The sequence below is a fragment of the Salvelinus alpinus genome, chromosome 31, assembly GCF_045679555.1.
Source record: "Salvelinus alpinus chromosome 31, SLU_Salpinus.1, whole genome shotgun sequence".
Taxonomy (NCBI): domain Eukaryota; kingdom Metazoa; phylum Chordata; class Actinopteri; order Salmoniformes; family Salmonidae; genus Salvelinus; species Salvelinus alpinus.
In genome coordinates, this window is record NC_092116.1 from 16,289,285 (window position 1) to 16,350,232 (window position 60,948).

The 60,948-nt window shown below is 44.4% G+C and overlaps 2 protein-coding genes and 2 pseudogenes across 2 annotated transcripts; 2 read left to right on the top strand and 2 right to left on the bottom strand.

The window, feature by feature from the left end:
• The first annotated feature begins 15,802 nt into the window (after window positions 1-15,802).
• Window positions 15,803-30,429, top strand: LOC139561066 (interferon-induced very large GTPase 1-like). The gene is made up of 10 exons (XM_071377887.1): window positions 15,803-15,940; window positions 16,133-16,230; window positions 17,390-17,484; window positions 20,576-20,702; window positions 21,159-21,419; window positions 21,687-21,944; window positions 22,056-22,316; window positions 22,709-22,966; window positions 23,080-23,340; window positions 23,454-30,429. Exons 2-10 carry the CDS (start codon window positions 16,146-16,148, stop codon window positions 28,178-28,180), a joined length of 6,333 nt encoding a protein of 2,110 aa, XP_071233988.1. The 5' UTR covers window positions 15,803-15,940; window positions 16,133-16,145; the 3' UTR covers window positions 28,181-30,429.
• LOC139561067 (perforin-1-like) lies at window positions 30,250-43,809 on the bottom strand. Its single transcript, XM_071377888.1, has 7 exons — window positions 43,701-43,809; window positions 42,930-43,300; window positions 32,846-33,009; window positions 32,514-32,733; window positions 32,263-32,402; window positions 31,716-32,139; window positions 30,250-31,044 (listed from the first exon to the last, which is right to left on the bottom strand). Exons 1-7 carry the CDS (start codon window positions 43,705-43,707, stop codon window positions 30,571-30,573), a joined length of 1,800 nt encoding a protein of 599 aa, XP_071233989.1. The 5' UTR covers window positions 43,708-43,809; the 3' UTR covers window positions 30,250-30,570.
• Window positions 43,810-52,600: 8,791 nt separating this feature from the next.
• LOC139561041 (uncharacterized) lies at window positions 52,601-54,183 on the top strand (annotated as a pseudogene).
• A 901-nt stretch (window positions 54,184-55,084) lies between these two features.
• LOC139561699 (perforin-1-like) lies at window positions 55,085-60,288 on the bottom strand (annotated as a pseudogene).
• Between the last annotated feature and the right edge of the window lie 660 nt (window positions 60,289-60,948).

Sequence of the window (60,948 nt, forward strand, 5' to 3'; positions counted from 1 at the left end):
TACGTTGGATGGAAGCCCTTTGGGATCTGGACTTGTCACTCGTGTCACTACCCCCTTGCGTCTTTCAGTTTCCCAACACCAGGAAGTGATGAACTTTCATCTGACCTCGTGTTCCGAGTTCCCTCTCGTCCTTGGATACCCCTGGCTTCACAGCCATAACCCTCACATCGACTGGTCTGTGGGCACTATCAAGCAGTGGGGTCCTACGTGCCAAGCCACTTGTATCTTCCCAAGTTCCCCGAGTTCCCCTCCCGAGTCTCTAGAATCCATCGACCTGTCCCGAGTTCCCGAGTGTTACCATGACCTCAAACCGGTATTTAGCAAACAGAGGGCCACCAAACTACCACCCCATAGACCTTACGATTGCCCCATCGACCTGTTTCCGGGCACCTGCCCTCCCAGGGGTTGGATCTTTTCCCTATCTCCTCCCGAACGAGCTGCTATGGATACCTACATCAAGGACGCTCTGGCAGCAGGCCTCATGCGTCCATCCACCTCGCCGGCGGGAGCAGGGTTTTTCTTTGTGGCCAAAAAAGACGGGGGATTACGTCCTTGCATCGACTACCGGGGACTTAATGCCATAACCGTCCGTAACCGCTACCCGCTACCCCTTATGGCCACAGCCTTTGAGCTGCTCCAGGAAGCAGTGGTCTTCACTAAGCTTGACCTGCGGAACGCATACCATCTTGTGCGGATCAAACCCGGTGACGAGTGGAAGACCGCTTTCAACACGCCTACTGGTCACTACGAATACTTGGTGATGCCCTTCGGCCTGACCAACGCCCCGGCTGTGTTCCAAGCGCTCATAAACGATGTGCTTAGGGATATGCTTAACATTTTCGTGTTTGTTTACTTGGATGACATCCTCATCTTTTCGAGCTCCCTTCAAGAACACACTAAGCATGTCAGACAAGTGCTCAAACGCCTCCTAGACAGCCATTTGTACGTTAAGCCGGAAAAGTGTGAATTCCATTCCTCTCGAGTACAGTTCCTGGGATTTGTAGTGGAACCCGGTCGAGTCCAGATGGACCCCAAGAAGGTAGGGGCGGTAGCAGATTGGCCCACCCCCAAGTCCGTTAAGGAAGTTCAGCGTTTCCTGGGCTTCACTAACTTCTACCGCAAGTTCATCAAGAACTTCAGCTCGGTGGCAGCCCCTCTCTCAGCTTTAACCAAGGGTGGCAACACAAGGTTTCTGTGGGGAAGAGAAGCTGAGACGGCCTTCCAAGGACTCAAGCAGCGCATCCTCTCTGCCCCCATCCTGACACTACCGACGGCGGATGAACCTTTTGTGGTGGAGGTAGACGCATCAGAGGTTGGTGTTGGAGCTGTCCTGTCTCAGAGGGGTGAAGACAAGAGGCTTCATCCTTGCGCCTTCTTCTCTCACCGGCTTACCCCGGCCGAGAGGAATTACGATGTGGGGGATCGTGAACTCCTAGCGGTTAAGATGGCATTGAAGGAATGGAGACACTGGCTCGAGGGGGCTTCTCAACCGTTTCAAGTGCTTACGGACCACAAAAATCTGGAGTATATCCAGCAGGCGAAGCGGTTGAACTCCAGACAAGCTCGATGGTCTCTTTTCTTCAGCCGATTCCAGTTTATTCTCACCTATAGACCCGGGTCGAAGAATCTCAAACCGGATGCCTTGTCACGAGTCTACTCTCCTGCCATTCGAGAAGATACTGACATGACTGTTCTTCCTGCCGCTAAGATCGTGGCTCCGATCTCGTGGCAAGTGGAGGATACCGTGAAACAAGCTCAAGCCATCGAACCGGGCCCTGGAGGAGGTCCTGCTAATCGGTTGTTTGTTCCCAAGGCAGCAAGGTCCCAAGTCCTTCTGTGGGGGCACTCCTCTCGCCTCACCTGTCACCCGGGCGTAGGTCGCACCTTGGAGTTCATCCAGCGTAAGTTCTGGTGGCCCACCATAAAAGAAGACGTTGCCACTTTCGTCAAGGCCTGTTCCGTGTGCTGCCAGGGCAAATCTTCTCACCTCCGCCCTCAAGGACTCCTTCACCCCTTATCTATTCCCCACCGACCCTGGTCCCATATCTCGCTGGACTTTATTACTGGCCTTCCTCCGTCCCATGGTAATACTACGATCCTAGTCATCATCGACAGGTTTTCTAAGACGGCCAGGTTTGTTCCCTTGACCAAATTACCTTCTGCCAAGGAAACAGCTGAGTTGGTGATTAACCATGTGTTCCGAGTCTTTGGCATCCCGCAAGATATGGTTTCCGACAGAGGTCCCCAGTTCGCCTCAAGGTTTTGGAAGGCCTTCTGCCAACTCATAGGGGCCACGGCCAGTTTATCTTCAGGGTACCATCCGGAGTCCAACGGCCAAACTGAGAGGATGAATCAGGAGCTGGAAACCACCCTCAGATGTATGGTTTCCAACAACCCATCCACATGGTCATCCTTCATTGTTTGGGCCGAGTACGCGCACAACACCTTGTGCTCCTCCTCCACTGGTATATCCCTGCACGAGTGTCAGTTTGGCTATGCTCCTCTATTGTTCCCGGACCAGGAGGCAGAAGTCAGAGTGCCTTCAGCCTCGAGGTTCATCAGACGCTGTCGGCTTACGTGGAAGAAGGCCCGTCTTAATCTTCTGCGTTCCTCACAGCAGTACCAACGACAAGCCAACAGACGTCGCCGTCCCGGTCCTACCCTGTACCCCGGCCAGAGAGTATGGCTCTCAACAAAAAACTTACCGCTACGGGTGGAGTCTCGCAAGCTGTCCCAGTGATTCATCGGACCCTTTAAGATTGCCAGGAGAGTCAATCCCGTTACTTTTCGCCTGCACTTACCCAGATCCCTTAAAATCAATCCCACATTTCACATTTCTTTATTAAAACCTGTTGTTTTTTCTCCCCTTATTCCGGCAGGCAGACCTCCCCCTCCGCCCCGTGTCATCGGAGGCCAGTCGGCTTATACCGTCCACCGGATACTGGACTCCCGCCGGGTGCAGCGGTCCTGGCAGTATCTGGTGGACTGGGAAGGCTACGGTCCCGAGGAGCGCTCCTGGGTTCCTGCCAAGGACATACTGGACCCTGACCTCATTCGTCAGTTCAGGGCCCTCCACCCTGAGAAGGCTGGTAGGAACGTCAGGAGCCGTTCCTAGGAGGGGGATTCTGTCAGGTTTTGGCCAGGACTGTTCTGTTTTTTTGTCACTAGATGTCCCCATTGCACCTTTTTTGTACCTTTTGTTTTTCCCTTGCTCTAATTATTGTTTGCACCTGTATGTCGTTCCCTTGTTAGTATTTAATCCCTGTGTGTTCCTCAGTTCCTTGCTCAGTGTTTGTATGTTAGCACCCAGCCCCAGCCCAAGCCTTGTTGTGAACATATATTTTTCTCTTGTTGGATTTTCCAGAGGTTCTCTGGTTTTGTTCTTTTGTATTTTGGATTAGTCTTTTAAGGTTTGTTTTTCCCTTGCTGTTTTTACCACTTTGTGGATTTCTTTGTATTTTGGAAGATATCTATTTTTTATTAAACCACCATCTCTAGTACTGCTGTGTCTGCCTCATCTTCTGGGTTCTGCCGATTTAGTGACTGTTTCTCGCACCGGGTCCTGACATTTTTTTGAACTGCACTGTTGGTTAAGGGCGTGTAAGTAAGCATTTCACGGTAAGGTCTACACTTGTATTAGGCGCATGTTACAAATAAAGTTTGATTTGATTTGAGTATGACAAAACATGTATTTTTACTGCTCTAATTACGTTGGAAACCAGTTTATAATAGCAATAAGGCCCCTCGGGAGTTTGTGGTATATGGCCAATATACCAAGGCTAAGGGCTGTATCCAGGCACTCTGCGTTGTGCCCTGCGTAAGAACAGCCCTTAGCCGTAGTATATTGGCCATATACCACATATACCACAAAGAGCAGCAGTATGTTCTGTTAGCAGTAGCACTTATACAAACTTCCGTGTACGCCGTGTACGCCTCACCGTGTACGCCGGTTGGCCGTTGATGAAACAGGGGAGAGGTGTGGGCCTGGAAACAGGAGACAAAGGGCTATGAAACATGGGTTTGACTCTGGACACATGAAAGGTGGAATCTATACGAAGGGTACGGGGCAACAGAAGATGAACAGAAAAGGGGCTAATGATCTTGGAGATAGGTAACGAGACAAAAATCGGGGGGAGAGTTAGCGGGATTCCACCCGGAGGGGCAGATCCCGGGTGGATAGCCATACCTTCTGCCCGAGACCATACTGGGGAGCCGGGGTTCGATGGCGATCCGCTTGTTGTCGATACCTGGAGGTGGTCTTGAGGGGTACGACGACAGCAGCGGACAAACATTTGGGCAGAAGGTATGCCGACCTCTTCCTGCTCAGGGAAGAGCGGGGGTTGATATCCCAGGAAACATTCAAACAGTGATAGGCCCGTGGCAGAGCAGGTCAAACTCAGTTGAGGATGTTTTTCTCATATATATCCAATAACATCCCAAACGGAGCATTTCTTCATGTCTATCTAACGCATTGAAGACAAGGACATCACATGCCCTGTGTGCGTGGCCAAGAACTGGCAATATGCCTGACCTGTCACTCCAAAGGCTCTCATCCGGTCCCACATGAAGCTATATGCTTCATTCCACGTTCTACTGCCTGTTGACATCTAGTGGAAGGCGTATGAAGTGCATACAGATCCATAAATATAAGGCAATTGAATAGGCGATGCCTTTCACAGCGACCCATTTCAGAATTTTCACTTCCTGTTTGGAAGTTTGCCTGCCATATGAGTTCTGTTAATATGCATATCATATAATCTAGGACAGAGTACGAGGCCGTTTAATTTGGGCACAAATTCATCCAAAAGTGAAAATGTCGCCCCCTATCCCTAAGATGTTTTAATGTGTGAAAGTTACATATTTAAAAAATATATTTTTGAATTTCCCGCGCTGCCTTTTCAGCGGAATGTTGTCGAGAGGTTCTGCTAGCGGAACGCCTGCGCTAGAAAGGTTAAACAGCAGGGGCCATCTAGCCTGCCTGGAGTTGAGGCGCTTGGCAGTGCGGAGATACTCCAGGTTTTTGTGGTCAGCCCACACAATGAATGGATGTTCGCCCCTTTGAGCCAGTGCCTTCATTCCTCCTTCATTGCGAGAAGCTCGCAATTCCCCACATCGTAATTCCTCTCCGTGGCGTTGAGGCGGTGCGAGAAGAAGGCGCAGGGATGCAGCTTCAGGTCCAGGGCAGAACATTGGGGCAGGACCGCCCCCACTCCAACATCCAAATCATCGTCCTCCACTAAGAACTGACGGGAAGGGTCCGGATGAACCAGGATCGGAGCTGTGGTGAAGCGGTGTTTAAGGTCCCGGAACGCTCGGACAAAGGCCATGGAAACGTGAACCGAACTTTGGTGGAGGTGAGGGCAGACGGGGGAGGCCAGGGTGCTGTAACCCCGGATAAAGCGGTGATAAAAGTTGGAAAACCCCAGGTAGCGTTGCAGCTGCACCCTGGATGTAGGCTGAGGCCAATCCACCACCGCTTTCACCTTCTCGGGATCCATCTGGACACTCCCAGCAGAGATGATGTAGCCCAGGAAGGGATTGGTGGAGCGATGGAACTCACACTTTTCCGCCTTAACAAACAACTGTTTCTCCAGAAGGCGCTGGAGAACCTGCCGGACATGGATTACGTGTTCTTGGGGGAGCGGGAGAAGACGAGGATGTCATCAAGGTAGACGAAGATGAACCGGTTCAGCATGTCGAGGAGAACTTCATTCACCAGAGCCTGGAACACGGCAGGGGCATTGGTGAGGCCAAAGGGCATGACCAGATATTCGTAGTGGCCTTGGCCGTGTTAAAGGCGGTCTTCCACTCGTCCCCCTGTCATATCTGTACCAGGTGGTAGGCGTTTCGTAGATTCAGTTTGGAGAAGATCGTGGCCCCCTGGAGTGACTCGAAGGCCGAGGAAATGAGTGGTAGCGGAAAACGGTGTTTTACAGTGATGTCATTGAGTCCCCGGTAGTCAATGCACGGGCGCAGGGTCTTGTCTTTCTTCTCCACAAAGAAGAAACCTGTGCCAGCGGGAGAGAAGGAGGGACGGATAAATCCTGTAGCTAGGGAATCCCCAATGTAGTTCTCTATAGCCTTGGTCTCTGGTCCCGACAGCGAGTACAGACTTCCCCGGGGCGGCGTGGTACTAGGGAGAAGATCAGTCCCACAGTCATAGGGGCGGTGCGACGGAAGGGAAGTGGCCCGGGCCTTGCTGATCACCTCCCGGTGGTCCTTGTACTCCACGGGAATGGCGGAGAGGTCGACTTCAGACAATGGGCGTGGCAGAACGGACTCCAGCCCATGATCGCCACCGTAGACAAGTTGATGAGTGGATTGTGTCGCTGGAGCCAGGAGAATCCCAACACCACAGGAATCTGGGGGGACTTGATGAGCAGGAACTGAATGGTCTCGCTGTGATTCCCTGACACACTTAAGATGGGAGTGGTGTTATGGGTGACCCGACCTATAGAGCGCCCGTCCAGCGCTCTAACATCTATGGGAATGTAGAGGGGCTGAGTGGGGCTGTTCAGCTCGGAAGCCAGTGTGGCGTCCAAAAAGCTCTCATCGGCCCCAGAGTCAATGAGGACCCGGAGAGATTTGGACTGGTTCCCGCACAGCAGAATGACATGAAAAGGGGTGCGAGTAAGGGAAGCAGAAACATTCTCCATATGGCCCACCAGAGTACTCGCTCCCTGGTGAGCATGATCCTTTACTGGGCACGAGGACACAAAATGACCAAAAGTCCCGCAATACAGACAGCTCCTTGTGCTGATCCTGTGTTGCCGTTCTGCTGGCGACAGTCCAGCTCTGTCTAGTTGCATGGGCTCGGGAAACAGTGCCTTGGCCCTCTTCGGTGACTCTCAAGGAAGGTCGGGAAACCTCGGGTGCTCTCGGCCACGGGACCGTCGGGAAATTCCGGGATGGCTCGGAGGCGAGGTGGAGTTCCTGGACGTGCGAGTGACGTCGAATTCCCTCTCCATCCATCCGCAATCGCCCAACCGATGCGAATGGTCAAAGCAATGAGGGAGTCAAGATCCGTGGGCAACTACCGAGCCGCAAACTCGTCCTTAACCTCTGCCGAGACGCCGTGCAGGAACATGTCGAACAATGCTTCCGGGTTCCATGCACTCTCCACTGCCAATGTGCGGAAATCCACCGCATAGTAGGCCACTGTGCGGGCGTCCTGCCGGAGCTGGATTAGCTTCCGGGCAGCTTCTCTCCCGGAGAGCGGGGCATCAAAAACCTTCCTCACCTCTCCCACAAACCCCTCCAGGCTCACGCATATGGTCGGCTGCTGTTCCCATACGGCGGTAGCCCGGGTGAGAGCACTTCCAGACATCAGCGTGATGAGGTAGGCTATTCTGGAACGATTCGAGGGGAAGGAGGTCTGAAGCTCAAAAATGAGGGCACACTGAGCTAAAAACACTCTACAAGTGTCACATCTGCTCCTGCTACGCCCTCTGGTGTTCATCCGGTGTCTTCTTGACTTGCTGTTACTCCCCCTGTACACACTCTCTCTCTCTCTCTCTCTCTCTCTCTCTCTCTCTCTCTCTCTCTCTCTCTCTCTCTCTCTCTCTCTCTCTCTCTCTCTCTCTCTCTCTCTCTCTCTCTCTCTCTCTCTCTCTCTCTCTCTCTCTCTCTCTCTCTCTCTCTCTCTCTCTCTCTCTCTCTCTCTCTCTCTCTCTCTCTCTCTCTCTCTCTCTCTCTCTCTCTCTCTATGTGATTGTGTGGTTGGAGACGTGTGCTGGAGTCAGAACAGATCCCTACCAGCTGCAACTCGCTCCATAATCAAGACCTCTACAAATACTCAGTCCTGGCACTTCCACTCTGCCAGATCGTAATCTCTGCTCAGTCAGTTCATGATTCTAGCCATTTATGATTATTCAAGATCTTATTACTCTGCTGTCCCCATTTCCCTGCCTGACACTGTTTATCCTCTCATTGCAGTTAACGCTCTGTCTCTGGCTCCTATCTCCTGTTCCACATCTCACCACCCAACTACCTTGCTCTGGATTTTACCCACCACCACTACCTTGGATTCCCCTCAGGACCTGTTTACCCTGTTCTACTCAGCCAACTCCAACCTCAGTCTCCACATCTGTTTTTTCTGCAACTCATCCAATCTTCCCCGGATCTGCACTCCATATCTCCCTGTGTAACAATACATATTTTGGTTAATTCATCCCTGTTTCCTCATCTGAGTCTACTCTTGGGTTCCCCTGTGTCGCTCCGCTTAACAAGTGCTCGGGTCTCCATCATAGTGTTCTGGGGGAGGTAACCGGGGCTCCCGGGAAGGAGGAGTGGCCGGTAGGGCGGCGTGGGATTACCACCGTGGCAGACTGCCAACCCGCGGAATTGCTCCCGCAGCATGTCTAATGCCCGGGCATGGCGCTCCGCCAACTTTTGGACCCCCTCCATCAGCCCACATAGCAACTCCTCGTGCCTACCAATGGAGGCTCCTTGGGATGAGATGGCATTGCGCAGCTGGCCCGGTTCTGAAGTTAAGACCCAGATTAGACCACGTCGAATAAACAATAGTTTTAATGATCCAATAGGGGCAGGCAAAAGCCAGGTAAAGGCAGTCAGGGGTCAGTAAACCAGAGGTGAGGCAACGGTACCGGACGGCAGGCAGGCTCAGGGTCAGGGTAAGCAGAGGTCAAAAATCCAGCTGGGGGAGAAGGTACAGGTCGGTGGGCAGGAAGAGTGGTCAGGCAGGCGTGCTCGAGGTCAGGACAGGCAAGGGTCAAAACCAGGACGGCGAGAAAAGAGACTGCGAAAAAGCAGAAGCTGAGAAACAAAACAGCTGGTTGACTTGACAAACAAGACGAACTGGCACAGACAGACAGAAAACAGGTATAAATACACAGGGGATAATGGGGAAGATGGGCGACACCTGGAGGGGGGTGGAGACAATCACAAAGACAGCTGAAACAGATCAGGGTGTGACACCAACGCAAATGAATGCAAGAAAATGCAAGAAACACCAAACAAGATACAAAAGATTGCTACAGTCAACTCTACGGATCAACATTCATTCAAGGTAACCACTATTGCTATGTTTGAGGTGCGTAAAGAACAAGTCTAATTGCTACCTTCCACTCACCTAGTGACATTGGCTACTTAGAAATCTTAGATTTCTCCAAAGCAAATTGTCATATCACAATTATTAAACATGAATAGAAATATAAAAAATGCCTACGTGATTAAGCTATGCAAATATAGCAACAAGATAACAATATGAATGTCAAAAGTAGGATGCAATAACATGTGCTGTGGTAGGCCAATGCTAGAACAGGCTAAATTGGAAGTGGTATTTATTATAGAATATAACATGTGGTGTGGTAGGCCAATGCTAGAACAAGCTAAATTGGCAGTGGTATTTAGTGTTTAACATGTGGGTCACACATCAAACAGTAGGTAAAGCTAATAGGCAAACAAGCCAGCAGTATTAACTAACCTTCATTTGCATGAAAACAAGTGCTCGAAAGGGGCAAACAATGACGTGTCAATTAATAACTACATGTAGCATCATGAAAATTGATAAATGAATCAAAATGGCTGTTTGACTCGGACTATTAGCATTAACGGCCGAAATGCTACACAAAACAAAACACTTGATGAGTGAATTCCTTTTTCTTTTTCCTTCTTTAATGTGATAAACGTGAGAACACAATGTTTCATTGACACATACTCTCTTGGATTGTTTTGGAGAGGTTAATCTGTGTGTTTGTTGTGCTCTCACTCAGAGGCATCATGCCCATAGCGGGTACAAGGGCATGTGCCCTGTTAGATTTGTCCTGTTTTTTTAATGTATTTGTAAAACATATATACGAGTGATATATCAGACAACTGCAACCTGGAAAACGTTACAATCTTGTGGCTAGCAAGTAGGAACTAATGTCAGCTAAGCATAGCTAGAAATGTTAAGCCCAAAGCCAGCCAGCTAATAAATTTAGCTTGCGTGCAAGCAGCTTGAAATTAGCTAGCTAATTAAATGTGTTTTAAATATACATTTTCTAGTTAGCTAATTATAGGCTGAACAGTTCCTTGCCCAAATTAAGTTATTTACAGTTGAAGTCGGAAGTTTACATTCACTTAGGTTAGAGTCATTAAAACTATTTTTCAACCACTCCACACATTTCTTGTTAACAAACTATAGTTTTGGTAAGTTGGTTAAGACATCTACTTTGTGCATGACACAAATAAATTTTCCAACAATTGTTTACAGACAGATTATTTCACTTATAATTCACTGTATCACAATTCCAGTGGGTCAGAAGTTTACATACACTAAGTTGACTGTGCCTTTAAACAGCCTGGACAATTCCAGAAAATTATGTCATGGCTTTAGAAGCCTCTGGTAGGCTAATTGACATCATTTGAGTCCATTTGAGGTGGACCTGTGGATGTATTTCAAGGTCTACCTTCACACTCAGTACCTATTTGCTTGACATCATGGGAAAATCAAAAGAAATCAGCCAAGTCTTCAGAAAACAATTGTAGACCTCCACAAGTCTGGTTCATCCTTGGGAGCAATTTCCAAACACCTGAAGATACCACGTTCATCTGTACAAACAATAGTACGCAAGTATAAACACCATGGGACCACGCAGCCGTCATACCACCCAGGAAGGTGACGCGTTCTGTCTCCTAGAGATGAACGCACTTTAGTGAGAAAAGTGCAAATCAATCCCAGAACAACAGCAAAGGACCTTGTGAAGATGCTGGAGGGAACAGGTACAAAAGTATCTATATCCACAGTAAAACGAGTTCTATATCGATATAACCTGAAATGCCGCTCAGCAAGGAAGAAGCCACTGCTCCAAAACCGCCATATAAAAGCCAGATTACGGTTTGCAACTGCACATGGGGACAAAGATCGTACTTTTTGGAGAATTGTCCTCTGGTCTGATGAAACAAAAATAGAACTGTTTGTCCATAATGACCATCGTTATGTTTGGAGGAAAAAGGGGGAGACTTCAAGCCAAAGAACACCATCCAAAACGTAAAGTACGGGGGTGGCAGCATCATGTTGTGGGGGTGCTTTGCTGCAGGAGGGACTGGTGCACTTCAAAAAATAGATAGCATCATGAAGCAGAAGAATTATGTGGATATATTGAAGCAACATCTCAAGACATCAGTCAGGAAGTTAAAGCTTGGTCGCAAATAGTCTTCCAAATGGACAGTGACCCCAAGCATACTTCCAAAGTTGTGGCAACAAAGTCAAGGTATTGGAGTGGCCATCACAAAGCCCTGACCTCAATCCTATAGAACATTTGTGGGCAGAACTGAAAAAGCGTTTGCGAGCAAGGAGGTCTACAAACCTGACTCAGTTACACCAGCTCTGTCAGGAGGAATGGGCCAAAATTCACCCAACTTATTGTGGGAAGCTTGTGGAAGGCTACCCTAAACGTTTGACCCAAGTTAAATAATTTAAAGGCAATGCTACCAAATACTAATTGAGTGTATGTAAACCTCTGACCCACTGGGAATGTGATGAAATAACTATAAGCTTAAATAAATCATTCTCTCTGTTATTATTATTCTGACATTTCACATTCTTAAAATAAAGTGGTGATCCTAACTGACCTAAGTCAGGGAATTTTTTGTAAGATTAAATGTCAGGAATTGTGAAAAACTGAGTTTAAATGTATTTGGCTAAGGTGTATGTAAACTTCCGACTTCAACTGTATATGTTCCTTCTTGGATTTTCCTTATTGGATGTCTTCTGTTTACATAGTACAATGTGAATCACCCATGCGTTCTAGCTACTACTTGTTTATTTCTGGTTGCATAACACCCCTGCTCTTACCTTCCTGAATTCATGAAGGACTCACATACAGGAGAGGTGCACACAAATTTGCCTGTTTTTATACTTGACCATAGAGTTTGCTAGAGGGCACACCTGCCACGAATACCCTCTCTACACCTCCATGCCTCAGACTAGGTGAATTCTGAAATGTGCAGCAGCACAATGTTTGAAATTCACATTTTGCCTCTGGTTTTGGAGCCCAAGATCCTCACACAGTATGTGGCTGTGTGATTGAGTGGGTAAAATTCCAAAGAAATGTACCATTTTACTGCCCCAGCATTCGAGGGTTAATTTCCCACTTCTGCCTGTCCAACTTTCTTTATCTGTCTCCTTCTGTTTATAATCGGTTTAAACAAAGCACAGAAACAATAAAGGTGGAATTTCAGATGTAAATATTCTCTATTGGCCCTATTCAGACTTAACAAAGCGTACTCCCCGCCACGATTTCGCTAAAAATCTGAGGGATTCATAGACAGAGCTGTGGATGCAAGGACTGACCCTCCATGACATAAAAATGATAGTTTTAACCATATTTTACAGGGTTTATATATACAGAGTTTGTAACATTTTCTTTGTTTACAAACATTGGAGTAAGACAAGCTCATATTTTGGATTCTGATGGGATACTACGGTTGAACTAAGCTCATAAGGCATTTATAAGTTATATTCTTCAAGAATCAATGGGTACATATCATTACTGTATATGTTCAAAAACTGATGTAGGTACTACGGTTTGCCCCTTTAAGATAAGGTGATTTAACATGAATTGAAGTCCTTGCTTTATTGATTCTATGTTAAGTCTACTTATCTGAAGTCTGAATCGGGCCCCATGTGCTCAGTGTAACAAGGGTGGTTCATCACAAAAAATGCAGTGCTGAACAATGCAGTGCTGACTAAGTGGACTAAGCCATTGTTTTGACAAGAAGGAGACCCGGGTTCACATCCACCTCCTCACATGAATACCAGTAAAGAAGGCCCCGCTTACACATGTTACCTCTGCTATAACTTACATATCCCTAAACATATTGATTGGAACATTATTTATAATCTCACAATGGGCCTGGCAATTGTGGCCTATAATAAGTGACAAAGTCTACCCTTAAACTATTTATTTCCCAGTGTCTTCTTAAAAACTGAAAGTCAACAATCAATATTTATGCAATGAACCAATTATAAATTGAAAACATCCTGATTGAATTAGATAGTCTGCCAAAACAATAATTTTGTGTTTTGGTGCTTCCTTTTACATGCACTGAAACACCAAAAAGTGTTTTCACAACACTCTTAAAAACAAAATTATTCTGATTGAAGTATTTCCATTCTGTTTTGAAATGCACTACATGGCTCATGGAACATCTCATTTCAAAATCATGGGCATTAATATGGAGCTGGTTCCCCCTTTGCTGCTATAACAGCCTCCACTCTTCTGGGAAGGCTTTCCACTAGATGTTGGAACATTGCTGCGGGGACTTACTTCCAAGATAATTTGTGAGGTCGGGCACTGATGTTGGCCGATTAGACCTGGTTCGCAGTCTGCGTTCCAATTCATCCCAAAGGTGTTCGACGGGGTTGAGGTCAGGACTCTGTGCAGGCCAGTCAAGTTCTTCCAGAACGATCTCGACAAACCATTTCTGTACGGACCTCGCTTTGTGCATGGGGGCATTGTCATGCTGAAACAGGAAAGGGCCTTCCCCAAACTGTTGCCCCAAAGTTGGAAGCACAGAATCGTCTAGAATGTCATATGCTGTAGCATTAAGATTTCCCTTCACTGGAACTAAGGATCCAAGCCCAAACCATTATTCCTCCTCCACCAAACTTTACCGTTGGCTTAATGCATTGGGGCAGGTAGCGTTCTCCTGGCATCCGCCAAACCCACATTTGTCTGTCAAACTGCCAGTTGGTGAAGCGTGATTCATCGCTCCAGAGTCCAATGGTGGCGAGCTTTACACAAATCCAGCCCACGCTTGGCATTGCGCATGGTGCTCTTAGGCTTGTGTGTGGCTGCTCGGCCATGGACCCATTTGATGAATCTCCCGACGAACATTTCTTGTGCTGACGTTGCTTCCAGAGGCAGTATGGAACTCAATAGTAAGTGTTGCAACCGAGGACAGACGATTTTTACGCTCTGCATGCTTCAGCACTCAGCGATCCCGTTTTGTGAGTTTGTGTGGCCTACCACTTCGCGGCTGAGCCATTGTTTCTCCTAGACGTTACCACTTCACAATAACAGCACTTTCAGTCAACCAGGGCAACTCTAGCACGGCAGAAATGTTATGAACTGACTTGTTGGAAAGGTGGCATCCCATGACGGTGCCATGTTGAAAGACACTGAGTACGGGCCATTCTGCTGCAATGTTTGTCTATGGAGATTGCATGTTTGTGTGCTTAATTTTATACACCTGTCAGCAACGGGTGTAACTGAAATAGCCGAATCCACTAATTTGAAGGGGTGTACATTCAGCCATAGACGTGGGTGCTGAGGGTGCTGAGGGTGCACACTTTGAAATAAATAAAAAAATACAATTATTTATATATATATATATATATATACATATATTTTGGATTTGTTTTAACACTTTTTTGTTACTACATGATTCCATATAAATATCACGGTCCCGTGTGGCTCAGTTGGTAGAGCATGGCGCTTGCAACGCCAGGGTTGTGGGTTCATTCCCCACGGGGGGACCAGGATGAATATGTATGAACTTTCCAATTTGTAAGTCGCTCTGGATAAGAGCGTCTGCTAAATGACGTAAATATGTGTTAAATAACATTGTGGTATTTTATAGTTTTGATGTCTTCACTATTATTCTACAATGTATAAAATAAAGAAAAATAAAGAAAAACCCTTGAATGAGTAGGTGTGTCCAAACTTTTGACTGGTACTGTGTATATATAAATATCACAAAAGTAGTGCACTGGGCCTTTAATAGTCCTGTGTTAGCGGATCCGTGTAGCCGTCTGTAGCTTAGGCCCCAAAAAGTTTTTCAGGTGTAATTATATAATTTTGGCAAATGTATTTCAATTTACTTTATGCTACAGTGCTACCAAATCTTGTCCTATGCTTCGGTTACTCATCACATTAGGAATTTTATTTTATTGTTAGTCTGCAAATACTTTATTATAAAGGTGAGTTTTTTTATTTATCCCTCCCACCACCCATGTAGCACCTCCTCCTCAAAACAACTTCCCAAATCCTCCCAGAGGTCCTTCCACACATTACAGTAAAACAATACATTTATAACACTACTTTTGACCAGAGCACCATTTTTCACATTTGTGTAAAACGTAAATGTTGAAGAAGACAACATAAAGAAGATGTTGCTATTTTCAATGGCACAGATATATACACTGAGTGTACAAACATAATGAACAACTGCTCTTTCCATGACATAGACTGACAAGGGGAATCCAGGTGAAAGCTATGATCCCTTATTGATGTCACTTTTTAAATCCACGTCAATCACTGTAGATGACGGGAAAAAACTGGTTAAATAAGTATTTTGTAGACTTGAGACATGGATTGTGTGTGTGCCATTCAGAGGGTGAACGGGTAAGAAAAAATATTGAAGTGCCTTTGAACGAGGCATGGTAGTAGGTGCCAGGCGTACCGGTTTGTGTCAACAACTGAAACGCTGCTGGGTTTTTCACGCTCAACAGTTTCCCGTGTGAATCAAGAATGGTCAACCACCTAAAGGACAACAAGCAAATATTAGGAAGGTGTTCTTAATGTTTGTTAACTCAGTGTATATTAACCATTACACCAACTAGTCTGCTAAATGTTCATTCATGGTCCTGTTCATTCTTGAATCTGTCTCGCCCTACGCTGCCTCGCCCTAACTTGTTATTTATCCGCTTGTGTTTCCATTTCAGTGAAACCGAAAGAAAGCACGGACGGACTGAACCAAATGATAACCAAATTATGCTATAAATGGGTTTTTTCTCACATGAATGACATTCTAATAGCGTAGGATAACGTTATATGTGAATGCAGGGAACTACTGAAAATGTGGTGGCATGAATGTTAGCTTATCAGGCACAATAAAAAACAGATAGTCAATCTTGCACATGGTTCATCCCAGAGGAAGTACCTGGAAGGTTTGATTATCCGTTGTCGTTTAGCTGGAGTGTGATCAAAAGGTGAGTTGTGTCGCAGGTGACTCAGGTTTATCAAACTCTTTCATGGCACAAGGCAAATTAAGAAGTTGTTATCTTTATTTTAAGTAAATCTATCACAGAAGCACATTCCAAACTAAGCATGCTATACTATAGCCTACGAATGCAAATGTTTGATATAATCTAATTATTTTATTGACTTCCATTGTGTGGTAGACATTTTCTGAAAATGAAGTGTCCTCGATGTAACACACTTTGTGAGGTGGGACAGCCGTTTTGTTTGAGATGCAACGCAATCGTCGAGAGAGAGCGAGGTAGGTACTGTAACATCGGGCCTTTTTTTAGAAGAGTCCTAGTGAGTCAGTCTTGTCTACCTTATTTTTTTATTCAGTATTGTTAAAATACACACTGTATTCATTCAAACAACAATCTCTCCACATTCACAAGTAGATTGAATAGATTTCCAAATCAAATACAAAACAATGCATCAATTGTAGAAAAGGGAGGCATTATTAGCCTTCTAGGAAGTTAAAAAGTGTTAGCAATTTCATCATTTTCTTGGCTTTTGTTTTTGATACATTATTTACAATGTATCTATCAAACACATGACAATTGAGCTTTTATTCATTTCATTTTATGAATATTATATTTTACCTGTCTATATATAACCCTTTTATTACATGATAGTCTATCAAACAAGTGACAATTGGGCTTTTGATGATTCATTTTATGAATTTTACATTTTTCCTATAATATTCATCAAATGAAATGGAATGATCAAAAGCACAATTGTCACATTTGATAGATTTTAAAAAGTACTGTCATTATTTACAAAGTATCAACAACAATAAAGCCAAGAAAATTATAAATTTGCTAACACTTTTTAACTGGCTTAAATCACAGGGTACTCTGCTTTTTATAGAGGATGTAAAATCTGGTGAAATTAGTCTTTGCCTAAATATTTGCCTTGCAAATGTTTTAATGGCTCGCCTCATGATTTCAGGGCAAGTTTATAGGCCCTGTCCACTATTGCTTAGGGATGTTCATGTTAGGTAACTGATAAACAGCTAGAACATGTCCTTAAGTTTTGATCTAGGATCCAAATATCTGCACCATCAACACTGTTGCATTGTGAGAAGGTATTAACCGTGGAAGATGTTAACCAATGTTCACAGTTAGCCAGTGTTATATGAATGCAAGCTGAAAAGTCCGTGGCCTCGGCTTCAATTCAGAGCAGCTCTGCTGATGCCATGGCCCAGTGAGTCACTGGAGCCAGGCCGTGGTGGTAGAAATAACAAAAGTCTGAGCCTTTTTGGTAAATCATCAGTGGAAATTCTACATTAGTGCTTTTTCTCTTTGCTGTGATATAACAGAAAATAAATAATTTGATAATGTTTCACCGCCTTTTTAATGGGCTGGAACATTAATTGTCATTGTAACATGAGCTCATCTATTATCCCAAACGAATTTCAGAGCCAGGCAGTCTGAAAGATGTGGCTGTTGACCGGGGTAGGAGTAGGGCACCTGAAGATACCCCCCTGCCAATGGATTGTTCCTCAGATGAAGAGGTAGGGTGTGCTTTTGTGCTTTCGCACTTCTAAACAGGCCTAGGAGGATGAAACTTCCAGGCTTTAGCAGATAGAGATGTGCAGGGCCGGCATTATGGATGGGCCTTAGGGGGCTTGGCCCGCCCTTCCAAATAAAATATTGAACTATTGATAATTTATTTGACCGAGACGTGCACTGACAGAAAGACACATCAATTTTAGATAAAGCCTCCGAGTGAGCGAAACTGCGCCCCCTGTCTCAGTATGTGTAGACCATATATCTGATGTTGTGTGGACAAAAAGAGTATGGCATGTCATGGACTACATATTTAAGACAGAGGGGCGCTGTTTTCCGGTGAGAGGAAGAGGCTGAGTGAGAGGGCTCACTCTCGTCAAAATCTGTCCAGAATAAGCCCAATGCATTTCTATTGGCATAATATGCACATATAAGCTTGTTGCCTGCCTTCCCGCCTTTGGGACAATGATTCCCGTTGTTAGGGTGGAGACATGAGCATCTCATCATCATATAAAGATCTCTGGTGTCAGCCACTTGTGAATTGGAAAGGAAAGTTGTCTGTTGCAGAGTGCACTGTTCGGATGCTGGCTTCCCCAAAAGTAAATTGATGTTTTTGCAAAAATTATACAATTACTCCTGTCTAAATAAAATCATTCAAAATATTTCACCAGAGAGCTTGACTTTGCCATAGAGCATCTTCTTTGAAAAAAAATAGCTGTGGATTGCCTATTTGGGAAGTGTGTGTGGCAATAAGCCTAGCTGATTATTGAGTTGTGGCTGTCAGTGAAAATCATCTAAATATACAGTGCATTCAGAAATTATTGGTATCGTTGTCTCTAATTGGGGATCATATTTAAGTAGTGTTTGTTCCCACCTGTGTTTGTGGGACATTGTATTTTGAGTTAGTGCATGTGCACTGCTGTAGTCACGGTTCGTTTGTTGTTTTGCTGAAGTTTCACTTTCTCATAAATAATGTAACTCAACAACTCACGTCTCTACAAACAGCCGTGACAGTTCCTGAGTGGCCGAGTTACAGTTTTGACTTAAAACTACTTGAAAATCTATGGCAAGACCAGAAAAGGTATGTCTAGCAATGATTAACAAACAATTTGACAGAGTTTGAAAAGAATAATGGGAAAATGTTGCACATCCAGGTGTGGAGTTCTTAAAGACTTACCCAGAAAGACTCACAGCTGTAATTGCTGCCAAAGGTGCTTCTACAAAGTATTGACTCAGGGGTTTGAATACGTATATAAATTAGATATTTCTGCATTTCATTTTCAATAAATCCAATTTGTAAGTCGCTCTGGATAAGAGCGTCTGCTAAATGACTTAAATGTAAATGTAAATGTAAATTTGCAAAAATGTCTAAAAACATGTTCTCACTTTGTCATTATGGAGATTGTGTGTAGATGGGTGAGATACATTTTTTTTTAATCCATTTTGAGTTCTGTCTGTAATGTAACAAAATGTGGAATAATTCTGAAGGCACTATATGTGTGACGATAATGTCTTGAGTATAATTTAAAATGTTTTGACAAGGGGAGGGTTGTGTGGCAAAGATACAGTGTGTCTCTCTCCAGAACTCAACTATCCAAAATGTGCTCAGCTGTCTCCCGCCAATTATTATTATTTTACCCCTATTTCTCCCCAATTTCATGGTATCCAATTGGTAGTTATAGTCCTGTCTCATCGCTGCAACTCCTGTACGGACTCGAGAGGCGACGGTCAAGAGCCGTGCGTCCTCCGAAACACAACCCAACCAAGCCGCACTGCTTCTTGACACAATGCCCACTTAACACGGAAGCCAGCCGCACCAATGTGTTGGAGGAAGCACCTGGGCACTGTGTCAGCGTGCACTGCGCCCGGCCCGCCACAGGAGTCGTTAGTGCTCGATGGGACAAGGAGATGCACTGCAGTACTTAATGCAGCTGGTGGCCACACCAGATACTGACTGTTACTTTTGATTTTGACCCCCCCCCCCGTTGTTCAGGGACACAGTATTCAATTTCTTTTAGTCACATGTCTGGAACTTGTTCAGTTTATGTCTCAGTTGTTGAATCTTATGTTCATACAAATATTTACACATGTTAAGTTTGCTGAAATAAACCCAGTTGACAGTGAGAGGACTTATTTTTTTGCTGAGTTTACATAGACTTGGAATCACTGACCACTTTAATAATAGAACACTAGTAACTTTAATAATGTTTACATACTGCTTTACTCATCTCATATGTATATACTGTATTCTATTCTACTGTATTTTAGTAAATGCCACTCTGAGATTGCTTGATCTAATATTTATATAATTCATAATTCCATTCTTTTACTTTTAGATTTGTGTGTATTGTTGTGAATCGTTTTTAGATACTACTGCACTGTTAGACTACTGCACTGTTGGAGCTAGGAAAACAAGCATTTCGCTACACCCACAATACATCTGCTAAATATGTGTATGTGACAATCAAATTTGATGTAAAGTTGCAAGTTCACGAGCGACAGCTTCAGGCCAGACCCAACTGATTGATTTGATATGATGTTGCACTTCACTTGCGATATCTCAAGTACAGACAGAAAGTCGACGATGGAAGTTATAGGCCTACTACTGCATTGGCCTATAGGCTATCTGAGTTCTATGCTCTCATTTCTTTAGCCGCCAACTTGCTATCATTAAGCAATAAGGCACAATGGGGTGTGGTATATGGCCAATATAACACGGCTAAGGGCTGTTCTTAAGCACAGCGTATCAAGGAGTGCCTGGATACAGCCATTAGTTGTGGTATATTGGACATGTACCACAAACCCCAGAGGTGTCTTATTGCTATTATAAACTGGTTACCAACATAATTAGAACAGTAAAAAGTCATTTTTGGTCACACCTGTGATATACAGTCTGATATACTACAGCTTTCAGCCAATCAGCATTCAGGCCTTGAACCACCCAGTTTATAATACAGAATTAATAACCTTGTCAGAAATGTTTTTTTTAACATCATTTATCAAGGACATTAACATTTACAATGTGAAATCATTCAATTGACTGATTCCAAAGGATAAAACCCTTCATTCTGCCTGTAATATTGTTTCCATTTGAAGGAATTTCATGATGCCAGTGACCAATTCTTTGACTTATACCTTGGGGAAGATGAGGACACTTCTCAGAGAGTACAAGCTGGTGATCTAGAGGTAGATCCAGCTAAACAGATGGATGCTGCTGTAGCAGGTACTTCAATAATATTAGAGGAAATTATATCATTTACAATATACTGTATCTCAGCGTTATTGGCAAGCTTGGAGTATATTTTATCACTTGCTTTATCCAATCACATGAAAACACTGCATGTATGCTTATTTGGGTAATTGTATTGTATTGTAGTAACCAGTGATGTAATGGAAGGTAAGCTCACGTTAATGCTGGTTTCGCACCTTTTTTATTTGCATGATCTTTTACCCAACTATTGCTGGAAAATGCTATGAAAATATAGGGAGCATTACTTTATTCACTGCGAACGGCGAACAGCATTTACCCACCTATTTTCTTCACCACATCACTGACTGTGACTGTCAAGTAAGTACAATGATTCAAACATGTCCTCTTGCATTACAGGGAGAATGATGTTTCATTTGTGTTTTCATTATTCCAGTTATAATTGAATTGGGTCCTTTGTCCTTTTTGCAGAACCTGTGCCACCCGAAAAGATAAAGATAGATCATGTCAGCAGTGAATCAGTGTCTCTGAGTTGGGACAAACATGTTGGTGTTCCTGAGGCATGTCTCGTGACCTGTTCCTGTGATGGTAAGGAAGTCCAGAAGAAGACAACATTGTTCAACACCCTGACGTTCTCTAGTCTGAGTCCAGGTGTCAAGTACTCCTTCCACGTTTGTACGGTGCTGAAGAACGGGACCAAAAGCAGGTCGGCTGTGACATATGCCCTCACAAGTGAGTACTCAAAACATCTTTCACTTCTTTTAGATTGTCTATGCCCAGGGTGCCAAAGGTTTTAACTTACTACTAGCACAACAACAGTAGGGATGATGCAGTATAATAGCATTTATTCATAACCTTTTCATGCCTGAAAAGAGAGTTGTGTTAAACTCTTCAATATGTATAGTCACTTCACTTGACCAATATTTTCAGGATTGTGAATGGCTGCTATAACTATTTTCCATTACCCATAGACTCATCACTTTTTGCTTTCTTCCACAGAGCTGTCCTCCCCCGGAGAGATAACAGTTCACTATGTTGGCAGTGACTCTGTTTCTCTGAGCTGGCTTCCTTCTGACCCGGCATGGAGGTACGAGTTGACCTACTACTTCCACACCCAGAGAGAGATCCGGTCCATCCAAGTCTCCAACAGCGCAGATGTGAAATTTCTGTACCCAGGGACGGAGTACACTTTCAGCGTCACATCGGTCACTGAAGATGGTAATCGGAGTTCGGCAGTCACAATGTCCATGTATACAAGTAAGTGCTTTGATTCAAACATGTCCTCTTGTATTACAGGGAGAATGATGTTTCATTTGTGTTTTCATTATTTCAGTTATAATTGGATTGGGTCCTTTGTCCTTTTTGCAGAACCTGTGCCACCGGAAAAGATAAAGATAGATCGTGTCAGCAGTGAATCAGTTTCTCTGAGTTGGGACAAACGTGTTGGTGTTCCTGAGGCATGTCTCGTGATCTGTTCCTGTGATGGTAAGGAAGTCCAGAATAAGACAACAGTTTTCAATATGCTGACGTTCTCTAGTCTGAGTCCAGGTGTGAAGTACTCCTTCCACGTTTGTACGATGCTGAAGAACGGGACCAAAAGCAAGTCGGCTGTGACATATGCCCGCACAAGTGAGTTCTCAAAAAAAGATCTAACTCTTGTCTATTTATTAATTTTTTTTACCAGGCAAGTCAGTTAAGAACAAATTCTTATTGTCAATGACGGCCTAGGAACAGTGGGAACTACCTTGTTCAGGGGCAGAACGACAGATTTTTACCTTGTCAACTCAGGGATTTGATCTTGCAACCTTTCGGTTACTAGTCCAATGATCTAACCATTAGGCTAACTGCCGCCCTGTCTATGCCCACAAAGCCTAGGGTTTTAACTCACTACTAACACAACAACAGTAGGGATGATGCAGTAAAATAGCATTTATTTATAACCTTTTCATGCCTGAAAAGAGATGGCTGCTTTAACTATTTTCCTTGCCCGGAGACTCATAACTTATTGCTCTCTTCCACAGAGCTGTCCTCCCCTGGATATATAACAGTTCACTATGTTGGCAGTGACTCTGTTTCTCTGAGCTGGCTTCCTTCTGACCCGGCATGGAGGTACGAGTTGACCTACTCCTGCCACACCCAGAGAGAGATCCGGTCCATCCAAGTCTCCAACAGCGCAGATGTGAAAGGCCTGTACCCAGGGACGGAGTACACTTTCAGCGTCACATCAGTCACTGAAGATGGTAATTGGAGCGCGGTGGTCACAATGACCATGTACACAAGTAAGTGCATTGATTCAAACATGTCCACTTGCATTACAGGGAGAATGATGTTTCACTTGTGTTTTAATTTTTCCAGTTATAATTGAATTGGGTCCTTTTTGTCCTTTTTGCAGAACCTGTGCCACCGGAAAAGATAAAGATAGATCATGTCAGCAGTGAATCAGTGTCTCTGAGTTGGGACAAACGTGTTGGTGTTCCTGAGGCATGTCTCGTGACCTGTTCCTGTGATGGTAAGGAAGTCCAGAAAAAGACAACATTGTTCAACACCCTGACGTTCTCTAGTCTGAGTCCAGGTGTCAAGTACTCCTTCCACATTTGTACGGTGCTGAAGAATGGGACCCAAAGCAAGTCGGCTGTGACATATGCCCTCACAAGTGAGTGTAATAAATATTTTCACTGTCTTAGTGTAACAGGAGGATGTATTCCAATGGATTGATTGACAACCATGGAGGTCAGATCTTAAACCGTTTTTTTGTTTCGTCTACAGAAACCCACCTGGGGAGTTTGCTGCTGGACCTGGGTTTGGCGCAACACTATATTGAGAAGCTCACCCTGAGCACCGTGCTGCAGATTGATGAAAAGACCGTCACAGATGAACCAGCTCAGACTCACTCAGCCCTACCATGGACTTTCCTAAAGAGGTTAATGATGGTTAATGTAACTGCTAGAAGTGTGAAATGTACCTCACCAGGAGGTGAGGAAAGTTGTGATGCAGACCTAGATGTGGAGAGTCTGGTTGATAACATGGACTCTAGTAATGTTGTAAACCCCTTAGACATTGTTACTGCTCTCTTTCTGTGCTCTAATGGTTTTCTGCAGCAAGAGATGGTCTTGAAAATGTCAATGTGTCAGTTTTCTGTGCCCCTGCTTCTCCCCAATTGTGACACAGAACAGTGCACGCTCATGCTTTGGGCAATGCGAGACATTGTCAAGAAGTTCAGACCTCATTCATTGGAGGACCCAAGAGGATTTGTTGAAGACAGGATTGTTCTCTCTGACCTCCCCATGGTCTCTTTCGTCAGATTGGGTGAGTGCTCTGTGTCCAAGTCGCAGATTCTGAACAAGCTTCTGAGTAATCCCCAACAGTATCACGATACATTTGTCCACCATGATATGGAATGCGGTGATCGTCCAAGGAGGATATCCAATGGATTGGTTGAGATAAGCTGGTACCTTCCCTGTGGGAACAAGAACATTGACATCTTTGGTGAACCTGTTGCTGTAACCAATCTGAGAGGGGACATCAGTTCCTTTGAGACCCAGTACTCCTTTCTTTGTCAGACCTCTGCAGCAGTCTTTGTATTCTTTGACAACCTGGACAACAAGTACAAGCTACTGAACAGCCAACACACCAAGGCACAGCTGTTTCTGGTGGGTAACCCACAGAGCAAGAGCTTCAGCATTGATGCTTTGAAGAAAACAGCAGCAGAGTTGAACTTGAAGAAAAGCAACATCATCCTGAAAACCAAACAGATGAATGATGCAGACTTTGTGAAGAACCTGCGAGACTCAGTTGGTCAGGTGATCAAGAGTTCAAAGTCCAAGATGCCACTGGAGCAGATGTCTGAAGTGGCTCACGAGCTTGGGATTTTGGTTGATGAGGACTGCCAAGAATGTCAGAGTGCCAAGCAAAAAGCTGATGGAATTACCTCCAACATACATGACACCCCACAGTATAAGGAACGTCAGCTTCCCTTGCAAGGACAGATCTGGAAGGAGCTGGCACGTCTAGAGAAAGAGGAATGCAGACTGCGGAAAGCTGGGAACCAGAACCTAGAGATGTACAAAAGTGAACTGCAAACAGAGAAGAGACAACTTCGGGAACAGCAAAGATTGTATGACATGTCAGAGGCAATGACCTGCTTCATACATGGAATATCAAGCACAGGGCTAGAAAGGTCCTACTTCTTGAAATGGATGAGAATGAACCTGGACAATATGGCTCGTAAAAACCTTTCTGGCCTTAGGGACCTGTACAAAGAAAAGTCTCAGAATTGGTCTGAAAACCAAGATGAAATTGCATACCTTGATAGACAGATTTCAAACAGTTCTTTAGGAACTGAACATTTCATACGTGAAATGGGTCAACTGTACGAATCTGCAGTCTTACTGGGAAAAACTGAAGAGTCATGGCACCAACTGCAGCACCTGCCCAGACTATGTGCTGAGTTGCTTCTGGATGGGTTTCCTCTGGAGCTGGTGGACGGAGACGCGTCTAACATACCTCTGAGATGGGTGAGTGATGTGCTGCATCAGCTCAATGTCTTGGTGCAGCCGAAGAACAAGATCCTGGTGGTAACCGTTCTAGGTGTTCAGAGCACAGGAAAGTCCACTCTACTGAATACGATGTTTGGAGTGCAGTTCGCAGTCAGTAGCGGCAGATGCACAAGAGGTGCCTTCATGCTTCTCATCAAAGTTAAAGAGGACTTCAAGAAAGAGCTGAACTGCGATTTCCTTGTGATCATCGACACAGAAGGATTGAAGTCTCCAGAGTTGGCACAGCTGGATGACAGCTATGAGCATGATAACGAGCTAGCCACATTCGTTGTTGGGCTAAGTGATGTCACAATAATCAATATTGCCATGGAGAACTCGATTGAGATGAAGGACATCCTGCAAATTGTTGTCCACGCTTTTCTCCGAATGAAAGAGGTGGGAAAGAAACCCAAGTGCCAGTTTATCCACCAGAACGTGGCAGATGTCTCGGCACACGACAAGAACATGAGAGACCGGAAAATGCTCTTGGAGCAATTGAATGAGATGACCCAGGCAGCAGCCAGAATGGAAAACAAGGAGGAGAACATGAGCTTCACAGATGTGATGGAGTACAACCCAGAGACTGGTAACTGGTACATACCTGGACTTTGGCATGGAAACCCTCCAATGGCACCTGTCAATGCCGGGTACAGCGAGTCCATCTACGAGTTCAAAAAGAACATGATCAAGGTCTTCCAGAACTGTAAAGGCTCTGGGAACAACATCATGGACTTTCTGGAGTGGACAAAAAGCCTTTGGAATGCTGTGAAGTATGAAAACTTCATCTTCAGCTTCAGAAACAGCCTGGTGGCTGATGCCTACATGAAGTTGTGCATTGAGTTCAACAAGTGGGAATGGTCTGTCAGAAAACACATGCACACATGGATGACAAGTGCTGAAACAAGGATTTCCAACTTTGGAACAGTAGCAATGAAATCTCAGACAGGAGATGTGAGGGATTTTCTCTGTCAATTGAAAAGTGCAGCCTCAACGGAACTTGTCAAATGGGAGAAGACCATTCTTGACAACCTGACCAAGTACTACGAACAGACAGAGGGCCATGTCTATCTTGTGGAGAGATACAGAGAGGATTTTGCAAACAGCGCCAAAAGTATGAAAAGGGAGATGGAAAACTCTATAATGAATAAACTGGAAGCTGCTGTTGAGATTCGACAAGGAATGAAAAAGCTTGACACAATCAAGAAAAACCACACAGCCGTGATGGAGGAGAAGGTGCTGAAGTTGCTTGAGGACTGCAGAAAGAGCCATTCTGAGCGGTCAGAGAAGGACCTTGATAGAGAATTTGAAAAGGTGTGGGAGGAAACCGTGCAGGAGCTCTCTTTTACAGGATTAAAGAAACGAGACATTGTGAGCGATGTTTTCAACCAGCTCCGGTCTAACATGAAACAGAAGGGAGGTTCAGTGAATGAAAAGCTGAACACAGAGAAACTTGAAGATCATGGAAAAGAACCCTTCATAGTCACTCCAGAGGGGTTTTTCAAGAGATTAGTAAAGGGGTTTTACATGGATGAGCACACAAGAAAAACCCAGGCCATGGCAGACAACCTTATAGAGATATGCAAACAATTTGTGAATGAGAAGATCCAAAATAAAACAGATTACAATGACACATACATTCAAGAGATCATACATATGATTGAAGAGAAGTTGAACGCCAACAGAAATCTTGGAACAAGCGATACATTTGAAGTCTCCATTAAATTGTACATTTGTGGGTTTGCATCCAGGGCTTTCCAAGCAATGCATGAAAAGTTCATATGTGACAATAATCCTCGTTTGTGCCTTGAACAGTTCAAAGGTAAATACTTGGCGAACTTCAAAGACTTGTTCAATGGACAAGATCAGTGTCGGAAGAAATCTGTGGAGTTCACCAACCTGTGTCTTAAACCTGCAGTAGAAGCCTATGTTGCCAGTTCCCTGGGTCTGGAAATTGTTGACGAAATGCTGACAGGACAGAATGCCTTTCAATTCAGCTCTCGGACATTTTTCCAGTACTCTATCCTGAAGCAACTACTGTCAGAATTCAACTTTGCCAACTACGTGAGCTACACTTGTCACTATGAAGCCTTTGTCAAGAATTGGATTTTGGGTGAAATGTTGAAACGATTTTCACAAGGGGAAAAAATGTTTGAGTTGGAAGACTGTCAACTCAAAGGGATCATCAGAGTCATCACTGAGGCAATCACAAAAGTACAGACGAATAAGAATGGCAACATAAAGGAATTAATTCAGGACATATGCAGGGAACTTGGAGAGAAGCTGGTCATCCCCCAAGATGCATTGGAAGCCACCATGATCCTCAACAATTCCAACCAGGAACAGTTTTCCTACTGGCTAAAAACATCTGTGGTGGAGATGGAACAGTGTCTGAGAGAAGAATTCAGAAATGCAACAGATGTAAGTAAGAAATTGGAACAAATGAGGATTAAACCACAGAATATCCTGTTCACAAGAGTGTTTGGCTGCGGGAAGCAGTGTCCATTCTGCAAGTCACCGTGCGAGGCAGGAGGGGAGGCCCACAATGATCACTGTGCTTCAATACACCGACCACAGGGACTTGGTCGATACAGGTTTGATGGTTCAAAGGAACTCGTGACTGATATCTGCTCCTCCTCTGTGTTCAGTGAGAGTTCTTTCAGATGCTACGAGACAAATGGAAAATACCACCCTTTCAAAAAGTACAGAGACATTTTTCCCAATTGGCATATTCCAGCAGATCCCAGCATACAAGCCTCAGACTACTGGAAATATGTGATGGCAAAATTCAACAAGGAATTTTCCAAAGAGTATGATGCATGCCCAGGAGATATCCCCCCTGCCTGGAAATTGATCACAAAGGAACAGGCAGAAAAGAGCCTTAGAGAGTCCTTTAGCATTACTAATGCTTTGAGTCCCACGGTATCGCCAGCACATTTTAGTGCTTCTAACCCATTTTAAACATTGTGTGTTTTGGCTACAGACGGGTGTTTCTTTTGCATTAGATTCGTCTATATCTTCTGCATCTGCCAAAACCAACCATTCGCCTGCGCAAATTAACAGGTGCTGAACTAGAGCAGTGTTTGTGAGACAAGGGCAGATCCCGAAAACGGTTGTTCTCACAAAAAAACATCTGTAATGTCTGAACGGTTTGAGCTATAAAACTATTATGACCCCACTATGAAAAGCTGAGACTCTCACGAACACACACAAGTAATGTTTTTCTCTATGATATGCACAAGCCACACAAGAGCCATTAGAAGGTAAGGGTTCTTCTACATAGAAGATCATTGTACATCCCAGGACATAGTGGCTCAGCGGTCTAAGGCACTGCATCTCAGTGCAGAAGTCATTACCACAGTCCCTGGTTCAAATCCAGGTTGTATCACATCTGTCTGTGATTGGGAGGCCCATATGGCGGCGCACAATTGGCCCAGCGTCGTCCAGGTTTGGCATGGGTAGGCCGTCATTGTATATAATAATTTGTTCGTAACTGACTTGCCTAGTAAAATAAAACATTTGGTCTATAATACTGTAATAAGCTCACAAAATTGTTGTCACAAAATCCACATAGTTGTAACTGGAAATAATATGGGATAACACTTGAATGTGAGGCTAAATGAGGGCAGAGTAAGCAGATGAATTAAAGTAGTGAATTTCAGGTATTTTGTCCAGGTATTCCCTGCGTCTGAAAAAGTTTTTAATTGAGAGCCTATTCATCCTCTCGAAAAGGAATAGCATCTTGAAGAGTAATGATGTGTCGGGCCATAGTAAAAAAAAAAGAAAGAAGCCGTTGCTGGTAAGAAAAATTGTCAGATTTAACACTAAACAAAGAAGATACATTTATAATAAAGATGCTTAAAGATGCTTAAACCTGATTATGTTTTAGTTTACAGAATCAAGACAAGGCATCTGCTTCATCACTTAGCAGAATAGTCTAATCGAAGAGCCACAAAATGGTGGCTGGAATGATAATCTGTTATACACTGTGCCTCAGCTTCTTTGCTTGAAAGCAATTTGCAAAAGATACATCAGTCCTTGAACTTGATGTGTGACTATCAGTCTACTTTGGCAGGCACTGACAACAATCAACAAGGAATCTGTTTTCCGATGCAAACTGCAGAATATTGCCTCTTGAAGTCAACACTTTTTTTGTGAATCTTCTACATTTAAATAAATGGTAGTATTTACAGAGAATAATTTTCTAATTTTGTTTTGTATTTGTGCTAATATTCATTTACAGTTTGGGGTTTTTATGTGGTTTTATCTTTCATTTTTCTGTAACATTGGGTTTGGTAAAATCAAGCATGGTCTGACATTTAACTTAAACTTCTGTGATTCAGGAAAGTGTTGAGAAACCATTGAATTGGAAAATTGGGAGAATATAATACTTTTCTAAACTTTTTGCTTTTCTAAGAGACTTTGAGATGATATTGTTCCTGTGAAATATCAGTGCTTAGCTATTTGTAGTAGCTGAATAGTAAGATTAAATTGGGTACTTACAATACAATACCCTGAAGTACACACACAATCATCCTGATGCCTCCTACTGTCAGGGTTGGGTTCAATTCAATTTAAATTCCGGTCAATTCTAAAAGTGAACCAAACGCCAATTCAAATTCAAATTGTTCCTAATTGAAGTGATCTGGAATTGGAATTTTAGTGTACTGTACATCCTGATCTGACGGGAGCTGAAATGCAATTGACCCCAACCCAGCTTAATGTATTAGTATTTCCCACCAAATATATTCCATAATAAACAAATCACTTTCTTGTATAATATATCAATGGAAAATAATCTTAACAGTGAGTCCTTGAACTGGTCCAGTTGGTCAATGAGGAGGCGCAGTCAACACCAGCTATGATTGTCTTTGAACAAAGTAGGCTACACCAACTGTAGTAAATATTCCTTTTTAAAAATGTTTTCAATGATTATATATTTAGAGAAAGATTACTTCCATTGAATACAACACAAAAGCAGCACTGATTTTCAAGTGAGGGTCAATGAATTGATATACTGGACTTCCAGCTGAATGTATCAAATCAAGTAGCTTTTTATTGCAGTGGAGCACAAACAACATGGCACAGTCATGAGAGAATGAAAACATAAAAGTCAAGTTTAATGCAATACATTTCATGTTGTAATTGTACATGGCCTCTATCAAATAAACATACTAAAATTCAAATAAACCATTACCTTCAGAAATTCATATACTTTGGATGTTTTTGTTGATGATTTCTTGTTCAGAACAATAGGTTAGAAATGGTATGCATTAAGGTTAAACAGGCCAGGCTAAGGTTTATAGTGTATAGCATAGCGGTTTTGAGAGCAGGGACACGTGATGTGAGATTCATGTGGTTTTTCCGTAAAGGTGACCATTAGCCTTCTGCTTAACCACGAAAGCCAGGGGGTCTCCTATGGGCCGGCCCATCCGGATGTGAGCCAGAAGATCCTGGGTCATGTTGAGGGCATTGCGGGAGGTGTAGAGGTCAGAGAGGTCAGAGTTCATCCCAGAGGGGACATACTCCCCACAGTTGGGGCCACCAAGTCCTGGGGCACAGTCGACCTTGTAGGAAAAGTACAGGGTTCCATGATTCATGGGACACATGCTGTCGTGAGGACCCACTAAGATGGGCCGGACGCTGCACTCCCCCAGGAGGTCGTTCCACCACTTGAACCAGTGTTTGTCTTCATCGTACACAGCAAACTTCAGCACGCTCGCCAGGGAGAGCTTGACGTTTTCAAAGTATAAGGCTTTGTTCCAAGCAGGGTTGTCGTTGTTGTAGATCACCTTAGTCTGCATAGCTTTGTCATCCATGAACACCTTGACGGATCAAACCAAATCAAACTTTATTTAAAGCTACAGTATGTGATTTGAAAAACGACAAAACGGGGCCCCCACCACTTGTTTTAGTACATACACTACGTGGCTAAAAGTATGTGGACACCTGCTCATTGAACATCTCATTCCAAAATCATAGCAATTAATATGGAGTTGGTCCTCCCTTTGCTGCTATAACAGCCTCTACTCTTCTGGCAAGACTTTCCACTAGTTTTTGGAAGATTGTTGCGGGGACTTGCTTCCATTCAACCACAAGAGCATTAGTGATGCCGGGCACGGTGTTCCAAATCATCCCAAAGGTGTTTGATGGGGTTGAGGTCAGGGCTCTGTGTAGGCCAGTCAAGTTCTTCCACACCGATCTCGACAAACAATTTCTGTATGGACCTCACTTTGTGCACGGTGCCATTCTACCTTGTTCATGGTGCCAATGTTTATCTATGGAGATCTCATGGCTCTGTGCTCAATTGTATACACCTGTCAGCAATGTGTGTGGCTGAAATAGCAGAATCCACAAATTTGAAGGTGTATCCACATACTTTTGTAGTGTAGCTGAGCGAAATGTAAATCACATCAAATCCTAGACTTTAGCATTAAAGTGCACTTAAAAACAAACTTCATAGTAAGTTTAAATAATAAAATAAAAGAGATAATACCTTGACAAAGCCGTCGGTCTTGGACGTGGTGTCCCCCCAGAGGCCACTGGCGCTCTTCACGGTGACGGTAAGGTGGGCCAGGCCCTTCTCCTGCGGGCAGCACTGGCTGGTCATCTCCTTGCTGGGCTGGCACACACACTGGCAGGAGTCGTGGGCACTGGAGCTGGAGCCTCCCTTGCACTTCCCAGAGCAGTGCTTGACCAGAGCGTGTTCTAGGATGTAGTCCTCCACAGCCTTCTTCAGCCCAGCCCGCTTCCTGGCCTGCTTCACCAATAGGTGGAGGGGCTGGAGGGAGTAGTTGATGATGTCAGGGATGGTCTTCAGGCTGCTCGCCCAATCAGCGAAGGCCTTGGAGTTTTTACCCGTTTCGGAGAAGAGCAGGTCGGGCGTCCCGTCCGTCTGTCCCCCCACCACCTCGGTAAACCTATTTGTTTATCATTAGTCATGTTTTGTCTTAAACGAGGACCACAATGGAAATATGTGTTTTATAAGTCTTGTATAATGCCCATTAACTCCCCAAAATCTATCAAATCAAAATCAATCGAACCTCTCTTTGAAGGTGCTGCTGAAGCGGTCCTTGGTGTCACGTTTCTGAAGGTCCTTCTTGCAGAACTTGGTCTCTGTGTTGAGTTCAGCTGATCCGGTACTGGTGGCGACGGAGGCCTCAGCCTCAAGACAGTCCTTGACCTGGATTATTATATTGTTTTTTTAACGTAATGTACATTTTCTTTAAATAAATAAATAAAAATACATAGATAAATACATTTACTAATATATTTTGATTAAAAAGTACTTCACCTCGTTCTCATTGTAGCCACTCAGGGCCGCCTGGCACACTCGCAGGGAGGTCACGCTCTTCACCCGCCCCCCCAGGAGAACCTTCTTGATGAAGTGGGTGCCAAAGTTGTCAAGAAAACGTCTGTAGTCAACCTTGGTCTGGTCAGTGTAGAGGGGGGGCAGGAGGCCCAGGGAGCGAGAGAACTCAGGGTGCAGGGGAGGGTCATCTAGCAGGCGGTAACTGAGAAAGAAACACACAAGATGGAGAGTTTATAGCCTGTAGAGAGCAGTGTTGGTTCTATTAAGTTAAATGTCTACAATACAAGTGATGTTATATTTATAAGGTATATCACCTGTAATAAGAGCAGTGTATATCCTGTTTGATGAAGCTGTACTTGTCCTTCTTCGACTGACTCATCACCGTTTTGGCAGCTCTGGAGTGGGTGCCCCCCACCATGACCGACCCCTTAGCCTGGGGGGTCATAACGTCCAGACCAATCTTCCAGCTGACATCTACCTACACATGGTGGTGGATAAGGTGAGTTTACCCACATAAAGCACTTTGAGCATTGGGAAAAGCGCTATACATCAAGTCAAATGTTATTGGTCACATACACATGGTCAGCAGATGTTAACTCGAGTGTAGCGAAATGCTTGTGCTTCTAGTTCCAACAGTGCAGTGATATCTAACAATTCCCAACAACTACGTAATAGACACAAATCTAACAGGTAATCTAACAGTTCACCACAAACTACGCACAAATCTAAAGGGGTGAATGACAATATGTACATATAAATATATGAGCAATGGCCGAGCAATGGTATACATTTTTATTTAACCAGGCAAGTCCGTTAATAGCAAATTCTTATTTTCAATGATGGCCTAGGAACAGTGGGTTAACTGCCTTGTTCAGGGGCAGGACGACAGATTTTTACCTTGTCAGCTCAGGGATTTGAACTTGCAACCTTTCGGTTACAAGGCCAACACTCTAACCACTAGGCTACCTGCCACCCCAAATACAGTACATACATGTGATATGAGTAGTGTAAGATATGTAAACATTATTAAAGTGGCATTATTTAAAGTGACTAGTGATTCCTTTATTAAACTGTCAAGTGATTGGGTCTCAATGTTGGCAGCAGCCTCTGAGTTAGTGATGGCTGTTTAACAGTCTGATGGCCTTGAGATAAAAGCTGTTTTTCAATCTCTCAGACCCAGCTTTGATGCACCTGTACTGACCTCGCCTTCTGGATGATAGCGGTGTGAACAGGCAGTGGCTCGGGTGGTTGTTGTCCTTGATGATCATTTTAGCCTTCCTGTGACATCGGGTACTGTTGGTGTCATGGAGGGCAGGTAGTTTGCCCCCGGTGATGCGTTGTGCAGAACGCACCTCTGGAGAGCCTTGCGGTTGAGCGCGGTGCAGTTGTCGTACCAGGCTGTGATACAGCCTGACAGGATGATCTCGATTGTACATCTGTAAAAGTTTGTCAGGGTTTTGGGTGACAGGCCAAATTTCTTCAGCTGCCTTCTTCACCACACTGTCTGTGTGGGTGGACCATTTCAGTTTGTCTGTGATGTGTACCCCCAGTAACTTAAAACGTTCCACCTTCTCCACTGCTATCCCTGCGATGTGGATAGGAGGGTGCTCCCTCTGCTGTTTCCTTAAGTCCACGATCATTTCCTTTGTTTTGTTGACATTGAGTGAGAGGGTGTTTTCCTGACACCACACTCCGAGGGCCCTCACCTCCTCCCTGTAGGCTGTCTCGTCGTTGTTGGTGATCAAGCCCACTACTGTTATGTCGTCTGCAAACTTGAAGATTGTGTTGGAGGCGTGCATGGCCACGCAGTCGTAGGTGAACAGGGAGTACAGGAGAGGTCTGAGCACACACCCCTTTGTGGGGACCCAGTGTTGAGGGTCAGCGAGGTGGAGATGTTGTTTCCTACCTTCACCACCTGGGGGCGGCCCGCCAGAAAGTCCAGGACCCAGTTGCACAGGGAGGGGTTGAGGCCCTGGGCCTCCAGCTTGATGATGAGCTTGGAGGGTATGGTGTTGAATGCTGAGCTGTAGTCAATGAACAGCATTCTTACATAGGTATTCCTCTTCTCCAAATGGGACAGGGCAGTGTGCAGTGTGATGGCGATTGTGTCGTCTGTGGACCTGTTGGGGCGGTATGCAAACTGAAGTGGGTCTAGGGTGGCCGGTAAGGTGGCGGTGATATGATCCTTGACTAGCCTCTCAAAGCACTTCATGATGACAGAAGTGAGGGCTACGGGGCGGTAGTCATTTAGTTCAGTTATCTTTGCCTTCTTGGGTACAGGAACAATGGTAGCCATCTTGAAGCATGTGGGGACAACAGACTTTCGATAGGTAGCGATTAAATATGTCTGTAAACACACAAGCCAGCTGGTCTGCGCATGCTTTGAGGATTAACATCTTGGCCAGCAGCCTTGCGAGGGTTAACAAGTTTAAATGTTTGACTCATGTTAGCCACTGAGAAGGAGGGGGGGGGGGGGGGGGGCGCAGTCTTTGTTAGCGATCCGCGACGGTGGCACTGTATTATCCTCAAAGGTATTGAGGAGGGGGTCGAGAGTATTAGCCCTACGTGTCGTGCAATTAATATGCTTATCTAATTTAGGTAGCACTGTTCTCAAATGTACTTTGTTAAAATCCCCAGCTACATTAAATGCAGCATCCTACATATACAGTATATAGTTTCCAGTTTACATAAATCAAATGTTATTAGTCACATGCGCCGAATACAACAGGTACAGGAATGCAACCTTATAGTGAAATGCTTACTTATGAGCCCCTAACCAACAATGCAGTTAAAAAAAGTACGGATAAGAATAAGAAATAAAAGTAACAAGTAATTAAAGAGCAGCAGTAAAATAACAATAGTGAGACAATATACAGGTGGGGGGTGCCGGTACAGAGTCAATGTGCATGGGCACTGGTTAGTTGAGGTAATATGTACATGTAAGTAGAGTTATTAAAGTGACTATGAATAGATGATAACAACAGAGAGTAGCAGCGGTGTAAAAGAGGGGAGGGGGGGAATGCAAATAGTCTGGGTAGCCATTTGATTAGATGTTCAGGAGTCTTACGGCTTGAGGGTAGAAGCTGTTTAGAAACCTCTTGGACCTAGACTTGGTGCAGTTGTAGAACCTTAATCCACAATCATCTCCTTCGTCTTGATTACTTTGAGGGAGAGGTTGCTGTCCTGGCAACACCCGGCCAGGTCTCTGACCTCCTCCCTATAGGCTGTTTCGTCGTTGTCGGTGATAAAGCCTACCACTGTTGTGTCATTGGCAAATTTAATGATGGTGTTGGAGGTGTGCCTTGACCGTGCAGTCATGAGTGAACAGGGAGTACAGTATATATTGAATCAATTATTATTATTTATATGATTATTATGATTATGATGATTATTATAAAGCTCTCTCTCTATATATATTATATACTGAACAAATATATGAATGCAACATGAAACAATTTCAAAGCTAAGTTAGAGTTAATGTGAGGAAAACAGTCAATTTAAATAAAATCATCACTACTAGTTAGTAGTCAGCTAGCCACTGCTAGCGGTCATCAGCTACCTTTTGACCGGATAACTCTCGCCAGTCTGCACAGCGCGACTCAATCCAGAACAAATCGGACTTATTTTTCTCCATATCTCCAGATTCCTACCACAAGCTCTGAACCTGCTATCTGAGTGGCCACTCCTGGCTAACGTCTCTGTCCCGAAGCAAGAACCAACTAGCCTGGAGCTAGCCTTTGCTAAGCCCATCTCCCGGCCAGCCGAAGAGGTCCATCAGCCACTCTTTGGGCTACAATACCTATTTTGCTAATTGGCCTGGACCCCCGCCGACCCATCACGGCTGGACTACCGACGTAATGTGACCGATTTTGTTTTCCAACTGGCTCCTCCATCGTGACATCCCCTGAATGCCCATCAGCTAGCCTGCTAGCCGCGACCCGCTAGCTGTCTCGAGCATATCGGACTGTTAGCTTAAGAGGCCCATCGGACAAATTCTTTGGCCACTATACCTATTTTGCCAATTGGCCTGGACCCTTTCACCACATGGAGCCCTGCTGATCCACGGCGAGTGGTCTGCCGACGTTACAGCACGAGGGGGCTACAACTGACTTTTTCCATCGCGACGTCCCTCTAAGGCCCTTCTGCTAGCTTGCTAGCCCCGGCCCGCAATGCTGCCTGAATCGCCATGTCTCCGGCCCGTCTGAGCCACTCACTGGACCCCTATTATCACTTGGCTATGCATGCCTCTCGCTAAGGTCAATATGCCTTGTCCATTGCTGTTTTGGTTTGTAATTATTGCCTTATTTCACTGTAGAGCCTCTATCCCTGCTCAATACGCCTTAGTTAACCCTTTAGTTCCACCTCCCACACATGCGGTGACCTCACCTGGTTTAAATTATGTTTCTAGAGACAATATCTCTCTCATCGTCACTCAATGCATAGGTTTACCTCAACTGTATTCACATCCTACCATACCTTTGTCTGTACATTATGCCTTGAATCTATTCTACCGTGCCCAGAAACCTGCTCCTTTTGCTCTCTGTTCCGAACGTACTAGACGACCAGTTCTTATAGCCTTTAGCCGTAATCTTATCCTACTCCTCTTCTATTCCTCTGGTGATGTAGAGGTTAATCCAGGCCCTGCAGTGCCTAGCTCCACTCCCACTTCCCAGGCGCTCTCATTTGTTGACTTCTGTAAACATAAAAGCCTTGGTTTCATGCATGTTAACATTAGAAGCCTCCTCCCTAAGTTTGATTTATTCACTGCCTTAGCACCCTCTGCCAACCCAGATGTCCTAGCCGTGTCTGAATCCTGGCTTAGGAAGACCACCAAAAACCCTGAAATTTCCATCCCTAACTATAACATTTTCTGACAAGATAGAACTGCCAAAGGGGGCGGAGTTGTAATCTACTGCAGAGATAGCCTGCAGAGTTCTGTCTTACTATCCAGGTCTGTGCCCAAACAATTTGAGCTTCTACTTTTAAAAATCCACCTTTCCAGAAACAAGTTTCTCACTGTTGCCGCTTGCTATAGACCACCTTCTGCCCCCAGCTGTGTCCTGGACACCATATGTGAATTGATTGCCCCCCATCTATCTTCAGAGCTTGTGCTGTTAGGTGACCTAAACTGGGACATGCTTAACACTTCTTGTCAATATGGGGGCGCTGTTTTCACTTTGTAAAAATTTGTTCCCAAATTAAACTGCCTCGTACTCAATTCTTGCTCATACAATATGCATATTATTATTACTATTGGATAGAAAACACTCTCTAGTTTCTAAAACCGTTTGAATTATATCTGTGAGTAAAACAGAACTCAAGTTGCAGCTAACTTCCTGTCAGGAAGTGAGAAATCTGAAATCGGGCACTCTGTTCCAGGGTCAGTTTATTAATTTGCATGTAATCTATGAGTCGACATGCACTGCATACGATTTCCCCTAGATGTCAGTAAGCAGTGAGAATTGGAATGGTGTTGCTAGGCAGATCTGAGGCCATATAAAGGGTCTTGGAACGTGGGGTGCACTCTTTTCAACGTTTGTCATGGCGCAAGACAGACCTCAGGATGGCATTCTGAAAAGCTCTCGTTATAGGCCTTAGATATATCCAGCTCTGATTTTATTCGATATAGGTGTTAAAGACATCATAATGTAGTTATTTTAAACCGAGTTATATCAGTTTATATCAGTATATTGCGATTTTCGGATATTTCTTTGTGCTGCGTTATGAAGAGTTGGACACGTCTGGGCCACATAGCTAATGTTTGCTGCTAATTCCTAAGTTGAAGACGTCAATCTACAACTGAGCAACGATGATTCTGGACAAAGGACCACTTGCACAAGATTCTGATGGAAGCTCATCAAAAAGTAAGAACTATTTATGATGTTAATTCGTTGTTCTGTTGAAAAATGTAAAACTACTATTCCGCCATTAATTTCGGTGCGGTCTCGCTTTAACGCACGCTGTATGTCGTAGTAACGTTAATTTTAAAAATCTAACACAGCGGTTGCATTAGGAACTAATGTATCTTTCATTTGCTGTCCATCCTGTATTTTTTTGTCAAGTTTATGATTAGTTATTGATTAGATTAGGTGCCTCTCCCAAGATTTCTCTCTACTATTCTCATTGTATAACCACGATTTGTGCCGCTAAATATGCACATTTTCGAACAAACAATATATGTATTGTGTAATATGATGTTATAGGACTGTCATCTGATGAAGTTTTGATAAGGTTAGTGAAAAATGTAATATCTTTTGCTGGTTTATTCGCTATCGCTAACGTGCATGAATCAATGCTGCTGTGTGGTTGGCTATTGTAGTAAGCTAATATAATGCTAAATTGTGTTTTCGCTGTAAAACACTTAAAGAATCTGAAATATTGTCTGGATTCACAAGATCTTTGTCTTTCATTTGCTGTACGCTGTGTATTTTTCATAAATGTTTTATGATGAGTATTTAGGTAATTCATGTTGCTCTCTGTAGTTATTCTAGTTGCTTTGGTGAGAGTTGTGATGGTGGCTGCAATGTAAAACTATGATTTATACCTGAAATATGCACATTTTTCGAACAAAACATATGCTATACAATAAATATGTTATCAGACTGTCATCTGATGAAGTTGTTTCTTGGTTAGTGACTATTTATATCTTTATTTGGTCGAATTTGTGATAGCTACCTATGCAGGAAAAAAATGGTGGGAAAAAAAAGTTGTGTCTTTTGCTATGGTGGTTAGCTAATAGAAATACATATTGTGTCTTCCCTGTAAAACATTTTAAAAATCAGAAATGATGGCTGGATTCACAAGATGTGTATCTTTCATTTGGTGTCTTGGACTTGTGATTTCATGAACATTTTATTATATGATATCCCTGTGGCTTTAGGCTAGGCTATGCTAGTCAGCTTTTTTGATGGGGGGGATCCCGGATCCGGGTTTGTGACTCGTTAGAGGTTATTAACACCCCGGCCATCCTACAATCTAAGCTTGATGCCCTCAATCTCACACAATCAATGACCCTACCAGGTACAACCCCAAATCCGTAAACACGGGCACCCTCATAGATATCATCCTAATCAACCTGCCATCCAAATACACCTCTGCTGTCTTCAACCAGGATCTCAGCGATCACTGCCTCATTGCCTGCTTCCGTAATGGGTCTGCGGTCAAACGACCACCCCTCATCACTGTCAAACGCTCCCTAAAAAACTTCAGCAAGCAGGCCTTTCTAATCGACCTGGCCCGGGTATCCTGGAAGTATATTGACCTCATTCCTTCAGTAGAGGATGCCTGGTTATTCTTTAAAAGTGCTTTCCTCACCATCTTAAATAAGCACGCCCCATTCCAAAAAAAATTGAACCAGGAACAGATATAGCCCTTGGTTCACTCCACACCTGACTGCCCTTGACCAGCACAAAAACATCCTGTGGCATACTGCATTAGCATCGAATAGCCACTGTTATATGCAACTTTTCAGGGAAGTTAGGAACCAATATACACAGGCAGTTAGGAAAGCAAAGGCTAGCTTTATCAAACAGAAATTTGCATCCTGTAGCACAAACTCCAAAAAGTTCTGGGACACTGTAAAGTCCATGGAGAATAAGAGCACCTCCTCTCAGCTGCCCACTGCACTGAGGCTAGGAAAAACTGTCAACACCGATAAATCCACAATAATTGAGAATTTCAATAAGCATTTTTCTACGGCTGGCCATGCTTTCCGCCTGGCTACCCCTACCCCAGTCAACAGCCCTGCGCTCCCCACAGCAACTTTCCCAAGCCTCCCCCATTTCTCCTTCACCCAAATCCAGATAGCTGATGTACTGAAAGAGCTGCAAAATCTGGACCCCTACAAATCAGCCGGGCTAGACAATCTGGACCCTCTCTTTCTATAATTATCCGCCGAAATTGTTGCAACCCCTATTACTAGCTTGTTCAACCTCTCTTTTGTATCGTCTGAGATCCCCAAAGATTGGAAAGCTGTCATCCCCCTCTTCAAAGGGGGAGACACTCTAGACCCAAACTGCTACAGACCAATATCTATCCTACCCTGCCTTTCTAAGTTCTTCGAAAGCCAAGTTAACAAACAAATCACCGACCATTTCGAATCCCATACCTTCTCTGCTATGCAATCTGGTTTCCAAGCTGGTCATGGGTGCACCTCAGTCATGCTCAAGGTCCTAAACAATATCATAACCGCCATCGATAAGAGACAATACTGTGCAGCTGTATTCATTGACCTGGCCAAGGCTTTCGACTCTGTCAATCACCACATTCTTATCGGCAGACTCAACAGCCTTGGTTTCTCAAATGACTGCCTCGCCTAGTTCACCATCTACTTCTCAGACAGAGTTTAGTGTGTCAAATCGGAGGGCCTGTTGTCCAGACCTCTGGCAGTCTCTATGGGGGTGCCACAGTGTTCAATCCTTGGGCTGACTCTTTTCTCTGTATACATCAATGATGTCGCTCTTGCTGCTGGTGATTCTCTGATCCACCTCTACGCAGACGACACCATTCTGTATACTTCTGGCCCTTCTTTGGACACTGTGTTAACTAACCTCCAGACGAGCTTCAATGCCATACAACTCTCCTTCCGTGGCCTCCAACTGCTCTTAAATACAAGTAAAACTAAAAGCATGCTCTTCAACCGATCGCTGCCCACACCTGCCCGCCCGTCCAGCATCACTACTCTGGACGGTTCTGACTTAGAATATGTGGACAACTACAAATACCTAGGTGTCTGGTTAGACTGTAAACTCTCCTTCCAGACTCACATTAAGCATCTCCAATCTAAAATTAAATCTAGAATCACCTTCATATTTTGCAACAAAGCATCCTTCACTCATGCTGCCAAACATACCCTCGTAAAACTGACTTTCCTACCGATCCTTGACTTTGCAGATGTCATTTACAAAATAGCCTCCAACCCTCTACTCAGCAAATTGGATGCAGTCTATAACAGTGGCATCCGTTTTGTCACCAAAGCCCCATATATTACCCACCACTGTGACCTGTATGCTCTCGTTGGCTGGCCCTCACTTCATATTCATCGCCAAACCCACTGGCTCCAGGTCATCTATAAGTCTTTGCTAGGTAAAGCACCGCCTTATCTCAGCTCACTGGTCACCATAGCAGCACCCACCCGTAGCACGCGCTCCAGCAGGTATATTTCACTGGTCACCCCCAAGCCAATTCCTCCTTCGGCCGCCTTTCCTTCCAGTTCTCTGCTGCCAATGACTGGAACGAACTGCAAAAATCACTGAAGCTGGAGACTCATATCTCCCTCACTAGCTTTAAGCACCAGCTGTCAGAGCAGCTCACAGATCACTGCACCTGTACATAGCTCATCTGTAAATAGCCCATCTAACTACCTCATCCCCATACTGTTATTTATTTAATTTATTTTGCTCCTTTGCACCCCAGTATCTCTACTTGCACACTTATCTTCTGCACAGCTATCACTCTAGTGTTTAATTGCTATATTGTAATTATTTCGCCACTATGGCCTATTTATTGCCTTACCTCCCTTATACCACCTCATTTGCACACAGTATGTTGACTTTTTCTGTTGTATTATTGACTGTAAGTTTGTTTATTCCATGTGTAACTCTGTGTTGTTGTTTGCGTCGCACTGCTTTGCTTTATCTTGGCCAGGTCGCAGTTGTAAATGAGAACTTGTTCTCAACTAGTCTATCTCGTTAAATAAAGGTGAAATAAAATTTTCAAATGACAAAAATTGGCCCTAATCTATGCATTTCACATGACTGGGGATACAGATATACATCTGTTGGTCACCGATACCTTCAAATAAATGGGCCTCACAATGGGCTTCAGGATCTCATCACAGTATTTCTGTGTATTCAAATTGCCATCGTTAAATGCAATTGTGTTCGTTGTCTGTAGCTTATTCCTGCCCATACCATAACCCCACCATGGGGCACTCTGTTCACAATGATGACATCAGCAAACCGCTCACCCACACGATGCCATACATGTGTTCTATGGTTGTGAGGCCGGTTGGACGTACTGACAAATTCTATAAAACGATGGAGGCGGCTTATGGTAGAGAAATTAACATTACATTCTCCAGCAACAGCTCTGGTGGACATTCCTGCAGTCAGCAAGCCAATTGCACGCTCACTCAAACCTTGAGACATCTGTGGCATTGTGTTTTGTGACAAAACTGCACATTTTAGAGTGGCCTTTTATTGTCCCTAGCACAAGGTGCACCTGTGTAATGATCATGCTGTTTAATCAGCTTCTTGGTATGCCACACCTGTCAAGCGGATGGATTATCTTGGCTAAAGAGAAATGATCACTAACAGGGATGTAAGCAAATTTCAGAGAAATAAGCTCTGAGTTTAGTAGTAGTAGTAGCAGCAGTAGCAGTGGTAGTAGTAGTATTACCTCTGTCTGGCTGCTGCTCACAAACGCCTCGCTGGAGTCGTAGACCATGCTGGCTAACTTCATCTGGCACTTATGCGAGGGACGCCAGTCCACCACAGCCGCAGGCAGCCTCTGAGTCTGGCCATCCATGAAAGGGTTAACACAGAGGGTACAGGTCCCGTTATTGGTCTTCCGCCAGGTGTCCACGTCGATGACATAGGCCTGCTTACGTTCCATGGTGACGATGTCGAAACCCTCGCCCGCCAGGTTGGTACCGGGAGCTGACAGCGCACCCTTGCACTCTGCTGGCCGGCCCGTGGTGCACGAGGACAGGACAGGGGACAGCCACGCTCCCCACAGCCACAGCAGGGCAACCAGAGAAGTCTGTGTGCCTGGAGAGGAGGAGGAGAAGGTAGATATTACATTACATTTCATTCAAGGTAAATTCCAGTGGTAAACTTATTACAAATATCAATGTTTGTCAGATGTTTTCAGACCTCAAAATGTGTCGCTATTTGATTTGTCTAGCGGAAACAGTGTTAATTCCTGGGTACATATGCCCCCGAGACCGGGGTTCGATCCCTGAGTCAACTTCTTCTTTTCCTTCAACTGCTCAACTTTCATCTTTCTCCTTACTCACTTCACCTCTGTAACTATCTCCTTTAAACTATACAATGTGTAGGGTGAGCAGACTCCTGTTCCCCAACAAAGAGGGGAGATAAAAAAGAAAAGAGTTGCTCTCATTTTGGAGACATGCATAGAGAGTAAGTATAGATATATATAGCCTCTTACCTGACATAATATCAATCACAATCTCTTGGTGATGATGATGGGTTTGATGAAGATGATCATGGAACAATGGAGCATTCTGTGTCTGTCTGTCTGTCTGCTGTCTGACTGACTGACTAACTGACTACAGGGAAACAAACAGCAAGATGTCTGTGGGTTCCATCCTGGAGGCGGTGTTTTTAGTTGTGGTCAAGGCTTTGTTTATATAGATGGTTCCTGCAGTTTCCTTTGGTTATGAACCATCACCTGCACCTGCTGTTGTGTGTTTTGGTGTGGGGGTGGGTGTTCACTTATAAGAAAGCCTTTGCAGACATACAGATAATCAATATCTGTGCATGAGTGAATGTTTCATGGCAGCAGAAAAACAAGACTTGACCCAGCAGTTTCCTAAATCTAATTGCACACACTTTTACCTGTCTGCTACTGCTCTCCATAAATAGTCAACCAGGCACCCAATCAAACCGGTACCTGGCACTGCCACTTTACATACAGAGCCATTTGACTGCTTAGGCAGTCATTCTCCCTCAGATTTGTGGATAGGGCTGGGCGATATAGTCAAATCAAACTGAAGAAGAGATAATCACATTTTACTTGCCACATGAGCTGAATACAAAAGGTGTAGACCTTACTGTGAAATGCTTACAAGCCCTTAATTAACCAACAATGCAGTTTTTAAGAAAGACAAGAGTTAAGAAAATATATTTACTAAATAAACTAAAGTAAAAATACATAATTTAAATAACAATAACGAGGCTATATACAGGGGGACCGGTACCGAGTCAATGTGCGGGGGTACAGGTTAGTCGTGGTAATTGAGGTAATATGTACATGTAGGTTGGGGTAAAGGGACTATGCATAGATAATAAACAGCCAGTAGCAGCACCATGAAAAGATGGGGGTCAATGCAAATAGTCCAGGTAGCCATTTGATGAACTTTTCAGCAGTCTTATGGCTTTGGGGTAGAAGCTGATAAGGAGCCTTTTGGACCTGAATGATGAGTCATTCAAAGAATAGACCGTCTGCTACAGTGGTGAGAAGATGGCTTTATGGTGGCGCTGAGCACAGTTGAAACCCTTCCTCTGGTACTCTGTCATGGTGGTTAGAAGTCTTGATAAGCACAGCATCACATGACACTTCCCTCACGATGAACAGGTTTCACTGTGAACAAAGTGCTGGTAAATGGTACACATTGTTACATAGTACTATTGATATTCCTGTTTGCAATTTGTATAATAACTCATTTTTATATGCATTCATCTGTTGCACTCTACTCCTCACTCTCCTCTCCAGCGGTGCCTATACTGTGTAGCATCTATGTTCTGTCTGTGTAATCACACATTGCTCTACCCCTCTCCATCTACTCCAGCTGTCCAGTGGCTCTAGGACAGGAAACATGCAGCCGTTCCCCCGGTCTACATCCAGACTTCTAGCCATGGAGCAGAGCCAGGCATGGCCAGCTGAACCCCGACCAGCACCAGGCCCGGGGACAGGCCCACCTACAGCCTGACCAATGTGATGCCCCAGGCCAAGGAGTTCCTCCAACACAACTGGCTCCCCACCATGCCACAACAACTACTGCCATGGAACCGTCCATGTTATCACCGGCCTCACCACCGCCAGTAACACCATTCGGAGAGGTATCGTTAACCGGGTGGGGGTATGTAGTATCCTTAAAGGCTTCTTAGAATTACGACTCATGAGACTTACGTACGGTTTAGTCTTTAATTGTAACTTAGATTTTACATTATCTTATGCACCTGGCTTAAACTACCTGAAGCTTTCTTAATCATGGTAATATAGGCAGACATAGGAAATAGCTACGGATAGCGGAAAGCAAACCCGTCTTGAGTCAATACTGCCATCTATTGGTAAACATAAATATACCAGGTTACTACATTCCCCCCCTTTAAAGCTAATAACCCAATTTAATTCCTTCCTGAGCTATGCTATATTCTTATTTACATTTTTTCAAAAATGATCTCCTTAAGAATCTGAAAAAGTCTGGCGGACGTCTCTCTCTAATAGAGCGTCTCAGAGGTGGTGTAGCTGGTGCCACCAGATCTTCACCCCTTGATGGTGAAACAAAGTCCTTTTGTGGAGACTTCACAGGAGGAGGTCGTCCCGGACTGGTGGTCTCAGGAAGTTGAGCATTGTTGGTCTCAGGTGGTTTGTCCAACTGCAACTCTGGGGAACGTTCCAATGTCCTGTCCTGCTCGTTTAAGAATTGATCCAGATCTCCGGATGGAACTGGAATTCGAGCTCGGATCTGATCCACGTGTCTCCTTAGTCTTTGTCCACTTCCGATGATCACAGTATAAGATACTGGTCCTGAGCAATCCTCAATGGTAGCTGGAATCCATTTAGGACCAAACCCATAGTTTCTTGTATAGACATCATCTCCAGTTGAGAAACTTCTGAGTTTGGCTCGGGTATCATGATTCCATTTTTGATTCCATTGCTTTTGTTGTATTTTCATTTTCAGGTCTGGTCTGATGAGATCCAAGGTCGACCTTAACCTCCTTGACATCAACATCTCTGCAGGTGACAACCCAGTCGTAGCTTGAGGAGTAATCCTGTAGCTAAACAAGAATCTTGACACCTTTGTTTCAATGCTGGGCCCTTGCATCTTCCTCATCCCCTCCTTCAAGGTCTGAACCGCACGTTCTGCTAATCCGTTTGAAGATGGGTGAAAAGGGGCCGACGTTACATGCTGAATTCCATTTTGTTTCATGAAACTTGTGAATTCAGTGCTTGTAAAACAAGTAGCATTGTCACTAACCAACATTTGAGGCAATCCCATAACACTGAAGCTTTGTCTCAACTTCTCAATCGTAGCGTACGATGTTGACGTGTTCATGGGGTAAACATCCATCCACTTTGACTGAGAATCAATCAGCACAAGGAACATTTTTCCTAGGAAAGGTCCAGCGTAGTCCACATGTAGTCGTGTCCATGGTTTTTCTGGCCATTCCCATGGATGTAATGGTGCGGTGGGTGGTGACTTCCTGTTACTCTGACAATCTTCACACCGGATAACCTCATTTTCCACATCGTGGTCCATCTTTGGCCACCAGACATATGACCTCACTAGGCCTTTCATTCTCGACATACCTGGATGCGACTGATGCAACAACTTCAGTAGCAACACCCGCCCTTGTGGTGGGATAACTACTCTTGAACCCCACAGAACACATCCATCTCGAACACTCAATGCCAAGCGGCGAGTGTAGTAAGGCATGATCTGAGGCTCTGTCACTGTAGGCCATCCTTTCAGGATAAATTCATGCACTTGTGATAACGTCACATCCTTTGAAGTCCATTGCCTGATTTGTGCTGTGTTCACTGGTGCATCATCCAACACGTCGATCATCAAAACCTGGTCATTTTCTTCTTCCTGACTGATGATTTCTGGAACAGGCAGCCTACTCAGAGCATCAGCATTCCCATGGTATCTACCTGGTTTGTAAATGATTCTGTACTCGTAGGCCCTGAGCCACACATTCCAACGTTGAACTCTTGGAGAGACCATTTGTGGTACTGGCTTTTGTTCACGGAACAGCGAGATCAGAGGTTTATGATCCGTCACAATAGTGAATGTTCTCCCGTACAAGTACTTGTGGAATCTCTGTATTCCGAATATGACAGCCAGTCCTTCCTTGTCCAGCTGAGAGTACTTTTTCTCCGCTGGCGACAACGTTCTTGACATGAACCCGATAGGTTTCTCGGCACCATTCTCCATCCGGTGGGATAGCACCGCCCCCACACCATACGATGAGGCATCACACGATAAGATGAGATCTCTGTCTGCTGAGTAGTGCACTAGCACTTCAGCTGATTGCAGTAACACCTTTGACTTTGCAAAAGCTTCTTCCTGTCTTTCTGACCATTTCCAGGCCACATCCTTCCTTAACAGTTGATGTAGAGGAGCTAAGAGGGTAGAGAGGTTCGGGAGGAAGCGATTATAATAATTCAGTAAGCCTAGATAGGCTTTCAGCTCTGTAACGTTTGTCGGAGCTGGAGCTTCCACAACAGCCCTCACTTTAGCTTTGACAGTGTGTACCCCCTTGGCATCCACCTTGTGACCCAGGTACTGCACTTCATCAGCTAACAGTGTACACTTGCTCCTCTTCAGCCGGAGACCGGCGTCCTCCATCCTCCTCAAAACTTCACCTAAGTTTCTGAGATGTTCCTCCTTCGTGACTCCCGTGACAAGAATGTCGTCGAGGTAAACTGCTACCTTGGGTATCCCCTGCAGAATTCCCTCCATAGTTCTTTGGAAGATAGCTGGTGCAGAAGACACCCCGAAAGGTAAGCGTTTATAGGTAAACATCCCTCTGTGGGTGTTTATGGTCAGGTACTTCTGTGAAGCTTTATCCATTAGCACTTGCTGATATGCGTGACTCATGTCCAGTTTTGTAAACTGTTGCCCTCCGGTTAACGTTGAAAGCAAATCCTCCACTTTGGGTATGGGGTACTGCTCCAGAGAAGAAACTCTATTTACAGTCAGCTTATAGTCACCGCATAATCTGATTGAACCATCTGGTTTTAGTATGGGAACAACTGGTGCTGCCCACTCAGAAAACTTGACAGGTACAATTATATCCTCTGCTAAGAGTCTGTCAATTTCCACATCCACTTTAGGCTTCATGGCATATGGAACTGATCTTGGCCTATAGAATCTGGGAGTAGCATCAGCAGCAACATGAATGGTAGCTTGGACCCCTTTTAATGTCCCTAGCTCTTCTTTGAAAACACACTCATGCTTTGAAAGCACCTGCTGTAGTGTCAATGTCTCTGTGGTGACATGTTTGATTTCATCCCAGTTCAATTTTATTTCCTCCAACCACCCTCTTCCTAGTAAACTGGGGCCAGTACCTTCCACTACTAAGAGAGGCAGATTTTTCTTTTGTCCATGATATTCCACTTGAACATCAGCAACTCCAATCACAGTGATCTTCTCCCCTGTGTACGTTTTTAGTTTAATGGGGGTGTCTCTCAGTTTAGGCACTTCAACGGTTTTCCACTTCCTATAGAATTGGGACCTGTTCATCAGAGTGACACTACATCCGGTGTCTAGTTCAAACGGTACCTTCAATCCATTTATTCCCATTTCCACAATGAAAGGCTCCACCTTCTTCATATTCGCCCCCTGTACACTGTACATTGAGAATGCTTGCTCTGCGTCTGCGCACTCACTTTCACTTTCTATCACTTGATTAGAGCGGTAGCTAGAGCGTCTGGAGGTATTCGGTTTTCTGTCCGTCCTCTTTTCTGCAGCCCGTGGCTTTTTTTTATTGCGGCACGCCCTCGCAATGTGGCCTATTATCCCACAGGCATAACACTTTCCGTGTTTGAATTTACAGTCAAACGCTGCGTGTTTGCCTTTGCAACGATAACAGTCTCTATTGGCTGCTGCACCACTGCTTTCTGTTCTTTGAAATTCTACGCGCTCAGCGTTGCTCTCTTTTATTGTATGGCACGCAGTTGCGCCCCTTGTCTGCAAATCCAGTGCATTTCTATTTGCGGACTCCATGGCCTGGGCCAGTTTGAGTGCATTCTCAAACGTGAGATTAGGCTCTGATAACAATCGTATTTGTATCCTGTCATCATTAATCCCACACACCAGCCGATCGCGTAGCATTTGCGATAATGTATTCCCATAGTTACAGTCCAATGCTAGTTTTCTCAACTCAGCCACATATTCCCCCACTGATTCGGTAGGTTTTCTCATGCGTGAATCAAACTTGAATCTTTGTACTATCTCACTGGGTTTGGGGTTGAAGTGATTTTTTAATAGTTCGACTAAATCTATGAATGACTTTTCTCCTGGTTTATCTGGGCTCAACAGGTTTCTCATTAAGCTGTACGTCTGTGCACCGACAACGCTTATGAGTATGGATTTCTGTTTAGCGGCATCAGTTATTTCATTAGCAGCAAAGAAATGTTCCATTATTTCACAGTACTCCTCCCATTCCTGATTTTTAGGATCAAATGGTGGTAGCGAGCCTATTGTTGCCAAAGCCATCTTTTCCGATTGTTTCTCCCCTCACACAGTCAATAATTTGTCCTACCCGTATCCAGGGAATCAAGCCTTCAGAATCTTCCACCGTTCACTTGAGTCTCACCTCCCGCGTCGCACGCCAAACACTCCGTTAACTTCGTGGCAAAGAAAAATCCAACGCAGTTCTCCATAGTTATCCTCATCGCCAAATATGTAGTATCCTTAAAGGCTTCTTAGAATTACGACTCATGAGACTTACGTACGGTTTAGTATTTAATTGTAACTTAGATTTTACATTATCTTATGCACCTGGCTTAAACTACCTGAAGCTTTCTTAATCATGGTAATATAGGCAGACATAGGAAATAGCTACGGATAGCGGAAAGCAAACCCGTCTTGAGTCAATACTGCCATCTATTGGTAAACATAAATATACCAGGTTACTACAGGGTACAATTTTCATTCCCCATAATTTGTTGCTATGCCCAATACACACGTACAGAAATGTCATTGAGGTACATGACACTTGTTTCCCCTTTAAAGGAAGATAAGGGTTTGCTGGAAGGGCTTTCTTTGATTTCCCATCAAGTCATGCCTGAGTACACATGACACCAACACAACCTTACATGGTCATGCAGCAAAACCATATACAAGACCATCTACAGTGGCTTGCGAAAAAATTCACCCCCCTTGGCATTTTTCTTTTTTTTGGAATTCAAATTGATATTTGGTGGGTTTGTATCATTTGATTTACATAACGTGCCTACCACTTTGAAGATGCAAAAAAAATGTGTGAAACAAATAAGAAATAAGACAAAAAAACTGAAATCTTGAGCGTGCATAACTATTCACCCCCCCAAAGTCAATACTTTGTAGAGCCACCTTTTGCAGCAATTACAGCTGCAAGTCTCTTGGGGTATGTCTCTATAAGCTTGGCACATATAGCCACTGGGATTTTTTGCCCATTCTTCAAGGCAAAACTGCTCCCTCTCCTTCAAGTTGGATGGGTTCCGCTGGTGTACAGCAATCTTTAAGTCACACCACGGATTCTCAATTGGATTGAGGTCTGTGCTTTGACTATGCCATTTCAAGACATTTAAAACCACTCAAGTGTTGCTTTAGCAGTATGCTTAGGGTCATTGTCCTGCTGGAAGGTGAACCTCCATCCCAGTCTCAAATCTCTGGAAGACTGAAACAGGTTTCCCTCAAGAATTTCCCTGTATTTAGCGGCATCCATCATTCCTTCAATTCTGACCAGTATCCGAGTCCCTGCCAATGAAAAACATCCCCACAGTATGATGCTGCCACCACCATGCTTCACTGTGGGGATGATGTTCTCGGTGTGATGAGAGGTGTTGGGTTTGCACCATACATAGCGTTTTCCTTGATGGCTAAAAAGCTCAATTTTAGTGTCATCTGACCAGAGTACCTTCTTCCATATGTTTGGGGAGTCTCCCACATGCCTTTTGGCGAACACCAATTGTGTTTGCTTATTATTTTCTTAATTTCTTTTTCTTAAAGCCCAGCTCTGTGGAGTGTATGGCTTAAAGTGGTCCTATGGACAGATACTCCAATCTCCGCTGTGGAGCTTTGCAGCTCCTTCAGGGTTATCTTTGGTCTCTTTGTTGCCTCTCTGATTAATGCCCTCCTTGCCTGGCCGGAGAGTTTTGCTGGGCGGCCCTCTCATGGCAGGTTTGTTGTGGTGCCATATTCTTTCCATTTTCTAATAATGGAATTAATGGTGTTCCGTGGGATGTTCAAAGTTTCTGATATGTTTTTATAACCCAACCCTGATCAGTAGTTCTCCACAACTTTGTCCCTGACCTGTTTGGAGAGCTCCTTGGTCTTCATGGTTCCCCTTGTTTAGTGGTGATGCAGACTCCGGGGCCTTTCAGAACAGGTGTATATATACTGAGATCATGGGATAGATCATGTGACACTAAGATTGCACACAGGTGGACTTTATTTAACTAATTATGTGACTTCTGAAGGTTATTGGTTCCACCATATATTATTTAGGGGCTTCATAGCAAAGGGGGTGAATACATATGCACGCACCACTTTTGTTTTATTTTTATTTTTATTTTTTTAAACAAGGGATTTTTTCATTTCACTTCACCAATTTGGACTATTTTGTGTATGTCCATTACAAGAAATCCAAATAAAAATATATTTCAATTACAGGTTGTAATCCAACAAAATAGAAAAACGACAAGGGGGATGAATACTTTTGCAAGGCACTGTATGAGTCTAGCCACCACAGCCTTCCAGGAAGAGACTGAAACCTATCACATATGATATGACATATGAACTAACAGCACACATCCTGACAAGTGACAGGAACCGCTTGTTCTAAAGTGACCAAACAGTCACCTGTCAATCAGTCTGTTTTCAGTCTTTAGAGGTTTCAGTCCAGCCAAGTTAATTCACTTCCTTCAACCACCAATGGAACCAATGGAAAAACCCATCAGGGTTTGGGAATAGCCTACCCTGGTTCCAGATCTTGTGCTGTATTGCCAACTTCTATAGTTGTTGTCATGACAAAGTCCATAGCCATTGGCTATATAGCACAAATACATCTGGGACCAGGCTAGCAATGACAATTGGGCTAAAAGGTGCATGGCTTTGCATACTGAGCCCAGATTAGGGAGAGCTAACGCTGAGACACAGGTGTACCTCTCCTTCAGAGCTGCCGACACAAAGATTTCAGTGACACAGATAGGTACTAAGACGGACGGAAAGACAGACAGACAGATAGTAACAGAGAGAGAGACATGCACAGGAACGCAAAGGACATATCACCTCATTGAAGCTCTTCAGACTCACACACAGACTTCTCCTTTCCTTCCATTGGGACAGCTTAACTCCATTTCTACATCGTGACCTTGTAGCTGAAGTCATCATGGCCCTACTCTGGGCACAGGCCTTACTACTGGTCACCATGGCAATGACATATGGTGTTCAGGGGACGGTGGAGAAGGAGTTGCTGTACATGGAGACGCCCTCCGTGGGCCTAGAGGACCACTCGCTCCAGAAGATCTGCCAACTCTACAACAACAAACCACACTTGTTGGCTGACAACGTCCCCATTTACTCAGCCTACACCTTCAAGTGCTCTGACTGGGAGAAGAGGGTGGACATGCCCTGGATGTACGAGCCACAGGTTACCTGGTGACATTTCAAGTCATTGGTTACATCCCTAATGCACCTTATTCCCTTTTTAGTGCACTACTTTTGACCAGGGCCCATCAGTCCAATGTATTTTTCCATACTGATTGGCTTTCACTGCTAGACTGCTTATTTATGTTTTTCTTAATGTATGTTTTTTTTCTATAGCTTTTGAATTTGAATGTATGTGGTGCTAACTCAATAAAATTACATGTAATTTCATGGGCAAATGCACCTAATTTCATGGGTTTATATTTGACTGATCTTAAACTGCATGCCATAAAGTCTCCTTCAAACGTGTTTGAAGAAGTAGCATATTCATTCATCTCCATATCAATATCCATAACAATCACACTTTATATCCAACATTCATTATCTCATATTGCCTCTGTTTGTTTCCCACCCAGCTGTTCACCGTCTCTGACACTGGCGAGATGCAGGCATCCCGCATGGCTACATGCACAGGAACTTTGAGGATGACCAGGCCGTGCTGGAAAACTACACCAATGCCAAACTTTACAAACCACCTCAACCCTGACGACCACCAGGCTGACCCAGACGACAAGGCCTCCACCTAAACACTGACCAACGTGGTGCCTCAGGTCCGCCATTTTGTTTTTCTTGAAGACAACATCACATTTGTATTGAACAAAATAAGATTTCTCAAAAGTGGGATAATGTACTGAGATACTTTACTAATACTTTTTTTTTAAAGCAATAAAATACAACGTCCAGTCATAAAGCATTTTATACCAAATAAATAAAATAGCAACACCAGTGGTTAGAATGACGTCCTAAACCCTAACAACCAATAAACATGCACACGTATGATGTGGCACTGTCTTTCAAGTCTGAGAATTCAGCGCCGGCACCTGGAGGGAACAGGAGCACGTCATCCACAAGCGCCTCAACAACTACTGCCGTGGCACCGCCTACGTTATCACCGGAATTACCACCTCGGAGAACATGATCTGGCGCCATAACATAACAAAAGGGACGATAAACTGGGGGGAAGGTTTGCGGGACTCCACCCGGAGGGGCAGATCCCGGGTGGACAGCCATACCCTCTGCCTGAGACGATACCGGGGAGCAGGGGTCCGGTGGCTGTCCGCTTGTCCTCGATACCTGGAGGTGGTCTTGAGAAGAGACGACCGGGCTCTCTTCCAGGTACGACGACAGCGGCGGACAAACATCTGGGCAGAAGTTATGCTGACCTCTTCCTCTTGCTCAGGGAAGAGCGGGGGCTGATAACCCAGAGAACACTCAAAGGCCGAGAGCCCCGTGGCAGAGCAAGGAAGGGTGTTGCAGGCGTATTTGACCAACACTAGTTGCTGGCTCCAGGTGGTGGGGTTGGTGGAGACTTGCCGTTGGACTGGGGGTGGGACTCGGAGGACAGGCTGGCCAACGAACCAATGAGTGTGTAGAACCGGGATGAGAACTGAGGACCCCGGTCGGAGACCATGTCCACTGGGAGTCCATGGATTCGGAAGATGTGTCGCACCATGAGCTGGGCCGTCTCTTTGGCAGAGGGTAGCTTGGGGAGAGGAAGGAAGTGGTCGGCTTTTGGAAACCGGTTCGGATCTGCGCACAGATCGTGCATGCGGTGACGAATGCGGAGATGTCAGGAACCATGGTAGACTCCAAAAGCGTTGTCGCACAAATGCCAGGGTCTGACGGGAGCCCGGGTGGCAGGCAAGCCTGGAGGAGTGGGCCCACTCCAGGACCGAGGAGCGGGCCACGTCAGAAACAAACATCCGGTTTTCTGGGCCCCCCCCCCCGGGGTTAAGCTGGGAACGCTGCACCTCACAAACCTGCTTCCCTATTCCCCAGCTGAGTGCCGTTGCCAAGCACGAGGTGGGAAGGATGACCTCGGGATCCGGAGTTGTAGCCGTGGGGCTATAGCGACGTGTCAGTGCATCCGGCTTGACATTATTGGTCCCGGTCGGTGTGAGAGGGAGAAGTTGAACTGGTTGAAAAGCAGAGCCCATCTAGTTTGCCTGGAATTGAGACGCTTGGCGGTGTGGAGACATTCCAGGTTTGACAGGTGAATGTGAACGTCTTTAAACAAAGTAGGCTACACCATCTGTTGTAAATATTAATATTTAATGTATTTAATGATTATATACTTAGAGAAAAATGACTTCCATTGAATACAACACAAAAGCAGCACATTGATTTTCAAGTGAGGGTCAATGAATTGATATACTGGACTTCCAGCTGAATGTATCAAATCAAGTAGCTTTTTATTGCAGTGGAGCACAAACAACATGGCACAGTCATGAGAGAATGAAAACAAAAGTCAAGTTTAATGCAATACATTTCATGTTGTAATTGTACATGGCCTCTATCAAATAAACATACTAAAATTCAAAATAAACCATTACCTTCAGAAATACATATACTTTGGATGTTTTTGTTGATGATTTCTTGTTCAGAACAATAGGTTAGAAATGGTATGCATTAAGGTTAAACAGGCCAGGCTAAGGTTTATAGTGCATAGCATAGCGGTTTTGAGAGCAGGGACAAGTGATGTGACAACAAACAACATGGCACAGTTAATGCATGATATTTCATGTGGTAATTGTACATGGCCCCTGTCAAATAAACATAAAAACATGTATATAAACCAATACCTTCAGAAATACACAGTACTTTGGATGTTTTTGTTGATGATTGTCATTTTTTTTACCAAAGTAAAATGATTTATGGTTCAGAACAATAGGTTAGAAATGGTATGGCTTAAAGTTAGATAGGCCAGGATAAGGTTTATAATGCATAGCATAGCGGTTTTGATCACAGCTCACTGAGAGCAAGGATATAAGGGTAACCATTATCCCTCACATGCGATGTGAGATTCATGTGGTTTTTTCGTGACCATTAGCCTTCTGCTTAACCATAAAAGCCAGGGGGTCTCCTAGGGGCCGGCCCGTCCGGATGTGAGCCAGCAGATCCTGGGTCATGTTGAGGGAGTTGCGGGAGGTGTAGAGGTCAGAGAGGTCAGAGTTCATCCCAGAGGGGACATACTCCCCACAGGTGGAGCCCCCAAGTCCTGGGGCACAGTCAACATTGTAAGCGTAGTACAGGTTGCCATGATTCATGGGACACATGTTGTTGTGATGACCCACTACGATTGGCTGGAAACTGCACTTCCCTAGGAGGTCGTTCCAAGACGTGTACCAGTTTTTGTCTTCATCGTACACTTCAAACTTCAGCTCGCTGGCCAGGGAGAGCTTGATGAATCCGAAGTCGAAGAATGAGTTCCATTCAGGGTTGTTGTTGTTGTGGATCACCTTGGTCTGCATAGGTTTGTCATCCATGAACACCTTGACGGATCAAACCAAATCAAACTTTATTTAAGGCTACTGTATGTTATTAGAAAAAACAACAAAACGGGACCCCCGCCACTTGTTTTGGTATACACACTACAAGGTCAAAAGTATGTGAACACCTGCTCATTGAACATCTCATTCCAAAATCATGGACATTAATATGCTGCTATAACAGCCTCCAGCCTTCTGGGGAGGCTTTCCACTAGATGTTATAGCATTGCTGTTCCTGTCGCAGTGTCGCAGTGTCGCAGTTGGCGATCCCATTCATCCCAAAGGTGTTCGATGTGGTTGAGGTCAGGGCTCTGTGTAGGCCAGTCAAGTTCTTCCACACCGATCTCGACAAACCCTTTCTGTGTGGACCTCGCTCTACTGCCAATGTTTGTCTATGGAGATTGCATGGCTCTGCGCTCTATTTTATACACCTGTCAGCAAGGGGTGTGAATGAAATAGCCAGATCCATTCATTTGAAAGGGTGTCCACATACTTTTGTGTAGCTGAGGAATGGGGCTACGGAAATGTAAAATCCTAGACTTTAACATTAAAGTCCACTGAAGAACAAACTTCATAGTAAGTTAAAATAGTAAAATAAAATAGGTAATACCTTGACGAAGCCGTCGGTCTCGGACGTGGTGTCCCCCCAGAGGCCACTGGCATACTTCACAGTGACGGTAATGTGGGCCAGGCCCTTCTCCTGCGGGCAGCACTGGCTGGTCATCTCCTTGCTGGGCTGGCACACACACTGGCAGGAGTCGTGGGCACTGGAGCTGGAGCCTCCCTTGCACTTCCCAGAGCAGCGCTTGACCAGAGCGTGTTCCAGGATGTAGTCCTCCAAAGCCTTCTTCAGCCCAGCCCGCTTCCTGGCCTGCTTCTCCAATAGGTGGAGGGGCTGGAGGGAGTAGTTGATGACGTCAGGGATGGTCTTCAGGCTGCTCGACCAATCAGCGAAGGCCTTGGAGTTTTTACTTGGTCTCTGTGTTGAGTTCAGCTGATCCGGTACTGGTGGCGACGGAGGCCTCAGCCTCAAGACAGTCCTTGACCTGGATTGTTATATTGTTTTTTTAACGTAATGTACATTTTCTTTAAATAATTAAATAAAAATACATAGATAAATACATTTACTAATATATTTTGATTAAAAAGTACTTCACCTCGTTCTCATTGTAGCCACTCAGGGCCGCCTGGCACACTCGCAGGGAGGTCACGCTCTTCACCCGCCCCCCCAGGAGAACCTTCTTGATGAAGTGGGTGCCAAAGTTGTCAAGAAAACGTCTGTAGTCAACCTTGGTCTGGTCAGTGTAGAGGGGGGGCAGGAGGCTCAGGGAGCGAGAGAACTCAGGGTGCAGGGGAGGGTCATCTAGCAGGCGGTAACTGAGAAAGAAACACACAAGATGGAGAGTTTATAGCCTGTAGAGAGCAGTGTTGGTTCTATAAAGTTAAACGTCTACAATACAAGTGATTTTATATTTATAAGGTATATCACCTGTAATAAGAGCAGTGTATATCCTGTTTGATGAAGCTGTACTTGTCCTTCTTCGACTGACTCATCACCGTTTTGGCAGCTCTGGAGTGGGTGCCCCCCACCATGACCGACCCCTTAGCCTGGGGGGTCATAACGTCCAGACCAATCTTCCAGCTGACATCTACCTACACATGGTGGTGGATAAGGTGAGTTTACCCACATAAAGCACTTTGAGTTTTGGGAAAAGCGCTATATTTAAATATATATTGAATCAGTTATTCTTATTTATATTACTATTATACTTATGATTATTATTATAAAGCTCTCTCTCTCTATATATATATATTATACAGAACAAAAATATGAATGCAACATGTAACACTTTCAAAGAATTTACTCAGTTACAGTTCATGTGAGGAAATCTGTCAATTTAAATAAATGTATTAGGCCCTAATCTATGGATTTCACATGACTGGGAATACAGATATGCATCTCTTGGTCACAGAAACCTTTTTTAAAAATGGGCTTCACAATGGGCTTCATTGTGAATTTTTCAGTACATATGTGGCAATCATTTATTTCAGAAGGAGCCAGCAAAACTAGTGCACTCTGTGTGCTCCGGGTCATTAGACACCATTAAACATGCACCTCTCTGGGGTGTGGACACGACTGGCTTTTCCTGTAACTGTGTTATGGCCAACTATGTACTGTTGCTATGGTTAAACCTCTTGGGTCTTTTCCAGAACAGGGATGTCCCTTTCAGAGGAGTTAGCAGCATGACATGCATTGTTATTCCTGTAAAGTGCCAAGGATTGTTACTATGGGCCTACATGCATGAACCTGGCTTAAGGCGAGTGCAGGTCTATTTGTGTCTATTTCTGTGGCTCTACGGTTTCCATGCATTAATTTTAAACCAATAAGATAACGGTGGCTAAATGCCTGAGGGGATGAGCCATTAAGAGGAGTTACTGTGAGTGTGACGAAAGGAGGACAAATATATAAAATGTGTGTGCCAAGACTGGAAGGCAGTTGTATTCATGAACCAGCTTGGCTTTTGTTAAGTGGTAATGAAAGTCTGTTTGAACTCACATGCTCAGGTATTTGTGAAATATGACTGACCAAATTGTTCCACGACAGCTTCAGGATCTCTGCACGGTATTTCTGTGTATTGAAATTTCCATCGATAAAATGCAATTGTGTTCGTTGTCTGTAGCTTATGTCTGCCCATACCATAACCCCACCACCACCATGGGGCACTCTGTTCACAAAGTTGACATTAGCAAACCGCTCGCCCACATATTTGTTCTGTGTTTGGAAAGCTGGTTGGACGTACTGACAAATTCTATAAAACGACAGAGGCCGCTTATGGTAGAGAAATTAACATTAAATTCTCTGGCAACAGCTCTGGTGGACATTCCTTCAGTCAGCATGCCAATTCCACGCTCTCTCAAACCTTGAGACATCTGCGGCATTCTGTTGTGTGACAAAACTGCACATTTAGAGTGGCCTTTTACTGTCCCCAGCACAATCAGCTCATTGATATGACACACCTGTCAAGTGGATGGATTATTTTGGCAAATGAGAAATGGTCACTAACAGGGATGTAAACAAATTTGTTTGCAAAATGTTCGAGAAATACGCGTTTTATGCGTATGGAACATGTCTGGTATCTTTTATTTCAGCTCATGAAACCAACACCTGACATGTTGAGTTGAGTAGTATTACCTCTGTCTGGCTGCTGCTCACAAACTCCTCGCTAGAGTCGTAGACCATGCTGGCTAACTTCATCTGGCACTTATGCGAGGGACGCCAGTCCACCACAGCCGCAGGCAGCCTCTGAGTCTGGCCATCCATGAAAGGGTTAACACAGAGGGTACAGGTCCCGTTATTGGTCTTCCTCCAGGTGTCCACGTCGATGACATAGGCCTGCTTACGTTCCATGGTGACGACGTCGAAACCCTCGCCCGCCAGGTTGGTACCGGGAGCTGACAGCGCAGCCTTGCACTCTGCTGGCCGGCCCGTGGTGCACGAGGACAGGACAGGGGACAGCCACGCTCCCCACAGCCACAGCAGGGCAACCAGAGAAGTCTGTGTGCCTGGAGAGGAGGAGGAGAAGTTAGATATTACATTACATTTCATTCAAGGTCAATTCAAATGGTAAACTTAACGGGATATTACATTCCAATATCAATGTTTGTCAGATGTTTTCAGAACTCAAAATGTGTCTAATGTTAAGATATTGTGGCATAATTTGATTTGTCTGGCGGAAAAACACTTAATTCCAGGATACATATGCACGTGTGGGAGACAGGGGTTCGATCCCTGAGTCAACTGCACAACTCTCATCTTTCTCCTTACTCACTTCACCTCTGTAACTATCTCCATTAAACTATACAATGTGTAGGGTGAGCAGACTCCTGTTCCCCAACAAAGAGGGGAGATAAAAAAGAAAAGAGTTGCTCTCCTTTTGGAGACATACATAGAGAGTAAGTATAGATATATATAGCCTCTTACCTGACATAATATCAATCACAATCTCTTGGTGATGATGATGGGTTTGATGAAGATGATCATGGAACAATGGAGCATTCTGTGTGTGACTGACTAACTGACTACAGGGAAACAAACAGCAAGATGTCTGTGGATTCCATCCTGGAGGCGGTGTTGTTAATTGTGGTCAAGGCTTTGCTTATATAGATGGTTCCTGCAGTTTCCTTTGGTTATGAACCACCACATGCTGTTGCTATGTGTGTTTTGGTGTGGGGGTGGGTGTTCACTTATAAGAAAGCCTTTGCAGACATACAGATAATTAATATCTGTGCATGAGTGAATGTCTCATGGCAGCAGAAAAACAAGACTTGACCCAGCAGTTTCCTAACTCTAATTGCACACACTTTTACCTGTCTGCTACTGCTCTCCATAAATAGTCAACCAGGCACCCAATCAAACCGATCCCTGGCACTGCCACTTTACATACAGAGCCATTTGACTGCTTAGGCAGTCATTCTCCCTCAGATTTGTGGATAGGGCTGGGCGATATGGTCAAATCAAACTGAAGAAGAGATAATCAAATCACATTTTAGTTGTCACATGTGCCGAATACAAAAGGTGTAGACCTTACCGTGAAATAATAACCTGCCCAGGGACTGAGGTTGAAAATTAGCCGGCTGGCTTAAACCGGCACTTTTACTGAAACGTTGATTAATGTGCACTGTCCCTGTAAAAATAAAAATAAACTCAACTCAAATGCTTACAAGCCCTTAACCAACAACGCAGTTTTAAGAAAGATAAGAG

Bases quoted from the DNA above. Each gene is read 5' to 3' on its own strand.
- LOC139561066 (XM_071377887.1), top strand. From the start codon at position 16,146: ATGAAGTGTCCTCGATGTAACACACTTTGTGAGGTGGGACAGCCGTTT. The intron at 16,231-17,389 runs GTAGGTACTGTA...AACGAATTTCAG, and splicing joins AATCGTCGAGAGAGAGCGAG to AGCCAGGCAGTCTGAAAGAT. The intron at 21,420-21,686 runs GTGAGTACTCAA...TTTCTTCCACAG, and splicing joins TGTGACATATGCCCTCACAA to AGCTGTCCTCCCCCGGAGAG.
- LOC139561067 (XM_071377888.1), bottom strand. The intron at 32,734-32,845 runs GTGATATACCTT...TTTCTTTCTCAG, and splicing joins ATACACTGCTCTTATTACAG to TTACCGCCTGCTAGATGACC. The intron at 32,403-32,513 runs GTGAAGTACTTT...ATAATAATCCAG, and splicing joins GTGGCTACAATGAGAACGAG to GTCAAGGACTGTCTTGAGGC.